At 44.3% G+C, this 72,089-nt stretch overlaps 1 protein-coding gene across 1 annotated transcript; it reads right to left on the reverse strand.

Moving 5' to 3' along the window:
- Positions 1-19,357: 19,357 nt before the first annotated feature.
- On the reverse strand, positions 19,358-59,347 carry RBM28 (RNA binding motif protein 28). Its single transcript, XM_040343215.1, has 19 exons — positions 59,140-59,347; positions 55,683-55,841; positions 54,222-54,313; positions 51,905-51,980; positions 49,673-49,765; positions 48,435-48,506; positions 46,942-47,152; positions 43,589-43,761; positions 43,439-43,502; positions 38,949-39,058; positions 34,110-34,183; positions 33,271-33,403; positions 30,892-30,956; positions 28,627-28,785; positions 27,802-27,951; positions 24,102-24,176; positions 21,917-22,338; positions 21,465-21,564; positions 19,358-19,956 (listed from the first exon to the last, which is right to left on the reverse strand). The coding sequence occupies exons 1-19, from the start codon at positions 59,255-59,257 to the stop codon at positions 19,816-19,818; spliced, it is 2,487 nt and encodes an 828-aa protein (XP_040199149.1). The 5' UTR covers positions 59,258-59,347; the 3' UTR covers positions 19,358-19,815.
- Between the last annotated feature and the right edge of the window lie 12,742 nt (positions 59,348-72,089).

Below are 72,089 nucleotides of genomic sequence, written 5' to 3' on the forward strand. Positions count from 1 at the left end.
TACACACTGTCACACCAAATTCCGACCGTCCAAAACGTGGTGATGTACAACACTACGACGAGCCGAGAAAAATGAAGTTCAATGCTTCCAAGCATGCGTTGACTTGATTCTGAGCATGCGTGTATTTTTTCTCCGTCGGAGTTCCATACAGACGAACGGAATTTGATAGAAATAGTTTTCATCTGGGAAAAAAAGGGATTTTTAAATACAGCTTACCTGTAAAATCCTTTTCTTGGAGTACATCACGGGACACAGAGCGGCATATTCATTACTATGTGGGTTATATGGAGTACCTTCAGGTGATGGACACTGGCAATCTCAAACAGGAAGTCCCCTCCCTATATAACCCCCTCCCATAGGAGGAGTACCTCAGTTTTGTAGCAAGCAGTATGCCTCCCAAAATGGTCCCAATAAGAGGGGTGGGAGCTCTGTGTCCCGTGATGTACTCCAAGAAAAGGATTTTACAGGTAAGCTGTATTTAAAAATCCCTTTTTCTTTATCGTACATCACGGGACACAGAGCGGCATATTCATTACTATGTGGGATGTCCCAAAGCAATGCCTTAATGAGGGGAGGGAGACATCTTCCCAAGACAACAGGATTTAATTTAGAGATATACTCAAATAATAATAATAAATCCAACTTAGTCGAGAAAAATTAAACTTAAATTTAAATTTTAACTCAAGGGTGCCCCCGATTCTGAGGGTCTTAAATCACAGCCTGCAGCACCGCCTGCTCCAAGGCTGTATCAGCATTCCTTCTAACGTCCACCTGGTAAACTTTTTTAAACGTGTGGACTGAAGACCAGGTTGCCGCCTTGCAAACTTGAGCCATAGAGATCTGATGGTGTGCTGCCCAGGAGGCGCCCATGGTCCTGGTAGAATGAGTCTTTACTGACAAAGGAGGAGTCAACCTCTTCAAGCCGTAGGCCTGAGTGTTTAACTGTTTAATCCACCTCGAGATGGTGGATTTTGCAGCTGCCTGCCCTCTCTTGGGCCCATCTGGCAAAATGAACAACACCTCTGTTTTTCAAATCTTCTCTGTAGCATCAAGATAGGCCTTCATGGCCCTGACAATATCCAAGGTATGCAGCAACCCTTCCTTTCCGGAAGAAGGTTTAGGAAAGAAGGATGGTAATACCAAATCCTGGTTTAGATGAAAACTGGATATAACCTTTGGTAGGAAGGAAGGATGAGGGCGGAAAAACGACCCTGTCCTTATGCAAAAATAAGATATGGTTCCTTACAGGATAAGGCTGCCAGCTCCGATACTCTTCTGGCGGAAACTATGGCGACCAAAAATACTGACTTCCTTGTCAGTGAAACCAAAGGAATTTAAGCCAACGGCTCAAAAGGTTGTTTCTGTACACTTGACAGAACACGATTTAAATCCCACGGACAAAGCGGGGACAGGGCCGGTGCAAGGATTTCTGCCTACACAAGCGAAGCTCCATTTTGGCGCCCCCCCCCCCCAACGGCCACCCACCTCCCTTGCAAAAAATTTTCTTTCAATCATTTTTTTATATAAAAAAACACACTAATTTGTGCTTTTGTAACCACGCCACACCAGAAATTCTTAGTATAATATACACCATACTACTAAATGTAAAACATACTGGACCCCTTTACATTACACAGCACCATACACCACTGGACCCCTTTACATTACATAGCACCCTGCACCTCTGGACCCCATTACACAGACACCCCCCAACAGTTCAGACCCCCCAACAGTGCAGACCCCCACAGTACAGACACCCCTATAGTGCAGACCCCCACAGTACAGACACCCTTACAGTGCAGACCCCCACCCGACACAGTACAGACACCCCTACAGTGCAGACCCCCACAGTACAGACACCCCTACAGTGCAGACCCCCATACCCCACAGTACAGACACCCCTATAGTGCAGCCCCCCACAGTACAGAAACCCTTACAGTGCAGACCCCAACCCGACACAGTACAGACACCCCTACAGTGCAGACCCCCACCCCTATAGTGCAGACCCCCACAGTACAGACACCCCTACAGTACAGACCGACACCCCTATAGTGCAGACTCCCACAGTACAGACACCCCTACAGTGCAGACCCCCACCCCTACAATGCAGACACCCCTACAGTGCAGACTAGAGGTAGACCGATATGGGTTTTTCTCTGGCCGATGCCGATATTTCAAAATTGGGGCGGCCGATGGCCGATATTTTAGGGCGATATTTTAGGCCGATTTTTGCAGCCGATATTTTTTTTTTTTTTCATTATCTCAGGAAATCTAGGTTGGGGAGGAGGTTATTGTTTAGGGTGGAGAGGTAAAGTGCAGCCTATCAGTGTCCAACAGTGCCACCTCATTAGTGTCCACCAGTTCAGCCTGTCAGTGCAACCTCATCACTGCCTACCAGTTCAGCCCATTAGTGTCCATCAGTGCCACCTCATTACTGCCCACCAGTGCCACCTCATAATTATTAAAAAAGAAAAAAAAATACAATCTTAGTCATTTTAAGGAGGGGGGTACAGAGAGGTGGTTGTGGAGGAGGGGGGTACAGAGAGGTGGTTGTGGAGGAGGGGGGGTACAGAGAGGGCTGTAAAGCTACTTCTCTGTGCCCCCTCCTCTACCGCCACCTCTCTGTACCCCCTCCTCTACAGCCACCTCTCTGTACCCCCCTCCTCTACAGCCACCTCTCTGTACCCCCCCTCCTCCACAGCCACCTCTCTGTACCCCCCCTCCTCCACAGCCACCTCTCTGTACCCCCCTCCTCCACAGCCACCTCTCTCTGTACCCGCCTCCTCCACAGCCATGTGTTGTGGAGAGGGTGGATGGTGCTAGGCGTAGGTGGGAATGCGTTGTGGAGAGGGGTGGGTGGGGATGCGTTGTGGAGAGGGGTGGGTGGGGATGCATTGTGGAGTGGGATGGATGGTGCTTGGCGTGGGTGGTGATGCGTGGTGGAGAGGGGTGGGTGGTACCCGCCTCCTCCACAGCCACCTCTCTCTGTACCCGCCTCCTCCACAGCCATGTGTTGTGGAGAGGGTGGATGGTGCTAGGCATGGGTGGGGATGCGTTGTGGAGAGGGGTGGGTGGTGATGCGTTGTGGAGAGGGATGGATGGTGCTGGGTGTGGGTGGGGATGTGTTGTGGAAAGGGATAGATGGTGCAGGGGATGCGTTAGAGAGGGATGGATGGTGCTGGGTGGGGATGAAGATGATTGTGTTGCATTGTGAAGATGGATGAGGATGACTGTGGGGATGAGAGTTACATTGTGAAGAGGATCTCCACAATGTAACTCTCATATCCACCCAGAGTCATCCTCATCCATTTTCTCAATGCCAGCCTGTCAACCTCAGCCAGGTTTCCCTTTAAACAGGAGTTTAAATAAAGTCTGCAGGGGGGGGGGGGGGGCACAGTAACACACACAATTTCTGTGACTTACCCTCCATCCATGCTGCTTCCTGGTATTTATACAATAACATCATTAGCATGTGACAAGCCTCTGCTGCCTGACTAGTAACTCGACCCCAGCAGGAGATCGTGGCCAGCACTAGCTAAACTTATTTTCCTTCCCTGCTGAAGGGAGCATGCTGGCTGCTTGTAATTTTTTTTTGTGATGGACGCTGATGAGCTGACCAGCCAATCTGCATGCACATGATAGGGCTAGGTGCATGCAGATTGGCTGGTCAGCTCATCAGCGTCCATCACAAAAAAAAATTACAAGCAGGGAAGCACGGCCACGATCTCCTGCTGGGGGGAGTTACTAGTCAGGCAGCAGAGACTCGGGTTGTCACAGGCTAATGAAGTTATTGTTCTTCTGCAACAGCTCGCCGGGGGAGGGGGCGGGGCAGTGCGGTGCCAGTGAAACTTTTTCTCCCTCCCTTCTCCTCTACAGACGCCGTTCCCGCAGGACTCGTTCAACTCCGGACAATAAAAAAAAATCATTTTTTCGCCCCATCCCAGGCTGCGGACCTGCCCGCCCCAAGCGGCCGCTTGGTCCGCCTGGTGGTTGCGCCGGCCCTGAGCGGGGATTTAACTGGAGGATTAATACGCAAGGCCTCCTGAATGAAGGTCTTAACCAGCGAGTGGGTGGCTCAAAAGGTTGTTTCTGTAAACTTGACAGACCACGATTTAAATCCCACGGACAAAGCGGGGATTTAACTGGAGGAATAATACGCAAGACCTCCTACATGAAGGTCTTAACCAGCGAGTGGATGGCCAGCGGCCGTTGAAACCACCCTGACAAAGCTGAAATCTGCCCTTTGATTGTGCTTAATGCCAGGCCTTTATCCACTCCTAGCTGGAGAAAACTTAACCACTCGATCAATGGTATACCTGCGGGAAAGCCATTTCTTGGACTCACACCAGCCTACGTAGGTCTTCCAGACCCTGTAATAAATCACCCTGGAGACCAGCTTTCTAGCCCTGATCAGGGTAGAGATTACCTGCCTAGACAGCCCTCTACCCCTGAGACTCAGGGATTCAGCCGCCAGGCCGTCAAATTTAGACGCCGTAATGCAGGGTGGAGGATCGGGCCTTGTGAGAGTAGGTCTGGCCGTAGAGGAAGCGTCCAAGGGTCTCCCACTGCCATCTTTAGGATTAGTGAGTACCATGCCCTTCTGGGCCATGCTGGTGCTACCAGGATGACTGGTTTGTGCTCCACCCTGATCCTGCGCAACAGGCGGGGTAGTAACTGTAGCGGGGGAAAGGCATACAGAAGTTTGAACTGATGCCAAGGGCACACCAACGCATCGGTTCCGCAGGCCATCGGGTCCCTTGTCCGGGATATGAACCTGTCTAGTTTCTTGTTGAACCTTGATGCCATGATATCCACGTCTGGCACACCCCACTTCTGACAGATTGTCCGAAAGACCTGGGGATGTAGAGACCATTCCCCTGGCGACAGAGTTTGGCGACTTAGGAAGTCCGCCTGCAGGTTGTCCACTCCGGGAATGAATATTGCCGATATGCAGGGTACATAAGCTTCTGCCCATAAAAAAATTAAGCTCACTTCTCTTTGAGCGGCGCGACTCCTGGTTCCCCCTTGGTGGTTTATATATGCCACAGCTGTGGCATTGTCTGATTGTATCCTCACCGGGGACCCCTGCAATTTGGTTGTCCAAGCCTCGAGGGCTAGCCGAGCAGCTCTGAGCTCCAGGATATTGATGGGCAGCTGCTTGTCCGCCTCTGCCCAAGTACCTTGGCGAGTGCTACCATCCAAGACCGCTCCCCAGCCTTTCAGGCTGGCATCTGTGGTCACTATCTTCCAGGCTATGGGGGAGAAAGATTTTCCCTTTAGCAGATTCTGAGGGTTTAACCACCAGCCCAGACTTTGCCGGACTCTTGATGATAGAGTTAACGGAAACTCCAAGGCCTGGGCCTTCTTGTTCCAAGCTGTTAGAATGGCTGCCTGTAGGACACGAGTATGGCTCTGTGCGTAAGGTACCGCCTCGAATGTGGCCACTAGCTTGCCTAGTAAACGCATACATAGGCGAACGGTTGGCTCTCTTTTGCTTAGAACCAATCGAATCAATTCTTTGATAGCTTTGACCTTTACCAGGGGCAAAAATACCTTCTGCTGAGCCGTGTCTAACCTCATGCCGAGATATTCCAACTGTTTTGAGGGTTGAAATGCTGATTTTTCTCGGTTTAGGATCCAACCGAACCTCTCCAGGTACTGAACCGTGAGGGCTACTGCTCGCTCCAAGCAAGGAGCCGAGTGATCTATGATTAAGAGGTCGTCCAAGTATGCTAGGACCGTGACCCCTTGGATTCTTAGATTGGCTAGAATTGGAGCCAGGACCTTCGTGAATACCCGGGGGGGCGTAGCCAGCCCGAAAGGGAGCGCCACAAATTGGAAGTGACGCTGGGCCACCGTGAAGCGTAAAAATCTTTGATGTGGCTGAAAGATCGGTATATGAAGGTAAGCGTCCTTTATGTCTATAGACGCCAGAAAGTCGTCCTTCTGGAGCGCGGCGGCTGCTGACCGAACGGATTCCATCCGAAATGACTGGACCTTTAGGTAAACGTTTAGACTCTTTAGGTCCAAAATTGGTCTGACATCGCCGTTGGGTTTTGGTATGACAAACAGATTGGAGTAGAAACCTAGCCCTTTCTCTTGGGCTGGTACCTCTACTATCACGCCCTGGCGAAGCAGATGATCCAATGCCGCTAGCAGCAAGGCCTTTTTTGCTGGATCGTTCGGAACCCTTGATTCCAGGAAATGAGGTGGAGGAAACTTTTGAAACTCTAATCTGTAGCCTGTGGCCACAGATGACTGGACCCATTTGTCGGGGATGTTGGCTTCCCAAACCTCTGCAAAGAGACGAAGCCTTCCCCCCACTCGAGTGAGTGGGGGCGCCCCTTCATAAAGCCGACTTAGGGGCTGGCTTTGTTGGTTTGCGATACCATGGCTTCTTGCCCCCAGGGGCCTGTCCCTGCGACTTATTGTTAAAGTTAGATCGCGCAGGAGGCCGTCGATACTGCCTGGAATTTGAGGTACTCGGCATAGGGGAAAGCTGCCTTTTAAAGGCAGGCCCCCGGAACTTCTTTTTTACTGGTAGAAGGGTACTTTTGCCACTTGAAATAGTCTGAATGTATTTATCCAGATCTTCTCCGAAGAGTCGCCCTCCATGGAAGGGGAACCCCGCCAGCATTTTCTTGCATGGTGGTTCGGCCGCCCAGTTCTTTAACCATAAGAGCCTCCTCATATGCACCAAACATAGAGACAGACGAGACGCCTGTTGGATGGAGTCCTTTATAGCATCTACCGCAAAGCACAAAGCTCTGGGAATATCAGATAACTCCTCTGCCTGCTGGGCAGGAATGTCTTTAAGCATCTGCTTTGTCTGGTCCTTTAAAGCCTGACAGACCCCGATAGCAGCCACCGCTGGCTGTACCACTGCTCCTGCCGTAGCAAAGGAGGCTTTCAAAAGTGATTCTAAACGTTTATCCACCGGGTCTTTAAACATTTGTATGTTCTCCACCGGGCAAGTTAATGATTTATTCACACAGGAGATGGCTGCGTCCACGGCTGGGAGCGCCCATTTTTTGGCAAATTTCTCCTCCATAGGGTAGATAATAGAGAATCTTTTAGGCGGCAGAAAAACTCTGTCCGGCCGTACCCAATCCTGGAAGATTAACTCCTCTAACAGAGGATGGACCGGAAAAACTGCGTTGCTCAAGGGCGCTTTTAAGGATCCCAAAGAGGAAACCTCCGGAAGCTGAGGCTCTGGTAAGGGTATCTTAAAGGCCGAGCGGACCATGTCTGTCAAATACTGTATCCATAAACTCTCCGCTTGGGAGGCTGAAAATGGTTCCTCTACAGTAGATTCCTCAATCTCTGAACCCTCTAGGTTCTGGTCCAATTGATCCTCCTGATCTTCTAACTCCTCCGGGGAGAGAACCTCATTATCCGAGGATACACACTTAGGCGAAGGGGATCTAGTCCGCTTCTTGCCTGGCATGGATCTGGTGATCATAGCTGCCAATCTTTCCTCTAGCCCTCCTAGGGAGACGGCTAGCATCTCCTCTGTGATAAACACAGGGTTGGGTGGATCTGGGCCAGCCTCAGCACCAGACCCCCCCTACTGGCTCAACCAAGGCACCCACCACTGGGTTGACAGGTGGGGAGAGTACCGGCATAGCTTGACTCGTATCCTCAGAATCCGAGGGGGAACCCTTTGGTTTTTTGACCCCTTTTGCCCCTTTTGATCCCGAGCCTTTGGGAGCCATGGTACAATACCGAGGTACCCCCGTATACAACAACTAACTGTTGTAATTAGGGGATAATATATGTGGTTTAGGGAACAGCAGTACTACTGATGACCAAAAACCTGGTGGGGAATCCAGTCAGTGCTTTTTCCTTTTCCTTTTTTTTTTTTTTTTTCAAAGAAAATTTTTTTTTTTTTTTTTTTTTCAATTATTATATATATATATTCTCTTTTTTTTTTTTTTTTTTTTTTTAAAGCACACTGTCCCCCACAAAAAAAATTGCTAGTATCCACCTGCTGCCATAAGGATTTTTTAGGCTGGACAAAATTAAGCTAGTTCTGAATTCCAGAACTGCAATACTCGCTTGCGCCACCGGGTGTCACTGTTCCTCAGCCGCAGCGCTGCCGCTCTGTGTCCTCCTGTCCAAGCTCAGATTGAATGAGCTGTACATCACAGAGGAAGGGACGCCCCTTCCTCCTATGAACCTGACGTCCCCGCCCCCCCCCCCCCTCCGAAACGGCGCGAAATTTTGCTATATTCTCGTGCGCGCGCACGCGCGCGCGCCCGCTATCAGGGGGGGCCATGCTGGAAGACACCAGGAGTCCTGCTATGCAGGATACATGCTACAGCCCAGAGGAGAGCGTTTCTGAAGCATCCCTTTACCGGACACAGAGCGGCCTAGATCTTCAGCTGCCTGCGGCCTGACACCCAGCCAGGTAGGAACTCTTAGTAATTTAACACTTAAGTTCTGGGAAAGGTATAGGCCCACAGCCCCTCCTTTACCCACCTAGCACGCAGCCAGATGGTTACCTGCAAACAGACCAGGGAATCCAATATTTGGGGGGTAAAATACCCAGACCATCCTGTCTTTCTTAGACATAGTGGCCCCAACTGCCAATGCCAGAGCATACACAGGCTAACCTCCCCATAGATCCCTGGAGGGCCTGCTGTCGAACCAAGTCCCGCAGGCCCCCCCTCTTACCTGCTCCATGCCGCAGGACCTTGCACAGCAAGCGGTCCAACCTTCACCCATCTCCGTGGGTAGCGTACTAGACCTTCAGGCCCTGGGGTCCTGGAAGAAACCCACTGTCCTGGACCTATACAGCACCCTGGCAAACAGGTTACTTTAGGCACTTTAACAAAAAAGGCTCTAAGTCCTGGGCCCAGGGTCCAGCTCTCTAAAGAGAGAAGCGTTATAGGCAAAACCCCTCGGCTTGGGGGCCCGGGTACTGTCCACTTTGGCACTGAGGCACTTTGGACAGATCCGGTTAGCCTGCCTTGATCCCAAGGATGTGGAGGCAAAGCTATTCCATGACCAACACCTAAGACACTGGCGAAAAAACTGAGGTACTCCTCCTATGGGAGGGGGTTATATAGGGAGGGGACTTCCTGTTTGAGATTGCCAGTGTCCATCACCTGAAGGTACTCCATATAACCCACATAGTAATGAATATGCCGCTCTGTGTCCCGTGATGTACGATAAAGAAAAAGAGAACATGTTCTCTTTCTAAGTCCGTCGGAAATTCCGTCTGACTTTTCCCATCGGAAATTCCGATCGTGTGTACAATGCATTCGAATCTTTTTACCTCTGCTGACCTTTCCTTGCAGATTGGCTGGGAGCCATTAACTACTTCAGCCCCGGAAGATTTGGCTGTTCAATGACTAGGCCACTGCGTCGCTTTATCTGGCAATTGCACGGTCGTGCGACGCGGTACACAAACAAAATGGATGACCTTTTTCCCCACAAGTAGAGCTTTCTTTTGGTGGTATTCGATCACCTCTGCAGTTTTTATTTTTTGCGCTATTAACAAAAGAAGAAAGAATTTTGAAAAACAAAATGAGGGGGTTATATATGTAGCACTAACCCCCGAAGGAGCTGCTGGTTTAATTTGGGCCTGCACTCTACCAATAAACCCCACTAACTTGGCTCAATCCCCTTGGCACAGCTGTGATGCAATGCAATACAATACAATGTAAGACAATACAAAATACCTGTATTATAACCCCAGGATCCACTGACTGCACTTGGAGTGAAAAAAACAGTATGCCACAACAACTGGATACTTAACCAGAGATATATTTTACTGTGAAATATGCAAATAAGTGATTACAGTAATTGTGCTGTCATCCCAACGTAAGACGACAGCACAATTGATTTAAACATATGCTATTTGAAAACAGTATACATAAACATTTTATACCTGGGAGCTCCCCCTACTTTATTAGCTATGCGTGAGATCTCACTTAAAGTACTTGGTCTTGGATCTTCTTTTCTTCGCTAGCTAAAGTCATTTGTAATCCACAGTTTTGAAGAGTCAAATTGAGGTGAAAATGCTCCTGGTGTAACTGCAACAACTATTTTAAAAATCGCTTGAAACGTCAAATTAGATAGGCCTCAAACCTTCTCAGTGTCAGTTTGTCTGCTCCTCTGTTTAACTATAAATCCCAGTGAGGCCTGTATATGAGTCTAACTGCGTGTAAACTTAGCAAACTGTGGGTCATGACCCGCTCACCCACTGGATCGGAGCTCCGGGTAGTAACTTTTGTTCAGGGTCCTATGACTGCAACTTGTTTCTCCGTCAGCTCCGTTCAGCTCCGCTGGATGGATCCGGTTCTCCGATGCTCGGATGAGTGTCTCTCGGTCTCTGCAATACGGCCACTGTCCTCTAGCTCTCTGAGCTCAGCCTTGGCTCCCTAGCAGCTCGGCATCCGCATCCAGCAGCCTTTGTTTACACTCCTCTCTCCCCTCGTCTCCAAGGCAACCAAAATCCTCAACCAAACATCTCTCTGCATTACCAGTATTTGGGTCTATCCTTGTCTCCAAGGCAACCAAAATACTAAACAAAACATCTCTCTGCATTACCAGTATTTGGTCACTAGATGGCTCCAAATACTTAAACATATCAATGTCCATAGACATTGTATTAAAGTATGCAAACATCAATATACAAGAATGTCAGCGCTACACATACGAAAGGCAAATCCGCTTTGCATTAGAAGTGAAAACTACAAGTGCAAAGTGCACTTGAAATTGCACTTGGAAGTACAGTCGCTGTAGATCTGAGGGGGGAGATCTGAAATGAGGGGAAGCTCTGACGATTGTATCATCCAATCATGTGCAAGCTAAAATGCTGTTTTTTTATTTTCCTCACGTGTCTCCCTAGGATCTACAACTACACTTCCAAGTGCAAAGTGGATTTGCCTTTCGTAAATAACCCCCAATATCTTTTACTTTTTGCTATAATAAATATCCAAATTTTCTTTAAAAAAAAAAAAAATGTTTTACTCAGTTTAGGCCGATATATATATTTCTACATAATTTTTGGTAAAAAAAAAACACACAATAAGCGTATATCGATTGGTTTGCACAAAAGTTATAGCGTCTACAAAATAGGGTATACATTTATTGGCATTGTTATTATTTATTAAAAAAAAATTGCGGCGATCTGTGTGTTTACACACACAGATCCCGGTTCTAGATCTGTCACGAGTGATCGCGGGTGACCGGCGGTCATCGCGCCCGCCTGGGCACTAGCATCGACTCCTGGGTCACGCGCTCCCCTAGTGGCCAAAAGAAAAAGCGACGCAAGGTAACGTTGATTTGACCAGCCTAGCCAACCTGCCGAAGTGAAACTGTGGTGGCTGGTCGGCAAGTGGTTAAAGAATAAGAAGCCCAGACAAGGTCATTGCATGCTCACTGTAGGAGGTGGGAGTTAGTCTCTTGGCTACAGCTACAGAACCTGCCTTGTGTGTGATCTGCTACTGACTAACATTGCTTATTTTGCATAAAAAAATAAAAACTAAAAATAAGACATTCTGAGACTTTGGGTGTATCAAACAGGTTTATGTGGAAAATTATTAACTGGAAGTTACATAGAAACATAGAAAAGTGACAGCAAGAAAAAGACTGAGTAGTCCATCAAGTCTGCCCCCTTTTTTTTTTCGTTTTTTTCGATAACTTTGTCTGACTATAGATTTATGTTTATCCCAAGCATGTTTAAAGCCATTTACTGTTGACTGTCTCACTACCTCTGTGGGTAATTTATTTCAAGCATCAATTACTCTTTCAGTAAAAAATACTTTCAAAGATTCATTTTTTAATTCCCTCCAGTTAATTTAAGGTCGTGTCTCAGTGTTCTTGCGTTTTATATTGAACAAAGCTTCCCTCCTGAACCCTATTCACCCACTTGATGTATTTAAAGGTTTCAATCATGTCTCCCCTTTCCCTTCTATACTCCAAACTGTACATATTAAGTTCCTATAAGTCGCTCTCGATATGTTTTATCCCTCAGACTTTTCACCATTTTTGTTACCTGTCTCTAGACTCGTTCTCTCCTATCAATATCTTTCTGTAAGTGAGGTCTCCAGAACTGGACACAGTATTCTAAATGAGGTCTCACTAAAGATCTATATTCGGGAATCAGAACCTCCTTCCTCCTGCTGGTGATCCCTCCCTAGTGATGAATCCTAGAATTCTATTCACTTTTCCCACTGCCTGGTCACACCGTTTGCTCATCATCTGAAATAAATACCCCCAAATCTTTTCCTCTGTAGTGCTGGTTAACACTGTACCCCCAATGTTGTACTCTTTCAGGGAATCTTTTCCCTAGGTGCATTATTTTACATTTATAAACATTGAACTGCAGTTTCCACTGCTTTGACCAACCTTCCAGCAAAGCCAAATCATGTTCCAGGTTACAGCCACCTTCAGGGATATCAACCCTATTACACACCTTTGTGTCATCAGCAAAAATACATACAACCAACAACCCTTTAGTTCTATCACTTATAGAGATTAAATAGAACAGGACCCAGTCCAGAGCCTTATGTGGTACACCACTAGTGACTGGTCTCTGTTCCGAATAAATCTCATTTACAACCACATTCTGATATCTAGCCAACTGCATATCCATTGAACCACCCAAGGGTTAAGTCCTAGCTTGTACAACTTTTGTATTAGATCATTATGTGGAACTGTATCAAATGTTTTGCTGAAATCAAGATATGCCATGTCCACAGCACCACCCTGGTCCAAAACATTGGCAATATAGTCAAATAATCAGATTTGTCTGAAATGATCTTCCCTCAGTAAAGCTATGCTGCTTTGGGTCCAGCAAGTGGGGTAATTTTTAGGTGATCAACTATCCTTTTCAGGAGTGATTCCATTACCATTACCTTCTAAGGCAGTGGTTCTCAACCTGGGGGTCGAATGATGATTTGCCAGGGTCACCGAACACTGGGCTGTTCCTGAAGCCCGCAACGCTCTCCCAGCCTTTTTGCGGCCGCCCAGCAGGGCTGTTTCTGGAGCCTGGGGCCGCCCACTTAGCCTCTTCGCAGCCGCCCATTCAGTTCACGGCATGGCTGGGGGGCAGAGACTAGAGGTCAGCTGACTGGTGAGGAATGTGAAGTGGCAGGGGCTGAAAGAGACCCTATTTCCTGATTTCGGCATAGGTGTCACTGCTATGAGACACCACAAAGTCAGAGACACAGTGAAGCCGGAGACCTTTGATTATAGTTGCTATTAAAAGTCCCCACTTCAGTTCTCAGATCAGCAAATGACTTTGTTTAAGAGCACCTAAGTTGGCTGATCAGAACTCCCCCACCAAGGAGTAAGAGAAGGAATAAAAATAGAGAATACATGGAAGGGAGAGGAAAGAGGGGGAGGAACAAAGAAAAACGGGAGAGAAAGAATAATGCCGCGTGCACAATCGATCGGAAATTCCGACAAGCAAAGTCCGATGTAAGCTTTTGGTGGGAAATTACTTGTCTTGCCTTGGGTGCTGACAACCCACGCTATAAAAATTATTTTACGGTTAGGGGTCCCCACAACTTGGGAAATTTTATCAAGTGGTCACGGCACTGGAGAGGTTGAGAACCACTGTTCTAAGGCAATACGTGCAATGTCAGCCCACAGCTGTCATCATTTCCATAAATAGGAGAAGTAAGTGTTACTAAACCCAGGACCCTGCACTCACTAGCTGGTCTCCCACAGTACACAGAACATGGAAATGCAATTATTTTAGTAAATATAAACAGCTAAATACCTTTTCTCATCAGCATTACATAGCAGTCTTATGAGTGACTGGTTAAAGTTTGTAGGAGGAGTTTTCATTCTACTATGATTGTCCTATGAGGCCGCGGGACCCCTGACCCTCTGCCTGGACAGTTCTGATTGGCCTTGTACTGATCACATGCACCCTCCCAAGAAAAAATAAACTCTCTACCAATACACACCAAAGTGACTTCAAAGGCTCTGTTCTATCAGGAGATGGATAGTGGACGGTGGAAGGGGAGGGTCAGAAAAGACAGAATGAAACAGCCTTTTTTACACAATACAGAGGATTAAACCCTTAGGTTCCACAGTGAGTATAACAAGCATGATTTACTGCATATACAGACTGATTTTACTGTTGTGGGTTTAGTATATTTGTATTATCTTTTAGCCATACAGCAGTGAGCATAAGCCTGAATTAAGATTTAGGCAGAAAAAAAGTTTACTTTTAATATGCCTTACCATACGTGACTTCCAAATATTTCCAATATGACTTGAGATCATTCACAAGATGCTCCCGTGTAGTTCTGGGCTGATCCCTCACTTTTCCAGACCAAGGGCGATTGATGGTAATTTTGTATTTTTTCTGTTCGCGAATATTCGCTCCAACTGTTGTCTCCTTCTCACCAAGCTTCTTGCCAATGGTCTTGTAGCCCATTCCAACCTTGTGCAGGTCTACATTCTTGTCCCTGGTGTACTTTGAGACAGCTCTTTGGTCTTGGCCATGATGGTGGGTTTGAATGGAAGGAATATTGTAAGGACAGATGCCTTTCATACACATAACAAGTTGTCATTAGGAGCGCCTTCTTAAATTGACAGGACTAATCTGTGTACCACATTAGCACATACTGTAGGCAGTCTGCAGGAGCCAGAAATATTGTTGGTTGGTAAGGGATCAAATACTTATTTTACATTTGTATCATTTTTTTTTTCTGGATTTTTGGTTGATATTCTGTCGCTATTATTTAAAATACACATATGATATAGACACTTAATTTCGTTGTAAGTGGGCAAACTTATAAAATCTGCAAAGGATCAAATAATTATTTTCCCCACTGTAAGTGTGTATACAAGAATGTGGATAAGCAAGGTACAAATCATGATGTTTGTTTATTTTCAAGGAGAGCCATTCTGCAAAGCCTCCTATTTACACTGAATCCAACTTTAAAACCGTGCAAAATCACTTGAAATCACACAATTTCAAAGCAACTTCAGGTGTATTCTGACTGACATCTGAGCGACTTCCTGCACAGATGTCTATGCAAGTTGCACCTGGAAAAAAAAAAAAAAAAGGCCAAAAATAACATAGGAACTTCTTTTTCAAACTGATGCAGCACACCAAAGTCAGCATTTCTATTATTTGACAGTTCCATTGCCGACAATAGGCTGAGACTTGTTAAAGCGGATGTCCCCTGAAAAAAAAAAAAAAAGAAAAAAAAAAAAAAAAATGAAAAAAAAAAAAATGAAAAAAAAAAAAAAAAAAAAGGAATAAAAAAAAAAAAAAAAAGGAAAAAAAAAAAAAATTAAAAAAAATAAAAAGGAAAAAATAAAAAGTTAAAAGCCAGCAGCTACAAATACTGCAGCTGCTGACTTTTAGTATTAGGACACTTACCTGTCCTGGAGTCCAGTGCCGTCCGCAGCAGAGGACGAGTGATCGCGTGTCACTCTGCTGCCCCCACCGCCATCCTCGGTGAGGGAACCAGGAAGTGAAGTGCTCCAGCTTCACTGCCTGGTTCCCTACGGCGCATGCATGAGTCGCGCTGCGCCGTGCTGTCTGGTTCCCGCTGTGTTCTGGGAGCCAAGTGTTTCCCAGAACACAGCGGGGGGGAATGGGATCCGATGTCCTGCCCGCATACTGTGTGGCCGGAAGTGGGTGCAAATACCTATCTGCACCCCCCTCCCCCCTGAAAAGTGTCAAATGTGACACCGGAGGGGGGGGGGGGGTTTCCAATGAGCGAGAGTGGAGGTGCAGGGTGGAGCTCCGCTTTAATGGACCTGTCAAATCGCATGACAGTTCGCACTGGTGTGAACGGTGGGTACATTTTCCAAACCAGTTGTTTGCCTAGTGCCATGGTCAATTCAAACTACAAAAAAAAAAGGGGGGGGGGCCTGCCTGGTGGCAGAAAAATATCAGACATACATTGTTACCAAGGTGTAGACTCCAATGGGTGTAAATAAAGTAGCTTCAGAAGGAACAGCATATCAAATCCAATATTATCCCTCAAACTGCCAAGTTGAATGCTTTTCACGCAGAGTACATCTTTTTGCAAGTTTGTAAATGGCCCTCGTAAAAAAATTATAAAAGTGGCTCTACCCAACACAAACAATCCAGTCTGGTTCCCAGCAAGCAACTTTGTAAAAAAAAAAAAAAAATTTAGACAATCTGCTAAGCTCCTTGATGGAATACAGCCATGCTGCTTAGGTTTTGCCATGCACTTACATTTCTCGGATTAATGTTAAAAATCATTGAAAAAAAAAATATATATAACGGTATATGTTTTTGTTTGTTTTCTTTTTCACTAAAAGGAATTCATTTGTGAAGTTGAATGTATAAAAAAAACTTTAAAATTCAATACAGCCAACACCATTTTTTTTTTGCTTGCCATTTAGTCAGAACACCAAATACAACCAACTGTTTCCTTAAAAAATTCCTAACCCATGCAGTAAACTGTATGAAATAAAAAATTTCCAGAAAAAGTTCTGGTTGCATTCCAGTCAACCACAGCTGGAAATATCCAAGATCTGTTCTGCAGCCAAACTGAAATCGCTTTTACAGTAAAGTTATTTTAGTATGTTGTGTGTCTCTAGGACTACAGGCTATTCAATTCACCCCATGCACAGCTGCATTGGGCTCACCACACAGTTGGGTGTGGATCATTTTTGCGGTCACACAAAAACTGGAGAGAAAGCCAATGAAAACTGCTACATGCACAGTTTCGGAAGTCTCCTAGGCCAGGCTGGGGAAATCGGGATCACCAAAATGCCTTCCACCCACATCCTGCAAAGCAGATGAGGTAGAAGCTGCAGTGGCAGAAAGGCCTAGATGAACCACTTGAGGACCGCCCACCCGCAGACGGCCTCCCCGCACAGGCAAAGTGATGTACCGTATGTCTCTGCCTGCTTCTGGCGATAGCCATATCCCTGGAGTCTCTGAGGATCAAGGTAGATATTCAAACTCATCGTTTAATGGCCGTTCAATTATCATACAGGATTTATATATAGCGTCAGTTTGTACAGAGCTTAACAAAATGAAGGCAGACATTACAATTTGTGAGCTCCAACAAGCATGGTCCTCCGATTCCTCTTGTACCAATCTAGGAGGGAGGGTCAATCGATAAAGAAGGTAATAGTTGCGGGGAATGAGCAGATGGAGAAAGTAAAACAGTGTATTAGTTAGAAGCAGGATAGGCTTCTATAAAGAGAAGGGGTTTCAAGGAGCATCTAAATATGTATAGATTAGGGAACCGTCGAACAGATTTGGGGTAGGAAGTTCCAAAGGATGGAAGAAGCTCTGGAAAAATCCTGGAGGCGAGCATGTGAGGCGGTGACAAGGGTCAACAGGAGGTCATGGGAGGACAGAAAAAAGCAGCTTGGTTAGTATTTTACCAGTTCAATGTCTTTCTCCCCGCCCCCTCCCTTTTTTTGGGACACTCCTATCCTTTGCTGCTGCTGTGGGATACAATGTTCTTTAAAGGCCTCAACATGTTTGTTGCAGTCATCTCTCCAATATGTTTATACTGGTGGTAGCTGCAAGGACTGGAATCCAAATCCACAGACATGTCTGAACCCATTGGCTTGATTTTTTTTATGCAAGAATAGGACTGCCATGTTTAACTATTATAAGTGAGCATGCATGTGTTCTAGATATGTGTGCATACATACTCTATCTCTCAAAAGTGAGTACACCCCTCTAATTTTTGTAAATAATTTTATTATACCTTTTTTATGTGACAACACTGAAGAAATGACACTTTGCTACAATGTAGTGAGTGTACAGCTTTTATAAACAGTGTAAATTTGCTGTTGACTACTGCCTTGCTAAAGAAGCCGAGGGTAAATGCGATAGACTGGCCAAGCATGTCGCCAGACCTAAACCCCATTGAGCATCTGTGGGCATCTTAAAATGAAATGTGGAGGAGCGCAAGGTCTCTAACATCCACCAGCTCGGTGATGGAATGGAAGAAGACTCCAGTGGCAACCTGTGAAGCTCTGGTGAACTCCATGGCCAAGAGGGTTAAGGCAGTGCTGGAAAAAACTGGCGACCACGCAAAATATTGACACTTTGGGCTCAATTTGGACATTTTTACTTAGGGGTGTACTCTCTTTTGTTGCCAGAGGTTTAGACATTAATGGCTGTGTGTTGAGTTATATGACAGCAAGTTTATTGTTATACACTCACTACTTTACATTGTAGCAAAGTGTCATTTATTCAGCATTTTCACATAAGATATAAAATATTTACAAAAATGTGAGGGATGTACTCACTTTTATGAGATAGTGTGTGAGTGTGGGGGGGTATTAGAAGGTACATTTTATCCATATGCACCCCTGTCCCCCTTGCTCTTTGCCATTGCAAGAGTATTATTATACTATATTTTGTTGCAGACCCCCTTTATCTGCTACTTTTCCAACCACATTTCTAGATCTGCATTGCCTTAAATCATTGTTTGGGGGATCATACCCTGGATCCCTGTGTGGAACATCTGGAGCCTCAGAACACCCTCCTGGGAGTGGGATCTTTCCAACCTTGGCTGATGAACAATGCTTATAGACATAGGACCTGTGCTGATGGTTCAGTATGTCCAAGACCATTTTCCAACTTAGAGCATTTCTTTTTGAACTATGAATATGTTATAGCCTCTGTTTCGATATTTAACCACGCCATGTTCTGTTATAGAATGCTTTGATATTCAATTTGAAAATTTCCCCTGAAGAAGGGATTTAAGTTTCGTCCTAAAAATGTATCTGAACATACATGTCTTGTTTTAAACACAGTGATATATACACCATTTTTTTTTTCTATGTATCTAAATAAAAAGGTGTATTTTTATATTACCTTGGTTTATATATGTGTAGACGTTAAAGTTCCAGTGTACCCATTTACAAACCTGGTTCTGGTTTTAGGGCACACGCATGCGAAGCAGGGATGAGAAACTTGGAGATCCAGTAGTAAAAGCAGCACACATAGTTAGGCACACATTTAACTTCTCGATTGCCCTAGATGTTAACCCCTTCCAGCCAGTGTCATAACTACAGTGACAGTGTTAGCACTGTATTAATGTCACTAGGGTTGTTCCGATACCAGTATATCGGTATCGGGACCGATATAGAGTATTTGCGGGAGTACTTGTACATCTTTAGTGCAAAGACTGTAGAGGCATAATCATCATTTAAGAAAAAATGGAAGCTATGTTTGGCTGGAAGGGGTTATGCCTGTAGTTGTCTTTTTTGCCAGTGTCCAATCACCTGAAGGTGGCATAACCCTATCATAATGAATAAGAAGATATACTGTGTCCTGGGATGAATAAAAAAAAAAAAATAAACAGAATGATGCAGTGTAGATCTAAAAAACACTTACACACCCCAAGAACAAAGATTCAAAAACTGCAGGTTTCCTTCACTCTTCTATTACTTTATTTCTCCATCGATAGTCTTCTAGAAGCATGGTCTGCATTTGAGAATATGTTCCACAATGGGATGTATGAAAAAGGAGAAGGATAACCGACAACCATAAAATTTATTACAAAAAATGTCAAAATACCTAAAAAGGGACAACGGTTTGTTTTCATAGAATCTCTGCAGAAGTTTCGGTGACAATCTGAATATCCATGGGGATAACGCATACATCTCACCACATTTAGGCATTTTCAGGGTTTGAAGGATAATTACTACTCTAGTTAGTACTGTCTTCATGATATAATTAGAACAAACCCCTTTTTATGGAACACATTATTAACAGGCGCCCCATATCTTCTTTCTGTACAAGCAGATCTAAAAGAATAAGTAAAAACCAACAGGGTGAAGAAATGTACAATGGCCAAAAGTCCATTAGGAGACCCATCATCCACCTCAGTCCTCAAACCACTTGCTTCTTTTAACTGGAGCGGCTGCATTAGGTTTCCCCAGGATCTTGCGCTTATATTGTTCCACCAGCTGATTAAATCGAGTCTCTGCTTGGTTTCGCTTTGGCTGCTGCTTCTTAGGTGGTTTCTGCAAAACACAGACATTGGCATTATTGGAAATGAGAGATCTATTTAACCACTTGCTTACTGGGCACTTAAACCCCCCTCCTGCCCAGACCAATTTTCAGCTTTCAGCGCTCACTCTTAGAATGACGACAATTGCACGGTCATACAACACTGTACCCAAATGAAATGTTTATCATTCCCCCCCACAAATAGAGCTTTTTTTTTTTGGTATTTAATCACCTCTGCACTTACTTTTTGTTGAAAAGAAAAAAAAAAAAAAATACAAAACCGTTTTATATTTTGGTATAAAATTTTGCAAACGGGTAATTTTTCTCCTTCATTGATGTTCACTGATGAGGCTGCACTGGTGGGCACCGATAGGCACCGATAGGCAGCACTCGGACCTGTCATTAGGCTATAGCGCGGACTCCTAGTGGTTAAGCAAACTGAATTTGTGTTCACTTCCAATTCCTAAACTGTTTATTACTGTACATAAAAACATAATGGATCAGATCTCTTAAAGCAATTTAATGCAAGGTACTGTGCATCTTTAACATTGAACAGAATTTACATTCCTTTAACCACTTCCATACCGGGTCTATTCTGGCACTCCTCTCCTACATGTAAAAATCATATTTTTTTTTGCTAGAAAATTACTCAGAACTCCCAATCACTATATGTTTTTTTTAGCAGACACCTTAGGGCAGTAATGGCGAATCTTGGCACCGCAGATGTTTTGGAACTACATTTCCCATGATGCTCATGCACTCTGCAGTATAGTTAGGCAACATGGGAAATGTAGTTCCAAAACGTCTGGGGTGCCAAGGTTTGCCATCACTGCCCTAGGGAATAAAATGGCGGTCGGTGCAACTTTTTAGCTTGTACGGTATTTGCGTAACAATTTTTCAAAAGCGTTTTTTCATGAATTTAACAAAACTGTATAATGTGAAAGATAATGTTATGCAGAGTAAATGGATACCCAACATGCCACGCTTTAAAATTGCAAACACTCACGGAATGGCGCCAAACGTCAGTACTTAAAAATCTCCCTAGGCTACGCTTAAATTTTTTTTTTACAGGTTACCTGTTTGGAGTTAGAGGTCTAGTGCTAAAATTATTGCTTGCACGCCAACGCATGCGGCGATACCTCACATACGTTTACATATGTGGGTGGGACTTGCGTGGGCATTCGCTTCTGAGCACGAGCTACTGGGGACAGGGGCGTTTTACTTTTTTTTCCTATTACAAGGAATTTGCCTACAGAGCGTATGCGTTAGTGGTTTTACTGGCTGTATGTACAGTAAATATCTCCTAAAACGGTGCACGTTTAGGAGATATTTACACTTGCCCATCGGTAAGCCTATAGGTAAAGAGATGGAAGTTTACTTCCACTTTAAGACAAATAAGAGGTTCACAATAAAAACATGAACAAGTTTGCAAAGTGTTCTAACTCACAACAGCAGCCACGTTTCATTGGATTAAAGCCAAACCACTATAACTGCTGCAGAACCTTCTTGTTTAATATCATACCTGAGTATCCGACGATTTTATCCTTTGCTGTTGCCGACTCTGCTGGTGAGATTTTGGCTTCTTTGACAACATCTGCTGAAGCTTACCCTTGTCACGTGCTCTGAAATAAGAGACCAAATATCCTCTTAATGTGTTTTAAAGGCACACAAATGTCCGTAAGGCCAATCAGGAATGCAGAAAAGATTTTAAAAATACATTTGGTATAACTGCAACCAATCCAGCTATGCAAAGAGTTTACTGACCCCCTTATAGGCCAAAATTAGCAAAGATCAACCGCCTACAGCTGCTGTCTGGTCAGTTTAGAGCTCAGAGTGAAATATTCAGTCTTCGTTGGCAGACAAATAATTATACAGAAATGGACACCCAGGAAAGGTGGTCTTTAGAGCATTAAATGCTTTCTCTGACAACAGAAACATAAAGGACCACAGGACAGAGTAATGCACCAGTCTTACCTTATTTTAGGTCCTGAATGGGATGGCATATGTAAAACTTTTCTCCTTTTCTTTCCATCTTCAAGCTCTTCATGTTCAAGTTCCTCTTTCGTTTTGAATCCAGACCAAGAAACAGGCCGTGATGGCTTTTCTTCCTGTGTTTCTGCTGCCAAGTCTTTACCGTTACCAGCCGTTTGTTTCCGTTTGATGGCTTTTGTTGCAGAGGAGTCAGTTGGCGGTACTTTATTGAGAGGTGCCTTCCCAGATGAGGCTTTTGCATTTTTTCCCACTATTACCTCCTGTTTAAGATTTGCCTTCCCTCCAGCAGCAGCTTCAGCGCCTTCAGCACACTTTCGCTGATTCTTCTTCGAGTTACCTTGAACTGGCTGTGCCTGAGGGGTGCCTAAAGCTTGTGCCTTTGCCTGCTTCTGTCTCAATATCTCCTGCATGCACAAAGCACAACTCTTAACATTTCTAATACATCACAGTTACAAGCAACAAATGCATTCCAGAAAGTAGGCTCAGTTGTTTCATTTCAGATATACAGTGCAAAGCACCAAGATGGCTATGGACCTAAATAGGACAGTTAGAGCTACAGACAGGATTGAAAAGATTCCACCCGCAAATTTGTTATTTATTTTTTTAAAAGTCAGCAGCTACTAACACTGTAGCTGCTGACTTTTAATAAGGACACTTACCTGTCCTAGGTGCCCGCGATGATGGGCCCCTGACAGCAATCACTCGGTCCGGCACCTCCATCCTTACTAAGGCAAACAGGCAGTGAAGCCTTAGGGCTTTACTGCCCATTTCCTACTGTGCATGCGCGACTCGCACATCGCTTTGTGAATGGGCAGCTGCCTCCTGGGATACACACAGTTCCCAGAAGGCAGCGCACCCCATTCACCAGAAGACACTGTGACGGAGGACGAAGAAGAAGAGGACCGCGGTGGAGGTGTTTTTCCTTCCAATTTTTTTTCTTCAGATTTTAGGTAAAAAAATAAAATAAACACACACACACACACACACACACACACACACGTGGAACTCCACTTAAAGGTATGACTCTCAGTTGCCTTATACCTTAGCATGCATGATCCCATGGAGGAATGGACAGACAACTACTAGCGCTGCTTGACTTGGGAGCCTGTAAAAGCATTGCACCAGCGATCAGCAAATCATAAGTGCAATGCCAGGAACCTGCAGACCCGTACCTCCGATACTAGCAGGCAGTTACTGAACGGCAGGAAGAATAAACTACAAGCCATTAGAAGAGGAGGCTGACCGTACTTGTCTATTCAGTCACAGAACTGTGAATGGATGACGGAGCCCCGCACGGCCACGCTGTTTTTTATTTTACTGTATATACACTCGAGTAGAAGTCGAGTTTTTTCAGCACTTTTCGTGTGCTGAAAATGCCCCCCTCGACATACTCGTTACCTTTTTGTGCCTGATCTTCTGAAATTTGGGGACGCAGTAGTGGCTCGCACACATGTAGCCCCATTCTTCCTCTACAAGTGTGCAGTTTGTTGTCCAGGGGACCTACGGCCGGGGAGCACCGATTTTTTTAAAGCCGGGCGCCCCTTTCATAAACTCCCATGTTAAACGGTAATTTCTCCGGGTGAATTTGTGGACCCGGTACCGGCCGGGCGTAGGTCCCCTGGACCCCAAACTTGCCATACATGTAGACCCACTCTTCCTCTACCGGTGTGCAAAGTTTGTTGTCTGGGGAACCTACCGCTGGGGAGCACAGATTTTTTAACCCTTCCATAGACTCCCATGTTAAACGTCAGTCAAGGCATGGGCACAGTGAGGAAAAGTGAGGCACAGTGAGGCATGCAGATGGACACCCTAAGCTTATACTCGAGTCAATACATTTTCCCATTTTTTGGGGGGATAATTGCCTCGGCTTATATTCGGGTCAGCTTATAGTCGAGTAAATTTTTTTTATATATATATATATATATATATATATATATATATATATATATATATATATATATATATATATATACACACACACACACACACACACACATATATATACATATATATACATACACACACTATATATATATATATATATATATATATATATATATATATATATATATATATATATATACACATACACATACATACACACATATACACACACACACATATACATACATATATACACACACACACACACACACACAATTCTCACCAGACTGCGCTGTGCTCTTCTTTCCTTTAGTTTAATTTTATTCAGGTCCTCGAGGGAGAATTCCACGATTGGTCTCTGGAAATAAAAATATGCACACTATAACATCTAGAATTTACACTGTTTTCTGGCCGGTAGCAAAACAATTTGTTTATCAAATACATGTAAAAAAAAAACACATTGTTAAACTGCATATAAAAAAGTCCAAAAACTCATTTAGTTTTGGACAGAGTGGAGAAGGATTAGAATTATTGTTGGGTTTTTACTGCTATCCAGTAATCCATAAGAGATTTTCCCTCCTTTGTTGTTTATTTTTAATATGGAGCAAGCACACCCTATATAGCTAAAAGTTTTTTTTTTTTTTTTTACAATAAATCAGCATAAAACACTATTAATTTATTATCAGCACTGATGGATTTATTATTTTATGTATTGATACAAGCATTGATTTTATTTTTCGCCCGAATATATAGCCCCCCCCATTCTATATATCACTAATACACAATAAAAAAATATCCAAGTATAAAATATTTTTGCTGTATAATGACTGATGTGATATGACATACGTGAATATTTGTACCCATTAAAGAATTGTGCTTTTATGCTGAATACCACTTCATTGTAAAAGCATTCTCAGTAAGTGGAATATCTGTATCTATTATATAATTGTGCTTTTACACTGAATACCATTTATTGTAAAAGCATTTTTGACAAGTGCGGTGCTTACTCTAGATATTTAAAACTATTGAACTAACAGGTTGATACACTGTGGAGGGGTTGAAGTGCCATAAAATTATTTTATTGTTGACTACAAGCTAGTGCAGATATTAGTGTGTAGCGCTTTGGAGCAAATTACTGCCGATAGTGGTTTACCCAAGAGAAAGCGAGAGAAAATCCGCAACAGGGACAAAAATTGCACAGGGATTCCCATACTCTACTAAAGGAAATTTTTATTTGTGTCTGTGCTGCTCAGGAAGGCGTACCAAACAGCAGTAAAAACCTGCCAGAGGTACCAAACTCCTTTCCAAATCCAAAAGCTAAGAAAAAAAAACAAAAAAAAACACCCCACACACACACACCTTAAAGCATGGGTCGGCAACCCATCAATCACGGTCCACCTGTCGACCACATGCAGACCGCGAACAGGTTCCTGTGTCGCCAACCCCCATCTTATATGTGCCAGTCCTCACTCCCCTCCAGTCCCAGCCCCCATAGTCCGCTGCACATTTTATGTCCCAATCTCTCTCTACCTCCCGCTTCCATCCTTCTCCGCCGTGATCGGTGAACAGCGGAGACTGGAAGGAAGCACAGCTCAGGACAGAGGGCGTGGGGGGGGAGCTGGCCAAATGAACATTTTTAAACTGGCGATTGGTTGCTAGAACACAGAGTGGTCCTAAACAACCAATCACTATCTTGCGAATATGAAAAACACTGCCAGCTCCCATCCCCCATCCAGAACTGTGCTGCCTCCCAATCTCCACTGTGGAAACAGGTAAGACACTGCTATAGAGGGGGGGGGGGAGGTTACCGCTATAGGGGAAAGGGAGGGCAGAAAACACCCCTGGGTTGGGCGGTGGAGGTGATGTGAAGGGGGCAAAGGACGCAGTAATTGGCAGGGTCACCACCATAGCAGTGTCCCCCACCACCTTCATATCATATCTTTGTGCGCAACACACCCCTAAACCCTGCATTGTGAGCGCAACGCACTCCTGCTCCCATGCATTCTGAGCTTAGCCCATTCCCAATCCCTGCATTATGAGTGTAATGCACTGGTGAACTCTGCATAACACTCCTAAACCCTGCACTCTTAAAATATTTTTACTCAGAACAAAAAAGAATTACATCAAAAAAATAAAATAAGTCAGTCTGTGCCCTGTGATCTTGGACTTCATCAATGTTATTCAAGTAGATAGCCATCTCTCAAAGGTTGCTTACCCCTGCTTTAAAGGCTATAAAACAGGGTTTACATCTTCCCTTTATTAGCAATCTCTACGATTATTAAACAAAGATTTATATAGTGCAAAGTTAGCACAGTGCTTTACAATATAAAAGGAGGACAGTACAGTTACAATACAAGAGTGTTAGGATGGTCCTGCTCACAGAGCCAACAATCTAATATATTTAGGGCACATACAAGCCAATTCAAATGCACGTACCCATGCACTGCACTAAAAAAACAAAACAAAACAAAAACGAAACCATCAATTGTAAGCTATGCTACCTTCATAATAAAAATACATAAACAAGGTAAAACATTACCTTCACTTTAATCACTTTGGGTGAAGGATATTTGGTGCGTGTTTTACGGTTAGAAGTGAAGCACCATGTCAAACACAAGTTAATGGACATTTAGGGGATTATTTCCGAAAGGAAAATCCACTTTGCACTACAAGTGCAAACTACAAGTGCAAAATGCACTTGGAAGTGCAGTCGCTGTAAATCTGAGGGGTAGATCTGAAATGAGGGGAAGCTCTGCTGATTTTATTATCCAATCATGCAAGCTAAAATGACGTTTATTTTCCTTGCATGTCCACCTCGAATCTAAAGGGACTGCAAGTGCACTTTCAGTGCAATTACAAGTGCAGTTTACACTTGTAGTGCAGCGTGGGATTTGCCTTTAAGAACCCCCTTATTGTGGCATTTGATAGACTTTGGTTAGAATAATAATTCCAACACTGTATTAGAGAATTCACGTCTGTGTTTGCAATTTTCATTTAGATTTTTGTGTGCTACTGTGATTATTAGATTGATATTGGTAATATTTCCCCTCGTTTATGAATTCTCATCCTGCTTCCTACTTATCTTGCCTATATCCAGAAAACTGAGTAGGGATGCATGTATGACATTTAGAAAGAATGGGCCAGATCCACAAAGAGCTTGGCGTAACGTAAAAATTCCCATTTAAGTTACACTGCCTTAAAATTTCTACCCAAGTGCCCGATCCACAAAGCACTTACCTAGAAATTTTCGGCTGTGTAACTTAAATTCCGCCGGCGCAAGGCGTTCCTCTTCAAATGGGGGCGATTCCCATTTAAATTAGGCGCGCTCCCCGCGCCGGCCGTACTGCGCATGCTCGTGACGTCATTTTCCTGATGTGCATAGCACGAAATTACGTTACGCCGAGCTTTGTGGATCGCGCCGGGTCAATAAAGTTGTGTCGGAAAAAAAAAAAAAAAAAAAAAAAAAAAAGATACGGCGGGAAAAAAAATTTTTAAAACAAAAAAAAAAACGCGTCGCTGGACAGAAGGGTCTGCTTTTACAAGGTGTAAACAGTTTACACTTTGTAAAAGCAGCCCTAATTTTACGATTGCAAACTAAAACTTACGGAGAAAAAACGAAGCTGAAAAGCTTTGCGGATCTCCGTAAGTGCTAATTTGCATACCCGAGGCGGCATTTCGACGCGAAATGCCCCCAGCGGCGGATGCGGTACTGCATCCTAAGATCCGGCAGTGCAAGTCCCTTACACATGCCGGATCTTCTGTCTATCTCTTGGAAACTGATTCTGTGGATCAGTTCCAAAGATAGAAACAGGGATACGCCGGCGTATCAGTAGATACGCCGGCGTATCCCTTTTGAGGATCTGACCCAGAATTCCTACTTGACATAATTGCTGCAAAAGACTGCTATAATAAAAGCTTTATAGCGCAAATAGATCCAATATTAATAAAAATAAATAAAAAAAAGTGTACGTCTAGAGCCTCACCTTTTTCGGTCCAAAGAGATCTGGATTATTGTTGATCTGTCTCAGAGCTGCTAGGGCATGTTCGTGATCACTGAAATCCACAAAGGCAAAACCTAGAGACTGCCCCTTCTGATTTCCAGGCAAGCCTTTCAAATCTCTCATTACACGACACTAAATGAGAAAAAAAAAAGTGAAAGAAAATAAAATGTAATATATAATTCTTCATAATTGAAAACTAAAATGTAAGGCAAGGATTACATGTGCGCATTCAATAAACTCTCGTTTGCTACATTTTAGGTGCAGCATTCAACAAGTAAATTGTCTACATGAAAGATTGTGCCACAAGTAAAATGCATTAAAAAATAAAAACATAATGCAAAAAAAAGGTATTTATGATTCCTAAAGGGACTTATCCCCTCCCCCAACAACAGTACTAAAAAGTAATGGGCCAGGCTGGAAATATATGCAGCGTTTCAATACCATTTTCCACGGTCCAAGCTGTCCAGTAAAGAAAAACATACCTGTAGTCATTGCTTATGATTCTGAGGGGTTTTTTTTGTGGCAGCGGGTGCAGGGAGAAGATCCCCGACCCACTGTCACAACACTGACTGGGGGGGGATGTGTTGCAGGGGCTGCTCAGTTAGTAACAAGTTACACCCTAAATATGGGTGTAACATGTAACTAAAAAGTTGAACTTATCCATTGAGACACATAGTCAAAACTCCCACTGCATACCACATAGCAAAGGTAAATAAAATGTCAAATTACGTGAAGTTTAAAGCTCCACTCCGGGATTCAAAGAATATTTGGTGTAACGATGAGTTTGCCCCAATTCAGTTTACTTACCTCTTTAATTTTAACAGATTTATCTCCACCTGCAGCAGAATAAAACAACTGTCGCAACTTTTTGTCATCCACAGATTTAGGAATGTTGTGAACACACAGACGGGTCTTTGAAACAAAAATGTTCTGGCTCTTTAACTTCTGGCGTTTTATCTCTTCAAACTGGAAAAAAGATAAAATAATAATGATAAACATAATATATGGTTTTCCTTTCAGTACTGCATAAATACATGTATAAAACAATCCTAAACAGTAATACTCAGCAGCAGCCAGATGATTGCACTTTAACCACTGGGCACTTAAGCCCTTCCTAACCAGACCAATTTTCAGCTTTCGGTGCTCTCACATTTTGAATGACAATTACTCAGTCATACAACATTGTACCCATATGAAATTTTTGTCAGTTTTTCCCCACAAATATAGCTTTCTTTTGGTGGGATTTAATCACTGTTGTTTTATTTTTAGCGCTATAAAAAAAAAAAATCTGTAAAAAAAATAATGTTTTCTTCGTTGGTTATTAAAATTTAGCAAATTAGTAATTTTCCTTCATACATTTTGGCCAAAATTTATACTGCTAAATATCTTTGGTAAAAAGAAGTATATTATTTGGTCTTTGTGAAAGTTATAGAGTCCACAAGCTATGGTGCCAATATCTGAAAATGTATCACACCTGAAGTACTGACCCCAACATGCCAGAAAATTACAAATACCCCCCAAATGACCCCTTTTTGAAAAGAAGACATTCCAAGGTATTTAGAAAGAGGCATGATGTGTTTTTTGAAATTTTTCACAAATTACACCCCAAAACACATTCTGCAATTACTCCCGAGTATGGCGATACCACATGTGAGACTTTTACACAGCGTGGCCACATAAAGAGGCCACGCTGTCACGGTCAATTCTGACATTTCTCTCCTACATGTAAAAATCAACATTTGCTAGAAAATTACATAGAACCCCAAAATATTATGTATGTTTTTTTTAGCAAAGACCCTAGAGAATACAATGGCAGTCGTTGCAACTTTTTACCTCTCACAGTATTTGCGCAGCAATTTTTCAAACGCTTTAAAAAAAAAAAATGGCGCCAAACTTTGCTACTTAAAAATCCCCATAGGCCACGCTTTTTAATTTTTTTACTGGTTACATGTTTAGAGTTATAGAGAAGGTCCAGGGCTCGAATTATTGCTCTCGCTCTAACGTACGCAGTGAATCCTCACATGTGTGGTTTGAACAGTTTTCATATGTGGGAGGGACTTACGTATGCGTTCGCTTCTGCAGGCAAGCACACGGGAACAGGGGCACTTTATTGTTCATTTTACTTTTAGTTTCACACTCCCCCCCCCACACTTTTATTCCCATTACAAGGAATGTAAACATTCCTTGTAATAGGAATATGGCATGACAGTTTTTTTTACAGTAAGACATGGGGTCAATAAGACCACACATGTCACCTCTAGGCTGGGAAGCCTGAAATAAAAAAAATAAAAAAAAAATTATATTAAAAATACAATCCTGGCTTCGATCGTAGTGGTGAGTCGGTAGAAACATCCTGCACAAAGTCAAGGACCTCATATGACGGCCTGCGGGCAGGAAGCGGTTAAGACGCATATTTTAACACAAAGTTGTCCATTTATACAAATATTTCTAACACATAGCAATGTACATACCAAAAATGACACCCCCAAATAGATTCTCCTACTCCTAAATACAGCGATACCACATGTGTGAGATTTCCACAGCCTGGCCGAGTACAGCCAAGTATGGCTGGGTATTGCAGAGCATGGAGGAATGGAGGGCTGGATCTGTGACTGCAATTGTCACAGAGCAGCGCTGTGGGCACTACAGATCCAGCCCACAGCGCTGCTGCCACCGATCTCTCCCATTCTCCTCTCACACTGTACCGATTAGTACACAGAGGGGAGAGAGGAACCGGTGTCATGTTTGTTTACAAGTGATCACTCTGTCATTTGACGGAGCGATCACGTGGTAAACTGCCGATATCAGCGGCCATTTACCGTGATCCGCAGGGTCCGCCAGGGACACTCTCGTGTGCACACCCTTGTGGGCGCAATTCTGGGAGGCCGTCAATGTACGCCCTCCCAGAATTATTGTGCCGCCTTGAAGTCGTCATTCGGCTATGGGCGGGTCGGCAAGTAGTTTAAAGAAAAGAAAAAAAAAAAAGGCCCGACTGCCACGGACAACACAAACATTTTGTAAATAAACCTGCATAGTAATGGTCCATGCCGTTACTGTATTATTTATGCTTACCCGAGTTCTTTTGGCCAGATCTTCTGGACTCAATTCCTCAGCAGCTTTTGTTCCTGCTCGAATCACTGTTAAGAGTTTAATTCAATGTTACACAAGTACAAAGTCATTCATGTCTATTAAGGGGTCATTCTAGTTAAAATAAAAATGTTAAAATAGGAAACTGGTGAAGGTTTAGGTACAACCAATTATGACTGCACTTTCCTACCACTTTTTTTCCAGTCACTCACCCAACGCCCATGTAAATTGTGAATGGGCTTACACAAAGTAAAACACCTAACCTATTAAGGCTGGGTTCACACTGAAATCGAAAGCATCTCACAGCAGCGGTCCGAGGCCCCCGTTCTCTGTTTCAGGGATGAATTTCTGCCCGAATTCAAACCTGAAAATGGAGGCAAAAGATATCCAGGACCCCTGTGCAATCCGCTCCGCAGCCACCCCGGAGATTTGTGAACTGACTCCATTGAGAGCCAGTCATGGTCTCCTGTCATGCGAATTGGATGAAAAGAAACACACATCCAATTCACAATAGGGTGAACCCAGACTAAAGAAGACAAGAACTCAAGAACGAAACCAACAGGGATTCCTTAAAAATATGGGAGTACCGGACAAAGGTTTGTCAAGCTTTTGTAACTTGCCTTTAATGAGCGTCAAAACATGCAGAGGACATGTGAGTAGTATTTTTAAACATGCGTCGAATGCACGGCAAACACGAACAACTCACATTAAAGCTATAGGCGGGTTGGTCAAGTGTCAGTATTTTAAGTGTGAACAAGCCCTAAAAACAGATTTTTTTCTTTTTTTTTTTTTACATGTTCTTTAATGGAAACCAGGCTAAATCAGAGTCGAAGTTTAAACAGATTATATTTAGCTTTATCCAGTTCCTCCAACCCTTCACCAACATGCCGATTACATTTTTTTTTTTTAAATGTTAAACTTTAAAAAAATAAAATAAAAACACACACACACACACACACACACACACACACACACACACACACACACCTTTTCTTTTTATTACATCATCACCGGGTATCTGTGCTACTCTAGAAAATGTAAGCAGATTATGGCTGGTGAGTAGGAATGAGCCCGATGTTAGAGTCAAACATCGGTGTTTGCGGCAAATTCAAAAGCCAGGGAACACCCTTTAAAAGTCTATGGGAGAAATCAAAAGTGCTCATTTTAAAAGGCTTATATGCATGGTATTGTCATAAAAAGTTTGGGGACCTGGGTCCTGTATCAATGAAAAAAAAAAAAAGTTTTTTTCGGGAGCAGTGATTTTAATAATGCTTAAAGTGAAAGAATACAAGTGAAACATTGCTTTAAATTTCGTACCTGGGGGTGTCTATAGTATGCCTGTAAAGTGGTGCATTTGTCCCTGTTTTAGAACAGTCCCTGCACAAAATGACATTTCTAAAAAGAAAAAAGTAATTTAAAAACTCATCGTGGCTATAATCAATTGTCGGGTCCCAGCAATACAGATAAAAGTCATTGGAAAAAAAAACGGCATAGTTTTTTTTCAATTACTTTTATCTGTATTGCCGGGACCCGACAATTCATTATAGCCGCGAGTAGTTTTAAATGACTTTTCCTTTAGAAATGTCATTTTGTGCAGGGACTGTTCTAAACAGGGAAAAAGGCACCACTTACAGGCATACTATAGACACCCCCAGGTAAGAAATTTAAAGGAATATTTCACTTTTATTGTTTCACTTTAAGCATTATTAAAATCACTGCTCCCGAAAAAAAACTTTAAATAAAAAAAAAAATTTGCATTGATACATGTCCCCTGGGGCAGGACCCGGGTCCCCAAACACTTTTTATGACAATAACTTGCATATTAACCTTTAAAATTAGCACTTTAGATTTTTCATGTTCGTGTCCCATAGACTAACTGCATTCAAACAAGTCATTTGCCTGTTCTGCTGCAAACCGAACCAGGGGGTGTTCGGCTCATCCCTACTGGTGAGGTGCTGTACATGGCTTCCCCAAGCATTAGGAGTAGTTATGCAAATATGAAAATGCCTTTGTGTGTGGTAATGTGCCTAGGAAAATGTTTCCTTTCAGACTTTTTTTCATGTAATCCACCACCCTAGCCCACATGTTATACCAAGTCTCCACGACTGAAAGAACTGAAATTCTAGGAATAAAAAAAAAAAAAAAAAGGCAGTCAAGGGAAAGAGACGCTGGAAAAAAAATAAGAAAAATAAATAAAAAAAGCTTACACGTTGCTGGATGTCCTCCAGCCAGGAAATTTGGCAAGTAGGAAAGGAGGGGGGCACTGTACAAAATAGAACTAGAGGCTACATTTGTCAGAAAGTGCTAAAGGGCTGCTTGAAGTGTGCACAACCCGCAGTGTTCACACATAGATGGGATACTCACATCCTTCTCTTGCCAGATACAGATTTCTTGTCCCTGTGGGTTTCTTGACCTTCTGACGTAGTTTCCCAGCTTCCTCCCTGCTCACAGCAAGATCCACCATCAGCTTCCTCCCAGCCAGCATCAATCCTCCATCCTGAGCAATAACAAAAAGTCAATAGAAATCACTGTAAACAAAAATGGCAAAGAGCCATTTAATATCAGTTTCACATGTAAGTCAACTTGTTAAAGCGGAGCTCCACCCTAAAGTGGAACTTGTGCTCATCGGAACCCCCCCTCCGGTGTCACATTTGACACCTTTCAGGGGGGAGGGGGGTGCAGACACCTGTCTAAAGACAGGTATTTGCACCCACTTCCGGCCACACAGTCTGCGGGTAGACTGCGAGCAGGACATCAGATCCCGTCCTCCCCGTTGTGATCTAGGAAACACACAGCTCCCAGAACACAGCGGGGACCAGTGAGCACACGACTCGTGCATGCGCTGTAGGGAACCGTGCAGTGAAGCCGGAGCACTTCACTTCCTGGTTCCCTCACCGAGGATGGCGGTTGGGTCAGCAGAGTGACGAGCGATCGCTCGTCCTCTGCTTCCGACGGCGCCGGACTCCAGGACAGGCAAGTGTGCCAATATTAAAAGTCAGCAGCTGCAGAATTTGTAGCTGTTGGCTTTTAAAAAAAAATTCGGTGGACATCCTCTTTAAGGGCGTATTAAACTAATTTATTCGCCTTCTGCTCTAAATGTTTTGTTTGTTTTAGTCCACACATCCATCTTTAATTTTCCTCAATTTTCATATGTTGTATAAGATATGAACTACAGGCGAGTTGTAGGAGACCAGCTGCCATACCTCAGATTCATCCTTGGCAGCCACTAGACATTTCTCTACAGATTCTTTATCCACAAACTGGACGAAGGCACAACCTTGGAAAAAAAAAAAAAAAATTAAATATAAAGAGTTGTCATCATAAATTACAAAGCTTTAGTGCTGTACTTCTCTCTACAACAGGGATTTGCCAGAAAAGGCTGACATTGATGTACAAAGAAAGTAAAATAAAAACTGCTGTAACTGATTCAGTAGCCTGAATCTACTGAGATGTAAGCATGCCGCAGTACCCTGGACCGACGGGTTCACATCTACTGATCTGAAACCTGCCCATGTGCAAGCCAATTTCCAGCTTTTCTGTCACTTTAACTAGTTTGGACCACAGTTACATACGGCATACAGTGAGTGAGTGAGAAACTTGTAAAGTGCAACACATGCGAACTGCATCATACAGCCTTTTATTCCGGCTATGAGACGTAAACATCCCATTACACACCTGGAACAAAACTCGAACCAGGGTGAGCGGTGCTCAGCCATTCATAGACAACCTTGTATTCGCTGAATGAATGAATACCAAGTTTTCTGATTGTGGAAAGTAGATGTTACAATGTGTCTCAGCCAAATATAGGAAGCGTTGTATTCAATACAAAGCTGCCTATAAAACAACTCAATTTTGCTTTTGGTGTGGAAAGTAATGTTCACATACTTCAGTATGTATAACCGTGTGCAGCTGGGGTGCACATGTTTGTGTAGGAAATAGTTTGGGTTAGCTTGGTCCAAATGAACTAGTTAAAGAGGTAGTAAACTTATTAAAATGCAAAATCCACTGACAGGTAGGGCTTTTATAAGAGACGAGACCCTAGACGTCCCTTCTGTCATAAACCTCCCCCCTGCCAGTCAGCCAGTAATGTGATCCAAGCCGCACATGCGCAGCTCAGACCACATTTACTGCACGCTCTGCATGCTGTAGCAATGTAACTCCCATAGTGTGATGTTCCGCTGCCTGGTCATTCAAATGGCTGAAGATTCTGAACACAGAAGGAAGACCGGGTGAAGATGGAAGCACAGGAGAAATGTGACAACACAACACTGAAAGGTTCCGTTTGTAGGCAAGTCTGTCATAATGTACTAGTTTGCAGTGCATACTGGTATATTATGACCTACACCTGCACAGGGATGCTTTAATTTTATGAACACTTCAAAGTTATATTAAATCCCCCCCAAAAAAAACATATTGCAGCTTACCATTTTTTAGATGTGGGGGCTGCATTTGTTTTAATTTTTTTAGCCCCCTACTTCGACAGAATTAGCTTTGTTAATTTAAACTTCACAACTCTTACCAAAACAATGTAAACCCATGATGTCATACAGACCTGCATAGCAAAATCAGCACTGTACGCTGGCTACATAACACAGCCTTTAAACAGTCAACCGGAGGGTAAATATAAATGTCTGTGGATGTTACAACTACCCATATATAGTAGCCTGTTATCCATGGTCCGAATGGTAACATAATGTTGGTGGATTGACATTATTTACTGTATGTGGTACCCCAACATCCCTGGACCTTCTGTTAACTTCCAGATGATAGCCGTCATGTGTGGCCAGAGTACATTTACAAAAGTCTTCCTATATGCATTGTTAACCACTTCCCGCCCGGCCTATGGCCGATTTACGTCCGGGAAGTGGTTATGAAATCCTGACAGGACGTTCTAGAACGTCCTGCAGGATTTCATGCCGCGCGCGCCCGTGGGGGCGCGCATCGCGGCGATCGGTGATGCGGGGTGTCAGTCTGACACCCTGCATCTCCGATCTCGGTAAAGAGCCTCCGGCGGAGACTCTTTACCACGTGATCAGCCGTGTCCAACCACGGCTGATCACGATGTAAACAGGAAGAGCCGTTGATGGCTCTTCCTCACTCGCGTCTGACAGACGCGAGTAGAGGATAGCCGATCGGCGGCTCTCCTGACAGGGGGGGTTCGCGCTGATTGTTTATCAGCGCAGCCCCCCTCGGATCGCCACACTGGACCACCAGGGATGCCCACCCTGGAGCACCAGGGTGGGCAAAAAAAAAAAAAGCCAGAAAAAAATAAATAAATAAATAAGTCTAAAAAATAAATAAAAAAAAAAAAGCATAAAGAAAAAAGATGCCAGTCAGTGCCCACAAATGGGCACTGACTGGCAACCTGGCAAAAATCAGTGCTGCCACCCCAGTGTCCATCAGCGCCACCCCAGTGTCCATCAGCGCCACCCCACAGTGCCCATCCATGCCCATTGCCCACCTATCAGTGCCCATCTGTGCCACCCATAAGTATCCATCAGTGCCGCCCATGAGTGCCCATCAGTGCCGCCTATGTGTGCCCATCAGTGCCGCCTATGTGTGCCCATCAGTGCCGCCTATGTGTGCCATCAGTGCCGCCTATGTGTGCCCATCAGTGCCGCCTATGTGTGCCCATCAGTGCCGCCTATGTGTGCCCATCAGTGCCGCCTATGTGTGCCCATCAGTGCCGCCTATGTGTGCCCATCAGTGCCGCCTATGTGTGCCCATCAGTGCCGCCTATGTGTGCCCATCAGTGCCGCCTATGTGTGCCCATCACACCTCATCGATGTCCATCAGTGCCATCTCATCGGTGCCCATTAGTGCCATCTCATCGGTGCCCATTAGTGCCGCCATATCAGTGCCCGTAATTGAAAAGAGAAAAAACTTATTTACAAAAAAATTAACAGAAAAAAATAAAAACGTAATTTTTTTTTCCAAATTTTCAGCCTTTTTTTAGTTGTTGCGCAAAAAAAAAAAAAAAAAAAAAAAAAAAAAAAAAAAAAAAAAATCGCAGAGGTGATCGAATACCACCAAAAGAAAGCCCTATTTGTGGGGAAAAAATGACGCCAATTTTGTTTGGGTACAGTGTAGCATGACCGCGCAATTGCCATTCAAAGTGCGACAGTGCTGAAAGCTGAAAATTGGCTTGGGCGGGAAGCTGCGCAAGTACCTGGTATGGAAGTGGTTAAAGTGAATGAGGATTCAGGGAAACTATATAACCCTTACTCATCCACGTATAAGGGGAGATATCCAAGAGCCCCCTTGTCCTAAAAGGGATCTTCCAGAATAGATTTGATTTTTAGAGGGGAACCCTAGGCCAAGACTAGGTTCATACTCCTGCAACTTAAGATTCGATTTGTGAGACCCAAAGTCGCAGGACATGCAAAATGCCATGCATCTAGATGAGACATTCCAATTGACACGGCTGAAGTCGCTGCGACTTCAGAAAAGGTTCCTGCACTACTATGACCCGACTGAAACATGGCTTCAATGCCAGAGAGTGTAAAAAAGTCACTTCAAATCTGTATCAAAGTCGGACTCCAAAGTTGCACTGAAAATCATGCGACTGGAGTGGGCTAGTGTGAACCGAGCCTTAAAGAGAAAGCGCTTTTGGTCATACTGTTTTTTTCTGTCTCACAGGAGTGCACTTGCTTGTACTCTCCTGTGACCCAGAATCAGCTGCAAGCAGGCTAAACTTAAAGCCGTTCTCCACCCTAAAGTGAAGTCCCGCTGATCGGAACCCTGCCCCCCTCCGGTGTCACATTTGACACCTTTCAGGGGGGAGGGGGGTGCAGATACAGGTATTTGCACTCACTTCCGGCCTGGCATTCACGGGCAAAAGATGGGCATTGCGTCACATCCCGTCGCGCCCCCCCCCCCCCCCCGTTGTGTGGTGTGAACACTCGGCTCCCAGCACACAGCGGGAGCCAATCGGCTGGCGCGGCGCGACTCGCGCATGCGCCGTAGGGAACCGGGCAGTGAAGCCACAGCGCTTCACTTCCTGGTTCCCTCAGTGTGGATGGAGGGGGGAGCAGCAGGGTGACGAGCGATCGCTCGTCCTCTGCTGCTGACGCTGCTGGACTCCAGGACAGGCAAGTGTCCTAATATTAAAAGTCAGCAGCTGCAGTATTTGTAGCTGCTGGCTTTTAATTTTTTTTTTTGGCGGAACATCCGCTTTAAACACAAAAAAGTAATAAACAATTTTCACAAACTGATGAACCTTAAAGTAACATTTAAATCTCTATGTATGCAATATTAAAGCAGAGTTCCAATCAAGTGTGGAAGAAAAAGAAAGTCAGCAGCTACAAAAACTGTAGCTGCCGACTCTTAAAAAAAAGAGCCACTCGCCTGTTCCACGATACAACGGTGTGATCACCCCAGTCAGTCTCACCCGCTGTCTTCAGTCCCCGGCATCTTCACCCAGCTGTGATATCTTACACGAGTCATGCTGCGCAACTTGAGTGGTGGATACAGTTCTCTGGGACCCGTCAGTGTCCCAGAAGACTGCAGGGAGGGAGAACCTCCACTTGGAATGAGAATGGGAAGCAGGTACTTGCTCCCCCCAGTCCCCACAAAAGTGCCAAATGTTCAAGAGGAGCGGGAAACGAGTCCTTAAAGCGGAATTTCCCCTTTTGGGTGGAGCTCCGCTTTAAAAAAAAAAAAAAAGGTGTAACTTCTATTCTAGAGGGCGGCTACATTCTTTCTTCATGATCCCACTGTATCACTGTATGTAGGATGTCACCACCCTCTCTTGCTCACTCCCGGCACTATAGGATTTGTATTGTGAATAGAGCAGTGCACAGGACCAGTAATAACTTGCGCTGCTCATTCCAAACAAACAGAAGTTAGGGGGAAATGGAGAAGTTCAGCAGCTTACTAATGATAAATTTATTAAAAGGCTATTAAGTAGTGGATGTGTATAGATTAGAGAATAAGCATATCATTTAGTGCCACGTTAACATTGTCCCCGAATCACTGTACAGGAATAGCCTATGGTACATGACTAGCTTGGTGTAAATACATTTAAAAGTTAGTGTGCAAACCTTTGGAGTGCTCTGTGTCAGGATGAACCACAATGCGGATATATTTTATATTTCCAAATCTGAGCAGCAATTCCTCCAGGTCTTCCTCCTCAGAGTTAAAAGACAGGTTCCTAAAGGTCAAAAAAGGTCATATATTTTGAGACTTCACAAGACACTTTAAAAAGGAAAACAAACAGATTGCAGTGCTCTTAAAAAAACAAAAAACAAACAGACGTTCTTAAACAATTAATAAATTACCTTCTCTGCTACCCCTTCCCAATAAGTCAATATTTGTCAGTTGCATTATGAATCATAACTACAGTGAGTGTATAAAGAACACTCGCTCGTTCAAATGATTTTTTTTCCTCCTTTAAATATATTTCTGTGAAGGTCTGATGAGTAAATTTAGATTTTCCGGTAAAACCAAGCAGGGATTCCCGACAGTTGCAACCAAACATCTCTAGGGGAGCAATATATATATATATATATATATATATATATATATATAGATAGAGATATATATATAGATAGAGATATATATATAGATAGAGATATATATATATATATATATATATATATATCTATATATATATATATATATATATATATATATATATATATATAGAGAGAGAGAGATATATATATATATATAAAGTTCTCTTTGTGGGTGTACTTGTACTGCCACGCTGTTGCGTCCATGTCCCACTCGCAAGCAATTTCCACCTCTCAGACTTCTTTCACAAGAATGTACCTATCCATACACCTGTGTGATGGCCAGGCTTTGCGTCCACAAGATGCAAGGTAGGTAGGTAAAGAGCCACTGGTCCCATTTTGATGGTCATGCGAGTCCATAATGCCGCTGCATCCCAATAGACTGAATGCCTGCACATCCCGTGCCAGAAAATGGATAGGTAGTGGTTAATGATTCTTACTCTGAATGGTCTAAGGTTATCAGTGGTGTACCCCAAGGTTCAGTGCTGGGACCCTTACTTTTTAATATCTTTATAAATGATATTGGGTCTGAGATCAAAAGTAACATTTCTGTCTTTGCAGATGACACCAAACTATGCAGTGGAATAACGTCCTTACAGGATGTCTCCAATTTACAAGCCGACCTCAATGCTCTGTTTCATTGGGCAAATATGTGGCAGATGAGGGTTAATGTTGATAAATGTAAAGTTATGCACTTGGAGGCTACGAATATGCATGCATCATACATACTAAGGGGGATCCATAGTGGAGAAGGATCTGGGGGTTTTGGTAGATCATAAGCTCAATAATAGCATGCGATGGCAAGCTGCGGTTTCCAAAGCTCTTGGTGCACTGTCCGACTTCTCCATTAACTGGAATAAGTCAGTACCGATGCCCTTGGACCCTCTACCCGATTCTACATCCATGGTACAGATAGTCGCCTCTTCATTATCTGGGTGTACAGGTGTCCCTGGATGTCTCCCAATATATACCTCTTAATCTTGTCCCCCTACTGGCTAAGTTTCAGGACAAATTTAGTGCCTGGTGTAAGTTGCCTTTATCAGTGGTGGGGAGAGTGAACCTCATAAAGATGGTATGGGCGCCACAATTATTATATATTTGCCATAATTCACCGGTTTGGGTTCTCAATCGCTGGTTGGATAGAATAGACTACCAATTTAGGGAATTGATTTGGCAAAAAAAAAAAAAAAAAAAGCTAGGATTAGGCTCTCTACTTTACAATATAACAAGGATGAGGGGGGATTGGCAGTCTCCCATGCCAGAGCTTATTTCCTTGCCTCCCAGCTACAACAGCTGGGCGCTTGGGGATTAGTGGACGTCTCGGACCCTATACGCAGACTCCTGGCCGCTCCAATGGACGGATTGGAGGCTGGCTATACACACTTAGAGGACTTTCATCCATAATTCTACTGAAAACACTGTGGAACAACATCAACCGATTACTGGGTGTTAGGGGTTTCCTGACACTTACTCCTATCTGGCGAAATATGCATTATAGAGAATTGCTTAAGCTCAGTGGACTCAGAAATTGGGAAGCTGCAGGGCTCAAATACATGTCACAATTGTACAATGGTCAGGTCTTCAAATCCTTTTTGGAAATCCAAGCAGAATTTTATATACCACGCACTAACTTTAAGGATCTGCAACTGTGTCATGCACTGCAGATACAATCCAGACTGACACCACTTAGGCCAACTGATCATGCCATAATACAGGGGATTCTGATGGAAAGTGACAAAAAAGGCATGATTTCTAGAGGCTACAATATTACCCTCAACGCATTTCAGGACCTGGCCAAGTTGCCATGTAGAAGTAAATGGGAGGAGGATGTGGGGTCAAAGGATGGGGAGACATGGAATCTTTGTCTAGCCTCCACTTTGTCTAGCCACGTCCCCGCGTATTGTTTACTCGCGGATTTCTGTCTGATGGTGTGTACAGCCATCAGACAGAAATCTCCGACCGGACATGTCCGCTGAAAATGGTCCGGCGGACCGTTTTCAGCGGACTGTCCGGTCGTGTGTACGAGGCCTAAGAGCTGTGAAAATGTGGAACAGACTCCCTCCAGAGGTGGTTTTGGCCAGCTCAGTAGATTGCTTTAAGAAAGGCCTGGATTATTTCCTAAATGTAAAGAATATAACTGGATACTAACATTTATAGGTAAAGTTGATCCAGGGAAAATCCGATTGCCTCTCGGGGGATCAGGAAGGAATTTTTTCCCCTGCTGTAGCAAATTAGATCATGCTCTGCTGTTTTTTTTTTGCCTTCCTCTAGATCAACTGTGGGTATAGAATTGGGTATATGGGATTGTACGATATTTTTTATTTCATGGTTGAACTGGATAGACTTGTGTCTTATTTCAACCCAACTATGTAACTATGTGTGAATGAGGCCTTAAAATGAAGTTGGTATGTAAAAACACACGCAGAGATTTTTAGTTAATCAAAATTGGTTTCCATTTCTATTTAACCCCTTAGCAACCTTTAGCTTACCCCAATCAGCATTAACTCCTCCTCCTATGTGTCTGCCCCCCCCCCCCCCCCCATTAACCAATTATTTTGCGTAGAGGGTGCTTTAGTGTAAGAATAATAAGCCAAGCACCTGAACGACCACAACATACAGGGATATACAATGTAATGCCGACACACAAATCACACACATAGGTCGGACTTGATGAATGTGTGTCTTTTTTCAACCTTGATTACTATGCAACGTAAATAAAAAAAAAGTGCATTTGTGTTAAGTTTTTGTCTAAGGATTGCATAAAAAAGGTAATTTTTGTAAGACAAAGCAAAGAAAATCTCTTTAGGCCTTAACCCCTTCCCGACCAAACTGCGGCAGGTTGGCTCTCTTGGGCGAACCGTCATAAAAGACTGTTCGCCTTTTGACCACTAGAGGGGGCGACACTGGAGCCGATGAGCGTGCCCAGCGTTCGCGATGAGCGTGCCCAGCGTTCGCGATGAGCGTGCCCAGCGTTCGCGATGAGCGTGCCCAGCGTTCGCGATGAGCGTGCCCAGCGTTCGCGATGAGCGTGCCCAGCGTTCGCGATGAGCGTGCCCAGCGTTCGCGATGAGCGTGCCCAGCGTTCGCGATGAGCGTGCCCAGCGTTCGCGATGAGCGTGCCCAGCGTTCGCGATGAGCGTGCCCAGCGTTCGCGATGAGCGTGCCCAGCGTTCGCGATGAGCGTGCCCAGCGTTCGCGATGAGCGTGCCCAGCGTTCGCGATGAGCGTGCCCAGCGTTCGCGATGAGCGTGCCCAGCGTTCGCGATGAGCGTGCCCAGCGTTCGCGATGAGCGTGCCCAGCGTTCGCGATGAGCGTGCCCAGCGTTCGCGATGAGCGTGCCCAGCGTTCGCGATGAGCGTGCCCAGCGTTCGCGATGAGCGTGCCCAGCGTTCGCGATGAGCGTGCCCAGCGTTCGCGATGAGCGTGCCCAGCGTTCGCGATGAGCGTGCCCAGCGTTCGCGATGAGCGTGCCCAGCGTTCGCGATGAGCGTGCCCAGCGTTCGCGATGAGCGTGCCCAGCGTTCGCGATGAGCGTGCCCAGCGTTCGCGATGAGCGTGCCCAGCGTTCGCGATGAGCGTGCCCAGCGTTCGCGATGAGCGTGCCCAGCGTTCGCGATGAGCGTGCCCAGCGTTCGCGATGAGCGTGCCCAGCGTTCGCGATGAGCGTGCCCAGCGTTCGCGATGAGCGTGCCCAGCGTTCGCGATGAGCGTGCCCAGCGTTCGCGATGAGCGTGCCCAGCGTTCGCGATGAGCGTGCCCAGCGTTCGCGATGAGCGTGCCCAGCGTTCGCGATGAGCGTGCCCAGCGTTCGCGATGAGCGTGCCCAGCGTTCGCGATGAGCGTGCCCAGCGTTCGCGATGAGCGTGCCCAGCGTTCGCGATGAGCGTGCCCAGCGTTCGCGATGAGCGCTGGGGCACACGCGATGTCTCCTTACAGAGACAGAGCAATGTAAACAAACAGATCTCCGTGCTGTCAGGGGTGATGAGAGCGATCTGTTCATACTAAGAAAGAAGCTCACCTGATAAACAATGTCCTTCCTTCACCAACATCAGAAGGCAATTGCTTTTTCTTTTTATTCTTATCTGTAAAGCAAAAGGAGGTTAGATTTGGTGTCATTCAGTGATGTGGGCTTACAGATCAAGTATAAGAGCGTGACTTTAAACTGTACCTTTTTTCTTACTCTCAGAATCTGAGTCCTCTGACAGATCATCTTCATTGTCACTCTCCTGCCCAGAGTCAGATTTGTTATCCTTCGCTTCATCGTCATCATCATCGTCCTCATCATCACTACTCTCCTCCTCCTCCTCACTGTCATCCTTCCTCTTGTTTGTTTTTTCCGGGCTAATAGTTTATATGAATTTAAATTTAAGTACACTGCAAAAGACTTCAAAACATGCACAAGTTTTTATATCCTATGTTGCAACGCAGAGACCTCTTTGAGGGTACCAAGAGCACCAGCAGATGAGGATCGGGGTTTCTCTGTGCAAAAACCATTGCACAGACCAGAGAAGTATGACAGGTTTATTGGTTTTGTGAAATAAAATCAAACTAATGGAGACAAAATATTTTTTGTGTGACTAGATGCTAGGTTACAATAGTGTATTACCAGCATCTATCTCACTGGACTGTTGAATGAGTATGGTGTTAACTATTGATTAATATATGGTGAATTTGATACCCTTTATGGCCAACGTGTCACTAGACCAAAAAAAAAAAAAAAAAGTTTACCTTAATGCATTAAGGTAGAAAAACATTTTCAGTTTCCCTGTGCCCCCTTCCCTGTATGAAGAGGAAAACAGAGGGGAGAATGGATTAGCGCTGTGCAAGGCTGCATCTATTCTCCCCTTACTTCCTCTTCACACATCATTTGAGCAGAAGGAGTCATTGGCTCTTGCTGCAGTCAATCAAATGCAGTAAAGAGAAAGTGGGGGGGTGGGCCTAAGTCTTGCTGTGCAAGTCTATAGAGCGCAGCTCTAGAAGACAAACAGGTCAGGAGTGAGCATGCACAGCGTGTCCCCATGGCAAACGGCTTGCTACTGGGCATGGAAAAAGGGGATTGGGGCCACTCTAAAATACCACCGCAGAGCAGGCGAGTATAAACAGGTTTTTTTTTTGTTTTTGTTTTTAATAAAATTTACTTTAAAGGGGTGGTTCACCCTAAAAACTACATTTTCTTATTCCACTGCCCCCCCACATTACAATCCGATTAAGGCTCTTATTTTTTCCATGCTGTACATACCTTAGTACAGCATATTCACCCGTGCATCCGGGTTGCGAGTCCCGCGGGAGTGGGCGTTCCTCACATGCCGGTGATTGACGTTTTGCCCAAAAACGAGCTCCCCCCGTCGCGTAAGCCGCGTCACGGTTGGCGAAAGGAGCCGAACGGCGAGTCGGCGCTATACTGCGCATGCGCATCGCCGCTCGGCTCCTTTCGCCAAACGTGACGCGGCTTACGCGACAGGGGGGGGAGCTCGTTTTTGGGCAAAATGTCAATCACACACATGTGAGGAACGCCCACTCCCGCGGGACTCGCAACCCGAATGCACAGGTGAATATGCTGTACTAAGGTATGTACAGCATGGAAAAAATAATAAGAGCCTTAATCGGATTGTAATGTGGGGGGGCAGTGGAACTAGTCACTAGTTCACCAAAAAAAAAAAAAAAAGTAAAAAAAAAAAATAAGTCTAAAAAAAGTCAGGTGTCCGATCCGTCCACCGCAATCCCCCGAAAAAAAAAAACCCCACTCACTGAAAAAAAAAAAGCCATAAATCTATCCCCTGTTTTGTAGACCCGATTACTTTGGCGCAAACCAATCAATATACGCTTATTGCGATTTTTGTTCACAAAAAATATGAACCAAAATACATATTGGCCTAAACTGATGAATAAATCATTTTTTTTACATTTTTTTTGTTTCTTGGAAATGTTTTATAGCAGAAGGTAAATTTTTTGGGCATTTTTACAAAAAAAAAAAAATTTTGGTTTATAGCGCAAAAAATAAACCACATAGGTGATCCAATACGACCAAATGAAAGCTCTATTTGTGAAAAAATAAATAAAAAATAACACACACATCAATTTTGTTTGGGTACAGCGTTGCATGACCGCGTAATTGTCAGTGCTATATCGCAAAAAATGGCCTGGCCGTGGGTAAATCCTTCCGGGGCTGAAGTCGTTAAAGATGCAAGCTTTTGTAATGCCTTTGATCCCAACTACAGGCTTTGTACATTTCATTAGCAATGTGTAAAGACTGAAGAAAATATATAAAAAGGTCACTCGAAAGCTTGCATCTAATAACTTGCTAATATTGCCAATAAATGGCATCACCTTAACTCAAAGTTTCCCCCGTCAAAAATCTCTCATTATGTATTGCAGGGGTCTCCAAACTGCGGCCCGAGGGCCAGATGTGGCCCTTTGTTAGCCTTTATCCGGCCCTTGGGCACTATTCCTCCCACGAATATGAGGCACTATTCCTCCCACTGACACCAACAATGTGGCACTATATCTTCTACCGATACCAATGATGGGATACTATTCCTCGTACTAATAGGGGCACTACTTCTATTGACCACCAACCCTGAGGCCATATTTATTTTCACCGATGCTGAGCCTGTGACATTTTCTGCCCCTGCTGGCCACAATCCGGCCCTCCTAAAGTGTGAAGGACAATAAACTGGCCCTTTGTTTGAAAAGTTTGGAGACCCCTGATGTATTGGATAGAAGATCCTGGACTGCCGCACACCTTAAAACAATGTCTTTATTGTCCAAACGAAATCCAAAAAACACCAAAAGCGATGCAGTCAAAATAAAGTGAACAGGAAAAAGGTGGCTGACATTTTTCACATCATGTGATGCTTACTCGTAGAGCTACGTAAGCATCACATGATGTGAAACATGTCAAGCCACATTTTTCCTGTTGTTCACTTCATTTTTGACTGCATCGCTTTGGTTGTTTTTTGGATTTTATTTGTACAAATAAAGACATCTATTAAGGAGTGCGGCAGTCCAGGATCTTCTATCCAATGCACCTGTGCATAGCCAGCACCCTTTTGGTTTAGTGAGACGGAAACAAAGCCAAGGGATCAGCAGATTTTAGAGCGGTATCATCTCTCGCTCTCTCATTATGTACATACCAATATATTATGTATACGACAATGGTCATACGATGCATATCTCACATGTTAAATATATGGAAGCCATTTAGGACTTTAACACCTATAATTTTAATTTCCTAGATTGTGAGCACCAACAAGCAGGGGCCTTCGATTCTTCCAATATTGAATTGTATTGTACCATCTGCCCTACTGTTGTAAAGTGCTGCACAAACTATCAGCGCTATATAAATCCTGTACAATAATCTCCAATGTGTAGTATAGGTCTGTAATTTAAGGATAGGGATGCCTGTAGCCACTGTATTTTTTTTATAGAGCAATAAAGTTAAACTTACTTTTCTGTAACCCTGTTAAAAAAAATAAAAAAAAAAAAAAAAAAAACACACGCGATTAACAGCTTTGCACTCACGGTTTGTGTCCTTTCCTTTTTGCTTTGGGACATTTCTCTTCTGGTTCAACAGCTTCATCATCTGACACATCTCCAACCTCCTCTGCAGAACTGCCTTCATTCTTCAGTGATGTTTTTTCTTCCTCTTTTTCTTCTTCCTCTGAGGAGGCAGCTTCTCCTTCATCCTCATCACTCTCCTCTGGTTTACACACCTCAGTATTTTTCTTGGTCTCTGAAAGAAACATTTTTACATTTTGAAGAAACCTACAGAGAACCAATCAGGATAGTTGTTGACATTTTTCTCAATTACAGGGCTTGGTTCTGCTGGTAACTTTGATTTTCAAATGAAAGAAGATTCAAGAAATGACCAGTGGAACAGTTAAACTTTTCCCAGCATTTTTTTTTAAATCTGTAGATTTTAGGTTCTGGAGTGAAGGCAGACAAGTTAAAACTTGTTAGACTCATCGTGACCATTGCCCATTACTGTCTATTGATCGCTTTGAAGTTCTGAGACCCTTCAAGCATCTGCTTCTTGCCTGTACAAGATTTGTTTGATATGTCAAATCTAAAGTGGTTGTAAATTCCAACTTTTTTAAATTAAAAATAAGAGGTTTATACTTGCTCTGTGAAATGGTATTGCCCTCTTCCGGGTTACCTCACCAACGCTTCCCGCTCCTCCGCTTCTGTATGTTCCCCCATAGTAAGCCCTGTGCTATGGGGGCAAAAATGCAGACTCACTCCCAAGCTGCGGGGTGTATGTCCATGGACACACACACAGTGCAGCTCAGGCTCGCCTCCCCCCCCCCCACAGGAGTTGACCGGCAACAACAGGAGCCAATGGCTCACATTACCTCCTGATCCACCTGCGATTAGAGAAAAAAATAAAAATGCAGCCAGGCATAGCGCTGGATCGATACAGGACTCAGATGGACGTTAGGGAGGATCAGCTAGTGAAAGTGTCCCCCCCCCCCCCCTTAACAAACATGTCATACTTATCTGCTCTGTGTAACAGCCATGATCCCTTTCTTTTTGCCAGCGCTCCTGGCTCCTTCTCTTTGGAGAGTACCCCCATAGAAAACTGCTTCCTATAGGGGCACTCGGGTGGAGTCTCTCCTATGTCACCTTGTCTGCATCTATTGACAGACTGGGCAGCTTGGCTGCCCTCCACTCCCTTGGCACAGACTAGGACTGACAGCAGCTGGAGCCAATGGCTCCCTGCTGCTGCTAATCTGTGCAGAGAGGTAGGACAGAGCCACTGCTTTCATGCACAATCCCTGGATCAGGCAAGTATAAGGGGAGTGAAAGGTACACATGCAACACATCTTTTTACCATTTAAAAAAAAAAAAAAAAAAAAAAAAAAGTGTTCTAATCCACCTCCCCTCTATCCAAAACTAAAGCTTTGACTTTAGTTATACTTTAAAAATGTAAAGCGATTCTAAAAGGTTAAAAGTTTGTTTTTTACTTTAAAGAGAAACCACACACCTTCATTTTAAGTAAAATTTTAAAAACATACCACTCGCAGTTGCTCCCTGGGTAGCTGTATATTTATCCTTTGCTACAGCCCAATCAACAGCAACCGTACGGTCTGCAAAACAGCAAAGTGCTCAGAAAAAAACAGGCCAAGAGTCTACAATATAATCAATACATTTTTAAACACATACATTTCTGGAAAGGAGTAATAGAGATTATATATGCACATACATACATACACACACACCACACAGTGGAGATCGAAAGTTTGGGCACCCCAGGTAAAAAAAATTATTAATGTGCGCCATTTTTTGTTTTCTGTAATTTTGAAAGTGTAAATGATGGAAATAAAATCTAACTTTTTTTTACATATTATAAGAATGTCTAATCTGTAATTTGATGCCTTTTGGAGATTTTTCCATCTTTCCTTGGCTTCGTTATGCACATTAATACAAATTTTTACCTGGGGTGCCCAAACTTTCGATCCCCACTGTGTATATATTTTAACATACAGTAAAAAAAATGGGAATATTTTAGTCTTCTGTCCATTTCTAACACCACCCCATTCCATAAAACCTACTTGTTGTAACACAATCAGGACATCATCTTGTCTAAGGATGTCTACTAATCAAAATAATCATCCTTGTAAAAGAAGAGGTTACAGTAAAGTCAAGTGCTTATTTTTTATTATTCAAGTAGTAAAAATGTCCACAAATAATTCTATAGAATTCTTAAAGTTTAAAAGAATGCGATTTGCAGACATTCATTTAATCATCTTGGTATGATCCTCGTGATCATACCAAGATGATTAAATGAATGTCTGCAAATCGCATTCTTTTAAACTTTAAGAATTCTATAGAATTATTTGTGGAAATTTTTACTACTTGAATAATAAAAAATAAGCACTTGACTTTACTGTAACCTCTTCTTTTACCTTTTTCTTCCTAAGTTACTCACTCTTAATGTCTGCTGTTACGGTGTGATAAGCAAATAGGAACATTCTACAGGGTGGAAAGCAGACCCTGTGACTGAAGCAGCTTGTACTTTTTTTTCACAAAAAAGGGAAAGCATACCTGGGGGAGGGGGGGGGCGCCTAATGCTATAGAGAGCTGAGGTGTCTGATCCATGAAACAAAAATTACAGAGTTTAAGGTTTACCATGGGTAGAGTTTAAAAGTGCTTCTAAAAATGTGTGTATTTAGAACAGTCACAGCTCCTGGGGGATTTTCCTATTATTCTTACATTTAACGTTTAAGAAATTATATTTATTTATTCCCCCTACCTTTTATATTCTTCATGTTCGTGCCTTTTATTGCTTTGCTGGCTTCCAGCATGTTCTTCAACTGCACAAATGCAAAGCCTCGCATTTTCCCATCTGAAAAAGAAAGTTTCATTATACAGGTTATCAAAAAGAATGACTACTGGACACCATTCAGATGCATAATGCAGAAAATACAAGTATTCACATCAGTAGTTTGCATAAAAAGATTTGAATCCGCTTCTTTTCCACCCCATGTTCAATTTTTTGATCTAAACGATGCACAAGTGCTGCAAAACCTGTCAAGGCAGATTTTCACAGATTGGTAGAATAACTTTCAGAGATACTATAAATGCTGTCTGAATGGCACTACATAGAGATGCAGCTCTTGTTTCTTTACTTTTTGGCATTGCTGTCTACCTTTAACCTCCCGAAGCCACCAGACATTTGCACTGAAATCCCATGAAAAACAGTGAAGAGCCTGGCACTGACAGAGCAAGTGTGGAAACAATTTAATAAAAATGTTTTTTTTTTCACAATGCCGCATTATGGGTGTAAGCATCCAGGTGAATGAGGCCTTGGACATAGAAAAACAACAGCAGAAAAAGACTAAGTAGTCCATCGAGTTTGCCCATTTTTTTTTTTTACTTTATTGTCCGACTATAGATCTAGGTTTGTCCCACGCATGTTTGAAGCCATTTACTGTTGACTGTCTCACTACCTCTACTGGGAGTTTATTCCAAGCATCAACTACCCTTTCAGTAAAAGAACGCTTTCTAAAAGTTTGTTTGAACTAACCTCCAGTTAGTTTGAGGTCATGTCCCCATGTTATTGATTTTGGTTTCATAGACTGCTCTCCTGAATCTTATTCACCCCCTTGATGTATTTAAAGGTTTCAATCATGTCTCCCCCTCTCCCTTATTTCCTCCAGACTGTACATATTAGGTTTTATCCCCCCCAAACCTTTTACCATTTTGTTACCCGTCTCTGGACTTGTTCTATTTTATCAATGTCTCTGCAAGACCCCTTTTACACTGGGTTGCTTTGCAGGGCTACAACGCTAAAAATAGTGCCTGTAAAGCGAGCCACGAGGGCTTTCATACTGGAGCGGTGCGCTAGCAGGACGGTAAAAAAAAGTCCTGCTAGCAGCATCTTTGGAGCGGTGAAGGAGCCCATTGAAATCAATGTGGCACCGCGGCATTACCGCCTCTGCAGAGGAGCTTTGCAGTGGTTTTTAACCTTTTCTTGGCCACTAGCGGGGGGGTGTAAAAGCCCCCCCGCTAGCGGCCGAATAGCGCAGCAAAATTGACGGTAAAGCGCTGCTAAAAATAGCAGCACTTTACCGCCGAAGCCACCCCAGCGTGAAAGGGGCCTAAGTGAGGTCTCCAGAACTGGACACTAAACTCTCACTAAAGATCTATAGAGAGGAATCAGAACCTCCTTCCTCCTGCTGGTGATCCCTCCCTAGTGATGGAATCCTAGAATTCTATTCAAGTTCCCACTGTCTGGTCACACAGTTTGCTCATTTTACAATCATCTGAAATAAGTACCCCCAAATCTTTTTCTTCTGTAGTGCTGACCAACACTGTACCCCCAATGTTGTACTCACAGGGTGATTCTTTATTTTACTTTGAACTGTAGTCTCTGCTGCTTTAACCAGTTTTCCAGCAATGCCAAAACCATGCAAATGCGAGTCAGCAGCAAAGAATGTTCACGGTCTGTTCAGGGCTGCTGAACTGCATGGATGCCAAACTGGGATGAACAGCTGTGTCCATGCAGCTGCTGCATACACATGCAAGAGCTGCCTGCACACAGCACTTTGCGGCTCCAATCGCATCCATGCAATACGAGTAAGCGACCGTGTGAATGAGGCCTTAAAATAAATTCCATATTTACGTCTATCTATGGACAAAAAAAGAAAGAAAAAAAGTAAGCTTTTTTTCTATGGAGAGCAGTTCATGGCAGTCTGCCAACAGGTTTTTCTAAAACCCCTTAGAAAGTAACTTGGACTAGAGTCTTGGTTGCTATATTTGAAAATAAAATACTTCTCAGAACAAGCAGCTAGAGGAGGCGAGTGATGGTTTGTAAAAGCTTTTTTACCATTTGTTAAGAATATGTAAATAATTTAAGGTCCATAGTGTGGATACAGGTTCACTTCAAATACAGGTGTGGACAGTCAGAAATAGAAACAAATTACTCTTTTGACCATCAGAAATCCGGTTTCGAATTGCAAGCGTAAGAGGAGAGGGAACAAACCTGGCTTTTTTGGGATGTTCACCTCCAGCACAGTTCCAAATGCAGAAAAATGTTTCTTGAGATCATCTTCAGAACACTGTTGAGGAAAAGGCAAGGTTAGCAAGCATGGCCATGAGCCTATACTCCTAAAATGTGTCATGCACTCATAATTAAAGAATGTTACAGATGACTACATTGTTAGGGTGGATTCACACTATGCATTTGTAAAAATCTGCATTTTACCAAATTTTGCTGCATATAAAGTGCTATAAAAGCAGCAAAATCTGTACTTAAAGGGCCAGATTCACAGAAGAGATACGATGGAGTATCTCAGATACACCATCGTATCTCGGATTTTTACTGGTCCTATCTATGCACCTGATTCATAGAATCAGATACGCATAGATAGGGCTGAGATCCGACAGTGTCACACTGTGTTACACTGTCGGATCTTTTTTTGGATTTAAAAATGGCGCCGGGGGCGTTCCCGCTGATTTACACTGAATAATATGTAAATCAGCGAGATACGCGAAATTCACGAACGTACGCGGACCCGACGCTGTGTTCTTACGTCGTTTCCGTAGCGCGGTACCCGTCGTATACTTACCCCTGCTAAAAGCAGGGGTAAGTATTGTTAAGTATGGCCATCGTTCCCGCGTCGAATTTGAAATTTCCTACGTCGTTTGCGTACGCCGATTCACGAACACGCGCGTCGCAAGTCCCGCTCACGTCGCAACCACTGACGTCCTATTGACGTCAGTGGGAGCAATGCACGCCGGGAAATTCCCCGGACGGCGCATGCGTATTTAAATCGGCGCGGGAGCGCGCCTGATTTAAATAGTACACTCCCCCAGCCGCGGAATTAGAATTCCGCCGGGGGAGTTAGGATCCGCCGTCGCAAGTTTGGAGGTAAGTGTGTTGTGAATTTGACACTTTCCTCACAAACTTGCGAGGGCGGATCTTAACACATAGGTTACACGGATCTAAAGATCCGCTAACCTTTGTGAATCTGGCCCAAAGTGTTTGTAACTCTAATAAAAAGAAATGGATCCTGTTCCCTAAAACATGCATAAAAGCACTTGTGCTGTGTAATGTGGCTTCTTGTATAATCTAAATTACCTGGCTGATCCTGCCTGGTTATTCCTTCCCTCCCTGTAAACTGATCACATTTATCATGGCTGTTGAGCCCGGTACCGTGGTCAGTTTACATGCATCCGCTATCTCTCTGCTGTGCTGTCCCTCCCCTCTCCTCCCCTTCCCTGTCTGTCAGCCTTGTCAGTGCCACTCTGCTCCCCGCCCCTTTCCCTTCATGCTGCTTTAAGAACTGTATTATATTCATACAATCCCCTCTGTTATGTGCCCCACTGTATGTGCTTTATAAAAAAATATGCAGATTTCTACTTAATTTCAGAGCGCCACTCGAACGCTCACGCGACTGCCCACCGCCCTCCTCTCCTTACGGATGGCGTCCGTTGGAGTGCTCCACCCCTCCCGCTGTAGTTGTCAGACTGGCTATTTCTGATGTGCTTCCTGTTTTTAATTTTTATTTTTATTTTTTTATACAATTTTTTTTATTTATAATGTTTTCTTTTTTTTAAAGGGGGGGAGGGGAGAGGTTGGACCGTGTCATTTCTACAATAAATTTTATTTTTCCAGCCCTGTTGGGGGGCTTTGGTGAGAGATCAGGGGTCTTAACAGACCTCCGACATCTCCCCTTTGAGACAGAGAAAGGTACTAGGGACACGCAGTCCCTTTCTCAGCAGCCTCAGCTGCGCTGAAAATGAATAAAGAAAAGCCAGTGTCTTCTCTTCATTCATAAAATGAAACATTGTAAACACAGTTTACGATGTTTTAGTTATGTGAATGGACAGAGTCAGTAATCACTGACTCTGTCCATTCGGAGCAGTAAGGAGGGGGAGAGGGGGAGAGAGAGAGAGACACACACAGAGACAGAGACAGAGACAGAGAGGCTGGAGGAGGACACGGGACAGTCAGCGGTGTGGGGGAGTTACAAGCACCAATCACCGCTGATTTTAAAGCAGCTGAAAGCCACGTGGGGAGGGGGAGAGAAGCGGAGAAATTACATTTAAATCTATACAGCGGTGATTGGTGCTTGTAACTTCCCCATGCACTGATCACCGCTGACAGTACAGGTATCGGGTGAAGCATCGGGAGCATTTGCCCGAGTACAAGTACTCGGGCAAATGCTTGGTATCGGTACCGATACTAGTATCGGTGTCGGGACAACCCTAACAATTACTACAAGCATTGCTCAAGTCTAATCATATGGATAGTATTCCAATATCTCTATAAGAAACACAAAGCTTGAATACTGAACCTTAAAACTCAAGTTTCGGATAATAAGTCTTGCTTTTTTGTGCTGTCCTTTGCCATCTTTAGGCTTCTTTTCCACGGGGGTGTTGGCAGTCTCTGAAACACAAAGCAACAAATACATGGGCATCTTTTTGTCACATAATACATAGCTACCCCTGGGAGAGTACCTACCTTTGTTTATCTCTCGATGTGGCTTCTATTTATACCTCAATCCCCAATGAAGTTGAACTTCGAGCAGTAGAGCACTTTCTATACCAAGACTCTCTCATCAATACAAAACAGGCTCCATTCATTAGAGATGCAACACAATTTTCTCACTCAATTATTCTGTCTTCAGATCCAGGGTACAGCTATGGGGGGGCAGTTTTGCCCCTAGCTATGCCAATCTGGCTATGGGTTCCTGGGAGAACAACTGCATCTGGAAAGACAACCCCTTTGCCAAGAATATTGTCCTTTATGAACAATATATTGATGACAGCCATCATTTGGAGCGGATCGAGATTGCTTTAGTTATCCTTTGTTTCACACTAACTCCAATCAACTAGGCCTCTCTTTCACACATGTCTGACACAGACAATTTTGCCTTTCTGAATCTTGAGCTGTGTCATACAGAAACAACCATGCATGCCAAAAACTACAGCAAGCCCACCTCTTGGGAACACTTATCTCCACTTCCAGAGCTGCCACCACCCCAAGGGGACAGCAAATATACACAGAAATTCAATTCGGCAGACTTGGACATAACTGCACACGTAAGGAAGATTACGTTCTCCAAGGTTCACTTCGTAGAGGAGGCCTTTGAATGTTACCTCAAGGGTAAAAATACTAATTCCACTCAAATTAAGCGTTTCCCTGTAAAAAGCATCGACTGGGAATAGAGATTCCCAGTCGATGCTTTTTACAGGGAAATGCGTCGGTAGGAGAGCAGTTTGTGATGTGAGCACACACCAGCAGGCAATGTGAATTTTTGCAGCCAAGTGTTTTTTGATACTATCCTTTTTTAATGTGCTTGGAAAAGTTTATTGTTTGAATAAACCCCTAACAAGAGTTTACTGCACATAAGTTCCCCATCGTACACAAGTTTTGTAGCACTTCAACGATAAGTATGAGTTTTCCTTTCATCAGATACATTTTATCAATTTTATTATCTCATTCTCATTGACCGTTGTGATTTTTAACTATTTCTATGTGCATCCAACAATAAATGAACTTGATTGGATACAGCAATTGTAATAGTTCTACTTTCACTGGTCCTCTTGAGCGCTGGATTTTTTGTTTGTTCTATACACTTGTGTTCACATTTATATTTGTGCAAGAATATGAGCGCAGAATTTAATTTACTTTTCACGTTTTTAACGTGCTGCATTAAGATGAGCGCTGCTGTCTCCTTGCTACAGTAAAAAGCTAAAAGACACAAATATGTACATATTCCTTTTGTTTTTCAACAACAAGTAGCCAGGCATACCTTTACTTTTTGATTTCCTATCCTTTTCCGTAAGCTTTTTCTTTGCCACCAAGACCTCAATTTTTTTCCCATCATACTGCTTGATTTCTTTCATTGCTCGCTGGGCATCCTCCAGCATGGAAAATGTGACATAACCAAAGCCACGACATTTCTCTGTACCTGAAAGCAGAATTGATTGCATGGTTTCAAACCTTGATTTTATTAAGGATATAGAAAAGTTTGGGTTTCAAATGGGAAATAAAAATTAACATTATCCAGGCAAAATAAACAGATAGCAACCTGCAAATCAGAACTTTCAGCTTTTAAGGATTACAGACCCCTCCTATGAATCGCCCACAAAGAACCCAAAACTCTTCACTAAGCTGCCAAAGTCATCGTTATCCACCACGTTTGCCAGGACTAGTGTCGGCATGTGATCACTTAATACTGTTGAAATTCCTTCATAGGATATACTACACCCCTGCAAGGATTTTTCCCTGCGCACCCAAACTGTTGGAGGTGTGATGCACCTGTGGCCGATTTTTTGCACATTTTCTGGCTTTGCCCGCACATCCGACAGTTCTGGGTGGGGGTGCTGGACTGTTGGGTCGGTCACTACAATCACCATCTCTAGAAGTCTGTCTGATGGGCTTGGTGGACACATTAGCACCCAAAAATGTGATCCATACTTTGTTTGCTCAGCTTGCCCGCAAAGTAATTATCTTATTGTGGAAGAAACCGTTGCCCCCTACAATTATGGCCTGGAAGGCATTGATTAATAAGGCTCTACTGATGTATGAAGCCACGTATCAATAGAGGGGTATCTGATAAGTTTAAAAAAGTTGTGGGGTGGTTGGATAGAAAACAGCTCAACAGCATCAGATTAACTGCCTCCTGGTTGAGGGTTGTCATATGTGGCGAGCAGTGATGCTTGTATAAGCCTGGATGGGTACCTATAATTTTTCCTAGTATGGCAAGGGGGGGGATATTGTACTGCATATAATAAATATAAATTGTGTGTACCCCTTTCTTTCCTTGCTATGATTTTTCTCTGGAAGGATCTCTGACGTATTCTTTTATTTGGTCCGGGAGCTGCATTTCTACACTGGTGCTGTTAAATTGTAGTGCTGAATGGTTTACTATGTTCCAAGTTTGTATTTTTTTTTTTTTGTCATTACAAAACATTAGTAGGGCCTAAAAAAACTAATCGATTATGGATGTTAATCGATTACCATTTTCATAATCGAATCGGCCAGTAACATAATGAGGTTAAAAAAAATAAAAATTGCCCCTTTATAGTAGAAAAAGTGCAAATCGCTACTGTAAATATTACTTTCACTGTCCCACAGCAAAACATTAACCCCTTACAGTAGCGATTATTTGCTTATTTTGTACTAATTTTCTTTTTTTTTAACCCCATTATGTTACTAAACATCTCAGGCCTGGGTCACACCTCTGTTTTTTGCAGAAACACACTACAGTTCATTTACATGGTTCCCTATGGGACACGTTCACATACATGACTTTTTCAGCTGCTCCGTATTTGGAAAGGGGAAAGATTTTTTTAATTTTTTTTAAACGCAAAACTCTGCTTTTTAAGTTCAATATACTTCAATGGAGAAGCTGCAGAAAAGAATGTAATGCATTTTTGCAGAAATTTGTGTTTTTTAATCTGCCCAACAACAAATTGGCCAAACAAAATGTAAAAATGAAAATCGCTGCAAAATTACCCTTTTGAATGTTATTAACCGATTAATCGGCCAACTAATCAATTATGAAAATAATCATTAGTTGCAGCCCTACCCATTAGATATCAATATGCCTTTAACTACTTGCCGACCAGCCGCCGTCATTTTACGGCGGCAAGTCGGCTCCCCTGCGCGAGAGCCCGTAGCTATACGTCGGCTCTCGCGCAGAACACTAGGGGCGTGCGCCCCTGACTCCCGTGCCCAGCGGGCGCAATCGCCGCCGGGCACACGCGATCGCTCGTTACAGAGCGGAGACTGGGAGCTGTGTGTGTAAACACACAGGTCCTGTCAGGGAGAGAAATGCTGCTCTTCTGTTCATACAATGTATGAACAGAATATCAGTAATTACCCCTAGTGAGGCCACCCCCCCTACAGCTAGAACACACCCAGGGAACATACTTAACCCCTCCCCCGCCCCTAGTGTTAACCCCTTCACTGCCAGTGGCATTTTTATAGTAATCCAATGCATTTTTATAGCACTGATCACTATAAAAATGCCAATGGTCCCAAAAATGTGTCAAAAGTGTCCGCCATAATGTCGCAATACCGGGAAAAAAAAAAAAAAAAAAAAAAAACACACGCTGATCGCCGCCATAACTAGTAAAAAATAAATATTAATAAAAAATGCCATAAAAATACCCCCTATTTTGTAAACGCTATAACTTTTGCGCAAACCAATCAATAAACGCTTATAGCGATTTTTTTTTTACGAAAAAGATGTAGAAGAATACGTATCGGCCTAAACCGAGGAAAAAAAAGTTTTTTTTATATATTTTTGGGGGATATTTATTATAGCAAAAAGTAAAGAATATTCATTTTTTTCAAAATTGTCGCTCTATTTTTGTTTATAGCACAAAAACTAAAAACCGCAGAGGTGATCAAATACCACCAAAAGAAAGCTCTATTTGTGGGGGAAAAAGGACGCCAATTTTGTTTGGGAGCCACGTCGCACGACCGCGCAATTGTCAGTTAAAGCGACGCAGTGCCGAATCGCAAAAAGTGCTCTGGTCTTTGACCAGCAATATGGTCCGGGGGTTAAGTGGTTAAAAGAGGTCAATAGTTGGGCTCTACTTTACATATAGATAACCAGGAAAAGAATGTAATATTTATATAAAATTGGCATATCAACAGCTACAACTGCCAAGGTTTTTTTCTCAATAAAAACATGGAAGAGAGTCATTTTTAGCATGCACAGAAGCGTGGTAAAACGCATTAAAAACACATCAGACCCCAGTGCGGTAAAAAAAAAAAAAAAAAAAACCAGGGAAAAAAAAAAAAAAAAACCCATCTGGAATGGATCCGGAAGCGCACTGCAGAAAGGATCTGGAGGATGTTTTTGTGGTGTGAACTATCGCTAAAGAAAGCGGTGGGAGTCTGCAGAGATCATGTATGAATTACCCAAAGGGCTGAAGTCTGCTTCTCACTACAAATGTGACCTGTGTGCCGGTCATTACAGCTGACAATCTATGAATGGGTGGGGGTTCCCCCAAGTCCAGATCAGGGGGCTCCCAATACTTACCAGTGTACAGATGGGAACCCCAACTTTTCTATCATTATTGCACTCACATCTTGACTGCTGACAGACATGCTGGGGGATGTCACTGTAATGATCATAGTAATACGAATAGTGATAAGAGATACAGCAGATTAATGTGTGCTTCCCCCAGTGAGGAGATCGCTCCCAGCCCCCCCAGATATCGCTATCACAGGCGGCCCAGCGCTCACATTACCTCTCTGTCTGACCGCGAAGCACTGTCTGACGGGCCCGGTATCACTGAAGAGCTCTCCTAGCTTCTCGGAGCTGGCATCTTCCGGGAGACCCCGAATAAATAACGTGAGACCCGCCATATCGCACCTTACGATAACAATTCACTCCAACACGCTGCCACTGGGCGCCGCCATCTTGCTCTACCCGGAAGTCGTCACTCTAAACATTTCCGGGTTGTACTTGTGACGTCTCATTCCAAAGACTGAGCGATCATTAATATAAAATAATATAGGCCGGTAGTTTATATCTAATATGTAGATATAATAGTGTATTAGAAAAATATTTCTGCGCTACGTGTAATAAATGTTATTAATCAAGTGTAATTGACAGCTGCACAAAACTATATTATAAAACCACTATAATAAAAGGTGTGCTGTCTACACAAAAAATCATAATAAGTGCATGCCACAATGAAGCATACTACAAAATAAATAAAACAAATATAAGTGCTTCAAAGCCAATCAATACATTAAAAAAATCATGTAATTAACCACCAAGGGCCGCAATCAATATGATAATATTTATCTCAATAAGCAATTAATATAAAGGTGGTGTTCCACTCATGTATTCATATAAACATCCGTACTGTGACTGCATACCTCCCAACATTTTGAGATATGAATGAGGGACACCTACTAACAAACATATGTAGGCTAGGGTGACCACGTGTCCCGGATTGCCCAGGACAGTCCCGCATTTTGCAGGTCTGTCCCGGGCACATTCATACCAGGACAATACAGTGTCCTGGAATGAAACTGATACAGCCACCCCCCGGGCCAATCTGATGCCCCCAAAAAAGGCCGCCACATCACCGCTTTACTCACTGACAGTACTTGTCCTGGCCAGAAATGCCTGGAGGAGCACAATCCCGCCCCCTGCTTGTGATTGGAGAAATTATAACTCCTGCCTCTTGTGTCCAATCGCTGTGATTCGTTACAGCACAAGCTGACATTTGGGAAGGGAGGGTGTCCCTGAATGGTAGTTTGGAAATGTGGTCACCCTAACGTTAATAGAGGGGGACAGCCTGGCGGGTGATGGGCACTGATTGGCAGCTGATGGGCACCTTTTGATGGGGGCTGTGCTGATAATCAATGTGCTGATTATCAGCACAGACCTCCCCCAAACTCAAGTTTCATCACGTGTTTTGCGCAGCTCTCCTCTTTTATTTTTCCATTGTTTGTATGTGTGGTCTCACATTTTGAGCTGCTGCATTATTTTTATTCATTTTTATTTCAATTTTATTATTCATGTTCACGTGTTTTAGTAGCGGAGTATATCCCCATTCCACGTATGTAGGCATAGGACACACCCCTTGCCAAACCCTCTTTAAGGAGAATTAACCCCAAAAAAATTATTAAATCCATAAGTGCTTATTTTACCACTACTTTACTACTATTCCTTTATATTGGCTTTTAAAATGTACACATGCAGTAATTAGAAATCAGATGAAAGGTTTAGCACTGGGAAACACTTTTTGAAAAGATAAAAAGTGCATTTTATATACAACTATATGGATCAGACCAAAATGAGGGACAAATGAGGAGGAAAGAGGTACATTGTTCCAAATCAGACAGTCCCTCGAAATCAGGCACAGTTGGGAGCTATGTGACTGGTCACCAAATACATAACGTGTTCCACTCCCAAAGGTGAGAATTAGCTCCTTACCGGAAAGATATGAGACCCTTGCAGGCCAAAAAGCGCCTTATTAAATTGTCCTCTCATTGGTGTCAAACTCATTTTAATCGTGGGCCGCATCAGCATTATGATTGGACTCAAAAGGGCCGGTTGTATCTGTAAGATTAGATGTCCAGCGCATCCTCTCCCCTTACATTAGATGTCAAGAGTCACCCCACCATCCAGGGATGGACTGGCCATTGGTACTACAGGGAGTTTCCCGGTGGGCCGATGGCTTAGTGGGCTGGCTTCAGTGACAGCGGACCGCCGCTCCTCTGTCTCTCCCTCCCTGCAGTGCTCACCTCCTCTCCCTGCCTACAGTGCTCACAAGGGGGGGGGGGATAGAGAATCAGGGGGAAGGCAAGAGGAGCAGGGGGGACGACCGAGGAGCATGGGGGGAACCAGAAGGAGCACGGGGGAGGGGACAGACAGCTAACTCAACAGCTATGGCCTGGGAGTTTCTCACTTCTGCCTAATCTTGTCCTATAAGGGGGGGCACCGAACTGATTCTTTGCCCCCGGGTGAAATAATGTCTAGCTTCCCCACTGGTACTGCCTATAAGAGTACCAGTACCAGCCATTCCACTCTAATAAAGTAGAACGGCTAGTGGCTAGTGAAGGGGGAGAGAGGGATGGGTGGCTGGGGAGGGCCGGGAATTGTCCGGCAGCCATAGGAGAGACCTGTCAAAGTGGGCCAGTCTGGATGAAGTCCAGGGCCAAATTTGTGTCCCAGTCCAGCCCTGCCACCATCAGAAGTTGAGTTCCCCACTCTCCCTTACATCACAGTGCACCCCCCTTTCGGTATGCTGTTGCTGGGAAGAAGCTGGATGCTTTGCTTGAAATCAGAAAGTAAGGGTCTGTAGTAGGACCAGAGGAGGACTGGAGCTGCAGGAGAGGTGCAAGGGCCAAATGAAATGGCCTTGAGGGCCGGATTCGGCCCGTGGGCCTTGTGTTTGACACCTGTGCCATAGAAAATAACTTTCAGCTGGTAGATCAGTGTATTATTCAACCACTTGGATGCACTCTCTTTGGCCCTCTTCACACTGAGGTGTATTTCAGGCGTTTTAGCGCTAAAAATAGCGCATAAATAATGCCTGAAATAATCCTGCCCCAGCATTCTCAATGTGAAAAGCCAGAGAGCTTTCACACTAAGGCCATGCGCTGGCAGAAGGAATTTTTTTTTCCTGCAAGCAGCATCTTTGGAGCTCCTTCCCATTGTAATCATTGTAATCTGCAGAGGCGCATTGCGGGCGGTATTAACCCTTTTACGGCCACTAGCGGGGGTTAAAACCGGACCACTTAAGATGGCTCTCATGGGGTACCATTGATTTGTACATGTAGCAAGCCATCACTTTATATGTGATTCAAAGACTGCCATTTGCAGATATATAAGGAACTCCCTCCGGTGGCCAATTGTTGGATAGCCACACTCTATTTAGTTTTGCACTGATACCGCAAGGAAGGTTGGGAAACAAAGTACAGGGAGAAAGAGACTCCATTTTCCTGGTCAGTCTGTAGACTACACTACCCAGAGAGCAACTGTGCAATCCCAGAATACTTTGCACTCCGCACAGCCTGCTGGGGGAGGTAATTTAAGGAGAAGAACGTGTTTGGCGCACTCTCTCTGGACCACCTCTTCAACCCAGGAGGACGCCTGTGTGAGGTGTCTCTCTGGAAATCTAGGTCAGAGTCTTAAAGCCTATTCACGCCTGTGCGGATCGCCATCAGACAGAGAGAGGATCCATGACGGAGTGATCGGACGGTGTTCCAATGCAACGGTGACCTGTTGGGGACCGAAGACTGACAGTGTTGGAAAGGATCGTGGATCGGAGTCTGCAGGCGGAGCAATCCGGAAACACAAGGCCTAACTTGGTTGGGTGAGACGGGCACCTGCCCTAACATACTGACTGTATTGCAGGAGGGTGGATCGTTAGACTTGCCGGTGCAGTTTGATTACCTGGTTCATCTCATTAGTTGTTTGTTCCCGTTTGGATTACAAATTAATTACAGTGCACCAACGCATGCAACTAAAACACGTGTGAACAGTTAAGAACGATCATATAAACGTTTGGTCTGATCAACCAAACTACCTTATTGTAGTATAGTATTTAAGGACTGCCGTATAGGTAAAATAGACTGTTAATATCTATTTCTTTACTCTTTATGTAAGCAATTGGTTATACTCAGCTGAACAGCATTGTTATTAGAGAGAGCTGGGTGAGGCCTGGCAGAGAGGTGCTTCAGAGTTACATAGTTAGGGCCAGATTCACAAAGCACTTACGCCGACGTATCTAGAGATGCGTGGCGTAATTCAAAAATGCGCCGCGCGTATCTTTGCGCCGTATCCTCAAAACGAAATACTCCTGAAAACCAGATTTTTCCATCCGACGTAAAACGATTACACCGGCGCATCTTGAAGCGCAAAATACGCTAGACACACCATTGATTTTCTATGCTAATATGCAAATGAGGGAGATACGGCGATCCACAAAAGTACACTTGTGCGGCGTAGGCTACGCCCTGTGCGCATCTGCTAGTTTCACGGTGTAAAGTTACACCTTATAAAAGCTGCCCTAACTTTACATGCCACTGCCCACTCCTCCTCAGTCAGCCTGACGGGGCAGGGTGGTCCTCCGCCAGTGCCTGTGGCATGGGCATTTATCTTGGCCATCTTGTCACGGACCAGGCTCCTGAGATCATTGATCTTCTTAGCTATCCCACTGGTGGTTCTCGTCTCCCCCCCCCCCCCCCGCGCGCGCATTGATCTCATCAGTAATTTGCTGAAGGATCGCCTTCTTCCTGGTACTGGTCTACTGATACCAGTACTGATACCAGTTGTGCCAAAGGAGGGCTCGAGACAGTTTCAGGGGTTGATAGCCAGAGCGTAGGCCCAAATCAAACCAGCTCCTTAGGGGGTAGTGCTACATACACATTATGTGACATGAGCTCCTAAAGTCGGAGCGTATGTCGCGTCAGTGTGAACCAGGCCCATCATATGGCCCAATGTTGATCTCACAGATGTAAATGGAGCATGGTACACTCAAAAAGAGGGAAGGCAAAACCTCATTGCGCAATGCTCAATATAAAAGCAGTTTATATAAAACATACTTATAGTTACAAGGACAGCAAAAATAATAATAAAATGTTAAAAACATTTGCCCCAGTGACGACGTCTCATCGGGCAGAGGAAATATCGCTGGTGTCAGCATGCCCGCTGGGGCGCCAGAAGCCGTGTATACTGAGATATAATGCTAGGCAGCCATTCAGACTCTCTCCTTTATCAGAAACATTAATTGATTTGTGATGCTTTGTTGTTTCTTCAAAACCACACATCATATTTATATCCTTTACACACCCAAATCAACGGAATGAAATCCAAATTTTTTTAATGTGTTTTTTTTTTTTTACCACTTGTCTACTGGGGAATTTTTTTCCATTTTTTGCCAGAAATTACTGTAAACCTCCCAAAAGGTATTTTTTTCTCGAAAGTAGAGGCCCTGGAGAATAAAACGGTGGTAGTTGCGATTTCTTATGTCACACAATATTTGTGTAGTTAATCAAATGCCAATTTCATGGAAAAAATACACTGAAATTTAATTTACTGCAAAAATTATACTATTATACCTTTGTTTGGTAAAATATGAGGTTGCATCGAGTAAAGAGATACCAAGCATGTCAAGTCTTAGAATTGCATATTTTCAAAGCCTTTACAGGTCATCAGTTTGGTGTTAACCATGAACTATGGCCCTAGAATTATTGATCTCAATCTGTCATATGTGATGATACCCCACATGTGTGGCACAAAGTTTACATACACATGCTCATTGCTCACCCTATGCTGTGCTTTTTATATGGGGTGTTAGCAAGGACCACAGGGGTGCTTTCATTTTTTTATTATTATTATTTATTTTATACAATTTTTTTTTTTGACTGATATCACAAGGGTGCTAACAAGCCCAATATGTGATAGCACAAGCAGATGATAGGTACTCTTTATGGAGACAAGGGGGGTCTATCAGCCACCCAGTCTCTACCCTACCCTCCAATGTAATTGTTCCAGCACAGATCATGCTAGAATAGCTGCATTCATGGCTAGTGTATCTGATGACTGCTGTGGCCACAGAAGTGACGTAATACATGTCATTTATGGGGTCATTAGTAATGACAGGGACACCCATTCCCTACGTTCCTCCTGCACGCACCACGGAAACAATTTCCCATGGTCTTAGACTCCTCAGTGGAACAGGAGAGCCTGGAAACTACCGTGGTTGCTGCCAGCAAAGGGGGGGGATGCATTTGAGAGCCCTATAAAAGTGATCGGTCGGCTCTAGCGCTGCCTGATTACTCTTATGAGAAAGTCCTTCAACGGCCGCTGTTGCAGCTGTGAGCTTGCTTTAAAGCGGTAGTAAACTGCATAAAAAAATTCTGTAGACACCAGGCAGTTTAAGTCATAATGTGCTAGTATTTATGGTATACTAGCACATTATGACAGTCTTACCTGAAAACAAAGCCCTCCAGCGGTGCGCTGTCATCACTGAAGACACTTCCATCTTCACTCACCCGGTCCTCCATCAATGGCCAAGATGGCAATGACATCACTCCAGCACATGCTGCGAGAGTTGCTGTTTATGGCGGTGTAACGGTCACCACCATTTACGACCTTACATCAACCCACGACAGCTTATCCGACACACCGACAAACCAGCAGACACGATCCATATCAATTCCCCAGAAAATGAGACTGACAGCTCTATTCTCTGCTTCAAAATGTATGAACACTTTAATGGTATCTTAGCTTGCTTATATATACAGTAAAACATATTACAGTAATCACAGGAACAAAGAACTCTCCACCCCCCTCATCACACACTGGGGGCTTCCATACATATTTTAGAGAGACACTTTGGCACCAGTCTATAATTAACATGACCTAATTACTACACCTGAGAAGTCACATTCCTTTATCAATAGAATTCAAACAAAACACCATCACACAATGAGTTCCCCTCAATCCACATCTGTAGACAGACGGTCTGTCTCCGACAGAAAGGTATTCACACCTGATCATCAATAGGTTTTAAACAGTGTTATCACACAATGAAAGGTCTTTCAGGAGCCAGCCTCATTTAACAACTCAATAGCCTGGGCTAAGCATTGAAAGAGTCATTCTATTGACCGGTAGGGTCAGAATAAACCAACACTTGTAATATCTCAAGATCCCCTGCAATACATGAATTATCAGTAATGTCCCATCTCATGTAATTTAGGATATAATTTCTCAGTCACCCTATGGCCCTATTGGACATAAGGTGACCCTAGACATAAGACTCCTTGGTGACGCCGGCACAGGAGCACCCCTCATCCTTCCAAAGTCTCTGGGTGTCACGGGTCATTCTGTTACAGGCGGGCTCTATAGGAATGCCACAGGCTGCAGCTAAAGTAAATATCTCCTATAGGGGATATTTACTTTACCTATAGGTAAGCCTTATTATAGGCTTACCTATAGGTAAAAATCATAAAGGGAGTTTACTCCCACTTTAATCACTTGTCTACCATGGCATTTGTAAAGATACCTTTAATATCCACTGGACTTCAAGAAGATTTACCCCCCTTCATGACCAGGCCATATTTTTCACTGCGTTACTTTAACTGTCAATTTCACAGTTTTATTTATTTATTTTTATACTAGTAATGGTGGAGATCAGTGACTTATAGTGGGACTGTGATATTGCAGCAGACAGTCTGACATTAACTGACACTTTGTGGGAACCAGTGACACTAATAAATTTGTGCCTATCCAGTGTTTTTGTGTACTACGTTTTCTGTTTTTACTAAGGGATCTGATGGATTTTCTTTCCCTGAAAATCCACCATATCCTTGCTGACAGAACAGAGCTCTGCCTTGCTTACATGGGAAGAGCTCTGCTGTGTCTCTCCTCGCTGATCAGTAGGTGCTGACGGACATCCATTGGCCGACACCTGCTGATCGGCTTGTGCTGTATCTAACCCCAGCACAGCGGCGGCTTGAGTGCATCCCCTAACTGCAAGTGCCAGATCACATACTAGGTACGTGATCCGATGCAAGAGAGACGCTTTACCGCTGTATAGCTAAGTTAAACAAGTGGTTAAATGAGAATTTACCCTAAAAGAAATAATAAATACAACCATATGGCAAAATTGTGTATTTTTTTTCACATTTGAGCCTGAAAAGCATTGTAACTATAATCAGTGGATCCCCAGTGCAATGTTCAGGATCCTGCAGACTTTCTTCAGCTCAGATCTGTGAATTACAGTCCTTCTAGAACAGAGCTAAAGGTAGTGGCAATGGACTGTAAGTATGGTGACGTTACTGCCCTTGTACTCTATTGAGAACTACACGTCTCTCTGATATTAGGTAGCAGATGGGACTTGTAGTTTTTTAATTCACAGCTCTCGATGAATAAATGCTACAGACCCATGTACAGCCCCACCAAATTCTAATTTGATGGGAGCGAGCAGAGAGAAGCACCCCAAGATTCTTCCAAGTTGGAGTGGTGTGTGCACTAAAAATATGCAGGAGCAGCTTGGTTTGATGGATCATTTGTTCTACCACAACTACTGCTTAGTCCCCACTGACACACCTTGTTATAGACTGAAGGCCGCTCACACCTGTGTAGCTTAAGCGTTAGTAGATTACCACTCTACATAGAAAACATAGTTGCCATAGGCAACTTGAGAATTAATAAGATGAGTGCATTAATGAAAGGTAAGCAAATGCAATGCATAAAAAAATAAAAAGGGTCAACAGAAGACATTGGATTACCTGATGGGAATGTTAGCCTCACCTACCATTGACTTAAATTACAATAAAGTTAAACCCTATTAAATCAGCATACACAGCATTAGTAAGAACAACATCAACCGTGAAAGCATGAATGACACAAAGAAAAAGTCTCAATGCAACTTTTGGCAATGACTATTCAAAAACTGTCCCAGAGTGCACTCTGCGCATACAGACCCTTGGTGGGTGGGTGTACATGTTGCTAACAAGGGGGTATCCCTGGAGGTGACTGCAAAGTACCTGGTGTCTGTGTTGGCCCACTTTCATTGGGGCCCTTCTGTAGGTGGTACACATTTAGCTGTGCCTTTAAGGTTGTACACAAGGGATGGCTGATGGACAGTTAAGTAAGGGGCAGTGTCAGTTAGCATTAACTTAACTGTGGGCAGCAAGGGGATAAACTTGGTAGTTCTGCTGACTGCTCCCGTTATGCAACTGGTGAGGTCTAATACGCTTGTTGATCAATTGTCACATAAGTTTCAGCCCTCACAATCAGGTCCTCACAAGGCTCAGTCTCTTAGCTCAGGTCCCAGCTTAGCAAACAATCTCTCTGCAGTACAGTCTTTAGGCCCCCATGGACACAGGGAAAGCACTCAATCTCTGTACTGTCAGGAAGGGCACGCCAGCAATCAAGATGTCGACTATGGTCGTTCCCCTGTTCTGCATGTCCTACTGAGAAGGGCTGCACGGGCGCATTTGCGCGTGTGCACCTGTGCAGGCTCGCACCCGCTTGCACACTAGTGCCACCCAAAATGCTGGCGTGCACAGACGTTGTGGTGCTAATAGGCTATTTAAACTGCCTTACTTGAATCGGTGCTGTTCGGTCTAAAGCGATACATGAGACCTCTGATCAGTGGCGGAATTTTCATAGTCGCAGCAATCGCAGCTGCGACCGGGCCCTGTAAGTCAGGGGGGCCCACCTGACTGTCACTCACAGTGTTTGTTGGCTGATGCGGTGCGCAGGGTTGCCACTCGTACGGTACGGGTTTTGAATCCTGTGTACGGGAGTCTGCCTGAGCCCCGGACACACACAGTGCTGCAGAGTCTCCGAAGTTCCCCGTGCAGGTGGCTCCCTCCCTCCCTGCACTGCCCGGCGCTCTGGCCGAATCTCCGGCGCTGTGTAAAATTTGCGGTGACACTGACAACACATTACAGCAGGGTGACTGTGTGCTGTGAGGGGGAGAGACGCGCTAGTGTGCCTACTCATGCAGACACAGCCTCGGCATGTGACCTGTCTGGAAAGCGGGAGGAACAAACACAGCCGGTGTACAGAGCCTGCCGTGCAAACTAAGGGGACACCGACCGCGACCGCTGGGTGAGTGCAGAGCTGAGGCTCTTTACTTTCCTACAGATCAGTCTCTCTCCAGTGTGGGGGTTTGTCATGCTGGTCTTTCCAGGGAGTCGGGACATGGCTGAAGATTGCAGTCTATTGTTCTCCCTACAGTACCATCCTGGCATAATTACTGTATGTGCAGCGCTCACTCAGTAGCCTTTATCTATCTATCTGCTTTGATTTTTTGGGGGTTTTATTTGGTAATTAAAAGTCCACTGCCTGCTGACACCGCTCACTGCCTGCTGACACCGCTCACTGCCTGCTGACACCGCTCACTGCCTGCTGACACCGCTCACTGCCTGCTGACACCGCTTACTGCCTACTGACACCGCTCACTGCCTACTGACACCGCTCACTGCCTGCTGACACCGCTCACTGCCTGCTGACACCGCTTACTGCCTACTGACACCGCTCACTGCCTACTGACACCGCTCACTGCCTACTGACACCGCTCACTGCCTACTGACACCACTCACTGCCCTACTGACACCGTCCACTGCCCTACTGACACCGCTCACTGCCTGCTGACACCGCTCACTGCCCTGCTGACACCGCTCACTGCCCTGCTGACACCGTCCACTGCCCTACTGACACCGTCCACTGCCCTACTGACACCGCTCACTGCCTGCTGACACTGCTCACTGCCCTGCTGACACCGCTCACTGCCCTGCTGACACCATCCACTGCCCTACTGACACCATTCACTGCCCTACTGACACCGTCCACTGCCCTACTGACACCATTCACTGCCCTACTGACACCGTCCACTGCCCTACTGACACCGCTCACTGCCTACTGACACCGCTCACTGCCTACTGACACCGCTCACTGCCTACTGACACCATCCACTGCCCTACTGACACCGCTCACTGCCTACTGACACCATCCACTGCTCTACTGACACCATCCACTGCTCTACTGACACCGTCCACTGCCTACTGACACCATCCACTGCCCTACTGACACCGCTCACTGCCTACTGACACCATCCACTGCCCTACTGACACCGCTCACTGCCTACTGACACCATCCACTGCCCTACTGACACCGTCCACTGCCCTACTGACACCGTCCACTGCCCTGCTGACACCATCCACTGCCCTACTGACACCGTCCACTGCCCTACTGACACCGTCCACTGCCCTGCTGACACCATCCACTGCCCTACTGACACCGTCCACTGCCCTGCTGACACCATCCACTGCTCTACTGACACTGCTCACTGCCCTACTGACACTGCTGACTGCACTTCTGACTGACAATGTCCACAGCCACTGTTCACTGCAGCGCGCTATGCGTGCCTCCTTACTGCTCTCCTAGGGTACCTCAAAGGTGTTCCAAATCGCCTACCATCCTATAGCGTGAGAAGGCGGGAGAAGGCACAGCACAGCCGCGCACAGTGAAGGTGACAGAGTGACCCAGGCCACAGAACAGAAAGTGGGGGATAGACTGACGGTAAGTCAATCAAAAGTGACAGTCAGAGTCTCAGAGATCACTCAGCTCAGCAATTGATAAAAATCCTCCTCCACCACCTGGCTGTGCCTCTTACTGATCCCATCCCCCCACCACTGATCTCATCCCTATCCCCCCATTACTTCTACAACAGAGGTGATGGGGGGATAGGGATGAGATCAGTGGTGGGGGATGGGCTCAGTAAGAGGCACAGGTGGTGGTGGGAGAGGATGGCACCACCGCTGCCACCTCCCACAAGTACTACCAGTCCACCGCTGCTACTTGATGGGGGTGGTAGCGGTAATACTTGAGGGGGGGGGGTGTCAGCTGTGGTACTTAAAGAGGGGTGGTAGCGGTGGTACTTGAGGGGGGGTGGCCGTGGTGCATGGGAGGATGGGATCAGTAAGAGGCACAGGTGGTGGAGGGAGAGGATGGCACTGCCACCCCCCCTCAAGTACCACCACAGCCACCCCCCTCAAGTAACACAGCTGCCACCCCCCCTCAACTACCGCCATTGCCACCCCCTCAAAAAAAAGTATCAAAATCCTGCTTTTTCGGGGGGGAGGGGGGGGGGTCCTTTGTGATTTCTTGCACCCGGGCCCAGAAGTTTCTAGTTACGCCTCTGCCTCTGATTGTTGTTTACCTGCATCCTGCTCCAGCTGACCGTACCTGGCTTGTTTTGACTAATCCTGTTTATCTGCCTGCATCTGACCTTGGCCTATGTTGACTACGTCCCTGCCTGTTCCTCCTGCTAGCCTGTTGCAGAACCTGCCTGTACCTGAGACTACGTTCCTGCCTACTCCTCCTGCTACCCTGCCGCCAGCCAGTTGCCGAACCTGCTTGTATCTGACCTTGCTCCAGTGTTCACCTGCTTTTGACTTGTGTGTCTACTCCTCCAATCCATCTGCCTGCACCTGCCTGAGCTCCAGTTCCCAGTCTAACAGCTGTTCCCGGGTACGTTCCTGTTCCAGTTCTACCAGCAAGTTTGCCAGGCTCTCATGCGACTCTGCACTCCTGCGCCACCTGTTTTCCCTATCAGGGGCCTTGAGTCAGAGGTGTAAGGGAGGCCTCCCTCTGCATACCATACTCTTCCACCAGGTACGTGACATGTACAGACTCCGCCCTGATGCAATGCACAATCCCCAACAACAGGTCTGCACTATAGCATTAGAAGAGATTAAAGTCGGTAACAGCACTCCTTATATGTCTAGTGCAAAGAAAAATAAATATAAAATCAATGGCCCGGATTCACAGACATCGGCGCATATTTATGCCGCCGTAGCTAATCTCATATACGCTACGCCGACGTAGCGCAGAGAGGCAAGCACCGAATTCACAAAGCACTTGCCACCAAATATGCGCTGGGTTTCTTAGGCGTAAGTCGTCGTAAGTGGAAGTGGGCGTGAGCCATGCAAATGAGACGTGACCCCATGCAAATGATGGGCTGAGTCTTAGCCAGATACAAATAACGAACGGCTCATGCGCCGTCTCGTGGATGCATCCCAGTGCGCATGCTCAGAATCATGTCGGAAATACTCCCTAAGATACGCCGGATCACTGCCTACGGCGTGAACGTAACCTACGCCTAGTCATATTCACAGCCTACGTAAACTACGTAAAATACGTCGGTTTGTGTTC

Source organism: Rana temporaria, chromosome 3 (assembly GCF_905171775.1).
Source record: "Rana temporaria chromosome 3, aRanTem1.1, whole genome shotgun sequence".
Lineage (NCBI taxonomy): Eukaryota > Metazoa > Chordata > Amphibia > Anura > Ranidae > Rana > Rana temporaria.

Excerpts from the sequence above, each read along its gene's own strand:
- RBM28 (XM_040343215.1), bottom strand. The coding sequence starts at position 59,257 with ATGGCGGGTCTCACGTTATTTATTCGGGGTCTCCCGGAAGATGCCAGC. Across the intron at positions 51,981-54,221 it reads TCCGAAACTTGAGTTTTAAG|TGTTCTGAAGATGATCTCAA; the intron begins GTTCAGTATTCA and ends TTTCCTCAACAG. Across the intron at positions 22,339-24,101 it reads GAAGAGCACAGCGCAGTCTG|GAGATATTGAGACAGAAGCA; the intron begins GTGAGAATTGTG and ends TTGTGCATGCAG.